At 39.5% G+C, this 56,890-nt stretch overlaps 2 protein-coding genes across 2 annotated transcripts; both read left to right on the forward strand.

Annotated features, from left to right (window-relative positions):
* The first annotated feature begins 20,314 nt into the window (after positions 1 to 20,314).
* Positions 20,315 to 46,271, forward strand: LOC121373076 (zinc finger protein 729-like). Its single transcript, XM_041499521.1, has 3 exons — positions 20,315 to 20,369; positions 25,018 to 26,857; positions 44,323 to 46,271. The coding sequence occupies exons 2-3, from the start codon at positions 25,496 to 25,498 to the stop codon at positions 46,174 to 46,176; spliced, it is 3,216 nt and encodes a 1,071-aa protein (XP_041355455.1). The 5' UTR covers positions 20,315 to 20,369; positions 25,018 to 25,495; the 3' UTR covers positions 46,177 to 46,271.
* A 783-nt stretch (positions 46,272 to 47,054) lies between these two features.
* On the forward strand, positions 47,055 to 47,417 carry LOC121373077 (circumsporozoite protein-like). Its single transcript, XM_041499522.1, has one exon. The coding sequence runs from the start codon at positions 47,055 to 47,057 to the stop codon at positions 47,415 to 47,417; it is 363 nt and encodes a 120-aa protein (XP_041355456.1).
* Positions 47,418 to 56,890: the final 9,473 nt, after the last annotated feature.

A 56,890-nucleotide genomic window follows, 5' to 3' on the forward strand; every position in this document is an offset into this window, starting at 1 on the left:
AATGGTAAACAGGTTATGGACATTCACATCCTTATTTGCATTGACACCGGTGATAATGTTGCGAAGAGACACTTCATCAGAGAAAGGTGAAAAGGTCTCGAGTTTATCTGCAATTTTCTCCAGGTCTTCACGATCTCTTCTCGTCCTTGACGTTCTTGCCTCCTTGTGTTGTTCACTGGTGACAAAGCTCTGGCGAGTGAAACCCTGCATTGCATCACTGTAGGAAGAGGACACTGGCACAGACAGAGTCCACAAGGCCCTCTGATGTTCGGACATTCCATTTCCTCTGGTGAGTCCTCCTGCAGTTTTTAGGGAGCGCATCAGAGCTTGCTCGATGACTAGGTCGCAACCCAGGCCTGCCCAGTACTGATCAGTACGCCTTACAACATGCAAGCCATTCATAAATCTATGGAACACTGATGGCATATCATCTTCCAGAGTGGTCATTGACTGGAGGTAAAGGTAGGCGGACTTCACATAGTTCCCATGCCCAGCAGCTGCAAAAATGGGCAAACATTCGGCTACAGCATGAAGGTGCATCAGCCAGGATCCTGTACGATCAGCCTCGATAAGCTCCCTTGCAATTCCTACCATCTGTTGGTAATTCAGCCATAGTTTACTGGTGCGAGAGTGAGCGGATAATCCATTTCTTTTGGTGGACAAGAGGTGGACAATTTCACTAAGGCAGGTAGAAGTGATGACCGAATTCAAGTCACTGTCCCCTGTCAGTGTCTGAGCATACAACTGCTCAAGTTCTTGCAACAGGTCTGCAAAACCGGGATGGTCGCAAAGTACTTTGTCTGCAACTTGCTGTGTAAGACACTGATCAAGGAGGAGATGGCCACGAACTGCACGCTGAACTGCCTTTCCAGTCATGATGTGTTGCACAGCATTGTCACCGTAAATTGTTCCCAAGATCTCTTTGATTCCACTCCCATCCAACAACGTTCCTATGGCACCCATAAGATTCATCAATGTGTGGAAGCTGCCGAGCATCAGGACAACATCTCGAACCGGGCTGTCTTCAGGCACCTCGTGTTTGATTTCTGACGCTTTCCAGTAGAGTGGCTGATCGAATGTAACAACTGCAGCGGATCGGTGTTTATCAGCAAGGTTGCACAGATACTCGAGAGTGGAGAAGATGCATGACTTGTCTCCGGAATACATGTCAATGATGGGCAGGAAGATTACCGAAGACGACCCCGGATGATCACAGTCTTTATGTAGCATGTGCATCATTCCATTCTAGCTCGGTGCAGGCTGTCTGAAGCGTAAAGACATCTCCCACAATACATCAACCCGATGGTCAATGGCGTCGAGAAATGGCAAGGGCTTGAATTTTATGTTTCGGCGAGTGTGTTTTGCGAAACGGTATTCCATTATATCAACTCTGCTTTGTTCAACTATCTCCAAGTCCGCAGTCTTCCGTCTGAGAACAGTGCGACTGACCTTCCTTCCTGGAGTCACAGTAGCTACCATCCCCATGCCGTGGAAAGTCCCCTTCCCATCTAACGTGATGATATTATGATCGACGTTGTCCGCAGCGAACAGCAGTGCCGTATCCAGTCTGTCTATGGTACCACCGAGTACATCCTGGCCAACAGAAGCGGCAGCGTTTTCCTCGAATCGCTGAACTTCCGAATATGATGAACAATATCCCATGGCTGAGAGACTGTCTACAAAAAATCGAGACCTGAAATGATGATGGAGCTGGACTGCTAACCCAAGCTGCAATGGAGCTACTACAGCCCTGGGACGTACAGCCTGAACAACTGATTGTCCAATGCTTGCGACCTTCCTGTGAATGTCCTTTCCAACGAAGAGGTTTTCAAGCAAGCAACGCAAACTCAGGGGGAGATAATCTAAGGCAGACTGACATTCAAGTGAAGAAGTCTTCGGATATTCATCGGTTGAAGATGGGATCTTAGACTTGATATCGCTCTTGATGAGTTTGGCCGCAGTCTCTATGATGGCTCTCTTCTGGGCTTCTTCATCCTTTTCCTGAATACTGAAATAGTCCCTCAGGATTATTCTTGTCTTTTCACGGAACGTTACAATGTTAGGCAACCCTTCACACTCTGCTATGAATAGCGAATCGCCATACTTCTCCTCCAGCTTATACCTCAGCCATTTATTACTATAGGTAGCACTGTCTCCTTCTACAAGATACTCCGTCATTTTCTTTGCAAGATCTGTGACAGTCAGTTGCTCTTCATCGTTGTCCTCGAGAAAGGCACACATTCTCAAGAACGCTTGCTCTTGGTCCATGTTCATCGGCCTCCCTACCTTCCGCGGTTTCTTTGTAGTAGATCCACCACCATGACGCATAGGAATTCCGTAATTTGTCCGAAAGTTAATGTCACATGAACGATGATACAGACAGTCTGCAGCATGTAAGTCCTTCCCAAAGTACGCGATTCTCCCTTGAATGGTGATTGCCCAGTCATCATTACGCTGTTTGCAATGTGACAAGATGGACCTTACAAATCCTTTCCGTTTTAACAAAGCTATAGTCATCGAAATCAGCACTAGACCTTGTCTTCACCACTTCATGTCCACAGAAGAAACACTGCGTCGTGCTATCATAGGATCCAGTAGACACCCCGTGTACCTCTCTTGGCAGGTGAACGATGAACGGAAGTAGCTTTCTTATGCAAGTCTATTTGTTTCTTGTTTATGTAGTTCATACGACATCTCTTGTGCACCACCGCTCCAGCAGCTACCACAGTGCTAACGCCCCTCTCAATACTGGCTTTATTGATCCCTTCAGCTCCTTTCGCACCAATCATCACTCTTTCTCCGTCATCTTCTACTTCATGGCTGCATAAGGGGCAAGTTTCTTGACTTTCCATCATTCTCAGCTCTGTAAAAAAAGAAAAATCAATCGTTAGAACCGACAAAAACATTAGTGCAATCAATTTATTACAGTCATGAATGAAATCATACAAAGAAAACTATGCAGTGTTGCCAGACACTGAAAGGCGAGTCGCCTTTAACATTTTATAGCTTTGGCGGCCATATTCTTTGACGTCACATTTGGACCCTTTGTGGTAACCCTATTTTGGTAAACTTTTAGTATGTTTTTCCCTACATGTAATACTACCAAAAAAAACAATAAAACGCTTTCTTGGAATTTGTTCAGGGTAAAGGTTTTTTTTTCGTATTTTGACTGGACTAGAACCTTTTTGTGATTGAACAAATTTTATCCTTCTAAGACCAGCCATGACTAAAAAATTGAATGACTGTTTTTGGTAGCTACATGCAGTTAATATATAAGAACTTTTATGTTATCTCTGTGCTTAGCTATGGTTTAAATGTATGGTCTATGAAATACAAGACATTGGTCGTCAGAGACATAATACTCATTGATATACAAACAATGTCTATCTGAAGTGAAATGAATTGTATACGGATGTTGCTAAACTCTAAAAACACGGACATCATAAAACACAGTATCTTTACATTTGTTAATTCTGTTTAGCAGATTACAATTAACTTCTCCTAGTTGCCTGTGTGGAATTGGTAGATATAACAATTTTTTTAAATAGGTACTGTCATAACTGTGCGGTAATCATTGATATAAAAACAAAACATTGTCAATCTGAAGTGAAATGAATTGAATGGAGATATTGCAGTGGAAAATCCACCAAGCACTGTATCTTTACATTTATTAATTGCATTTACCAGATTACAATTAAGCTCTCGCTGTTGTTTGCATGAAATCAGCTCATTAATTAAGACTGCTGTTGCACTGCAGCATAGCTTGCTGAGCAGATTGGAGCAATACCATTAACGCAGTCAGGGGTGTACAGGATACATTACATAACCCAATAAAGAGTTTTGTCTATCAAATGGCATGTCTGCCTTATGGGACGTCTGTCTTATGAGAGTGAACCGAGATAACACGTACATAATTGTGATACCTGGTTGACTGTGTTCATTAGTGACAGTGTGATCACCAACAGATGGTGGTATTGGAGGAGTCTGTATCCTCATTGAGATAACACGTACATAATTGTGATACCTGGTTGACTGTGTTCATTAGTGACAGTGTGACCACCAACAGATGGTGGTATTAGAGGAGTCTGTGTCCTTATTGAGATAACACGTACATAATTGTAATACCTGGTTGACTGTGTGACCACCAACAGATGGTGGTATTGGACAAGTCTGTATTCTCCTGGGTGTCGATATTCCAGTCTCTTGGCCATGGTGTACCTCCTTCGTGTGATACACACATTGTGTGTTCTAAATACAAAATTGGTAATAAATATACTCCCATCATTAATACATATAGGCTGCATGATATGTACTATACTATACATAAGTATTGGATGGTGACATAGTGATAATTATTTTCTCAGTTTCTTAGCGCACTAAAAGATTTTGTATGTTTGTGTGTGCACATGCATTTGTGTGTGTATGTAGAGGCACTGATTTTCCGTGATCGCGGAATTCGTGGACGGAATCGCGAAAATACCTATCTGAAACGGAATTCCCGATTTTTTTCCAAAACATTATTTAACTTTAAATAGCGCATTTGATTAATTAAAATTTATTTTTAGAACTAGAAACTATGGACACCGACATCTGCCTGTGCTACGCTACGACACTAGTACCTTTGTATGTTATGCCAAATGTTTAATGTAGAGTATCTAGACGTTGTACCAGTCGTGTTTTCTTCGCTTATTCCCGGCGATTTAACGGGGAAAACCGAACATTGTGAGCTAAAATTGTCCGATATTTATTCAAGTGAAATATATATTATGTTATGTTTGCTTATTAATTTTTAACATTTGCGGTAGTGCCATATTTCCGATCTCACATAGAAATGCAGTATTGCATATTGTATGCCAGACTTCGTTCAAAATAAATTATACAAGGGAAGTGGTTTATAGTGTGATCGTTTGTAATTATTTCCCTGATCATATCGTAAAGAAAACCGAAAATGTCTGAAGTCTGTGTCATGGTGTATTCGTGTTTAAATTTAAACCAAAAATAAATATAAACTACTGACATGTTTTGCCTCATTGCATATTTATATACCAGCAATTAATTGCGGTGTGTGTGTGTGTGTGTGTGTGTGTGTGTGTGTGTGAAGCAAAAACAGAATTTGTTTAATATTGAAACGGAAAAAAACGGAATTTGTAACATGAAACGGAAAAGGGAAAAATCTGAAACGGAAAATCAGTGCCTCTATGTATGCAAAATAAATGAGAAACATATGGTACGATGCATCTTAAAAATGGGAAACTGTTTTTCAAGTTGTGTTCACTAGTATAATAATAACAATACAATAAGAGAAATAGATTTAAATGCCATTTAATAAACTTGTTTTATTAATTTTCATAATTAATATAAGAGCTCATTCTGAACAATGTGCATTGAAATGAAAGACCTATACTTAACAAACCTTTTGTAATTTTAGGAATTCCATATTTTCATCCACCCCAAGAATGCTGTTTCTCTTTTCACTGATAGCATTATTAAAAGACTTCATAAGCTAGTTGTGTACCACGACTGGTATATAAAAGGCCGTGGCATGTGCTATCCTGTCTTATTCATATTCATATTACTCGTTCATATTCTAGATAAATGAAGCATATTTTATATACTGGCGACTTGAGAGATCACAATAACTCATTTGAGAGATTCAGCAAACATTCCCAACACAATCTCCAACGTCAGCTCCGTCATCCTTCTCAGTTGTGATGTCAGCCCGTCTAAAATTTGCAACAGACTGAGTCTCCTCTGACTGCAAACCGTTCACCTCAACATCATCCTACTCGGTTGTGATGTCAGTGCATCTACATTCCACATCAGACTGAGTCTCTGCTGTTTCTGAACCGTTCAACCCCCCCCCCCAAGTCACCTTTCTCAGTTGTGATGTCAGTCGGTTTAAACACCACATCAGACTGAGTCTCTGCTGTCTTGCTACTGATGGGAAAATGTAGCAGGTTTCCTTTCTAAGACTATTTGTCAAATTTACCATGTTTGACATCCAATAGCTGATGATTAAAAAATCAATATGCTCTAGTGGTGTTGTTAAACAAACTTTAGCTTGTATCTTCTACTACTTCTAGGCATTTACGTTCACATGTAGCATGGCTGCCACTCAACAAATCTTTGTATTTATCCAAGTTACTTGAATCAATACGGATTTCTTCACCCAAAATGACACGTTTGCCGCCTAACATTTGCCATGGAAAGTTGTCACGAGATATTTTTCCTGCGAATTCGCACTGCTCAAAACACGACGTGGTCATCGTCGTCTTCCCAGAATCTGACTGACCTTGAAAGTACATTCCGACTTTCTTCATACCTCTGCCTTTTAACATTGCTACCACGAGGCTGTACAGGAACTTGGGTGGATTGTTTTGCTTCTCGCACCAACTGTTCAACACGCAAAGACTGTGGTTTGGTGTCATATATTTTTCCGCATTCTCTGGCATCAGTTGCAGTAGTTCGTAAGCAGTTTTCTTCTCTTGAGTTGACAGGTATTTCTGGCGTGCTGATGCAAACAGTTTTTCTGCACTATGATTCTCCTCTGCGGTGCATAATGCTTGGAATATCGGTGTTCCTGCATCTTCGTCGGCGGACGAACTCCTAATGCATGTAAGGGTTGCGAATCTTCGCCCATTTCAAGACACGCCAAGAGGCTAAGTCCCTCCCAAAGTGTTTGCAGTCTGTTTCTACGACTATGTGCAAGTGTGATCCGTATGTAGGTAGAGTATTCAGTTCGCATACTTCGTTGTCGTGGTAGACAACAAGCACTTTGTTCTTGTCGTCCTTCAGTAGAGCTTTCACCTCCATAAGGGCCTTTGTTTGGTTTTGTGGCATTTCCCGTTGGAGGTCTATAGGTGTGCTCCAGTGATTGACACATGCTTTCATTAAGTCTTGTGTCATTGCGTAAGTCATCAGGTAATTTTTGGTCGGATGTCGTTTTTCTCGATTGTTCGAGTCGAGAACAGTTGCTCTTGGTACCAGGTAATTCGGATGGACTAGGTCTTCTTTTGGATAACCAATAACCATCGTCTGATAATTCAGTTTCCGTGTCGTCTAATCTAGCTGACATTGCATGTTTTTCAATGTTGCTGGTATATTCAAAAATACGTCTGCTCTCTTCTAACGCTGAAGCGTCAGTGATAATTTCCGCGCGATGGGCGTAACTAAATTCTATAGCCGTCCCGTGCTTTTCTATAAATATTCCCGCTCTGTGATAAGCACGGGAATCTGTCAGCGGTATACAATATTTCTAGGTTAATGTATTTACAGTCATGGTTTTTTTTTCCCCTCTTTTTACAAAGTTAGGCCACTTGTTTTACCATATTTTCCGGCATATAAGCCGCTACTTTTTTACTGTGAATTGCAAGGTGCGGTTTATAAAACGGTGCAGTTTATTTATGAATTTTACGGTAACTGCCGTGCGTATAAACAGCACTTTCTTTTGTTCATTCTCATAATAATAATATAGCATACCAAATGACTGGGACTTAAGTATTACGATGGAATGGCTCTTTATTAATAGTCTAGTCAGGCTAGAAACAATACAACACGTGTGTATTGTTATACTTATGGTGTCAAAAATAGACTCGATCGCGAAGTTTCTTAGTTTGTTTTCTGTAACATTTATTGTAGTAGTGCATCAGATGTGTGTGTCTGGTGTTTTAAAATGAAGTCACTCGCCTCATAGTAATGTTGTTATAGTTTGTAGCAAACACACCCAACTTACATATTCAGTACTCCAGATAAAAAGCCAGTACTGGCAGCCTAAACAATGTCACGTGACACAATTACAATGTCATGGCCATTTACGGCCAATTGCAAAAGCCGGACCTTAACAATGACATCAAAACAGTATCTTGATATCTTTAATGCCTCTGTTACCTGTTTGTAATGTTTTTAATTAATATATCAGAATTTATGTCCAGTACGAAGCTTGTGAATTAAAATCACATAATCAGATGTTTGTATTACATGTCGACATTCCCAATCTAATTAGCCCGCTAATTTATACAGAGCATAACTTTTTGTATTTCATTATATTACATGTAATTATATATATATTATAAATATACAATTCTGGGCAAATATTATTTTAAAAAGGCCATCGTTTAAAAGTTATAAAACAATGTTGAAACTGTAAACGATCGACAGGATCGTGCTTAGCTTCGGTTCAGTGCCAATGGTCTATATATCCAGCTTGACCCGACCTCGTTTGAATATGTAATTTTTGCACACAGCATGCGAATTAGGTTACAGTACAAGTAATTTTTGCTTCTGAACGTTTTGGGGTTCATGCTTTGTAATCATACAGGAACAAATAAAATCTTATCAAGTATTTTTTTTTCTTTGCAACTAATGCAAGATTACGAACAATGCATTACCAAGTTCTTGTTAATATTTTCATAAAAATAGCGGGCTGTGTCAACAGTGTGTTTTGTTTACGAAACTTACGATTAGGTGAAATGAAACTGAAAGCCACGTACACAATCGACAATTATTTATTGTTTAAATTTAAGGGAGAATGGATCTCTTTATTATTATTAAATACAAACAATAAATAACTGTAATTAAGTTTATGGCTTTATTTCAACCGCGGTTTATTTAAAGGTGCGGTTTGTGTACAGACGAAGGTCGGAACTTTGTCTAAAAACAAGGGGTGCGGTTTATACACCAGTGCGTATAATAGGCCGGAAAATATGGTAGTTTCGGTTTTTATACTCTCCATTGCTGTGATTGTTTTGTTTTCTGATTGGCAGCTATGCGGTCACCAACTCGAAACTGTCTCAAGTCCATCATCGTTCGACATCGTTGTTTTCGGTGCTTGTTACTGTTCATAATAGGATTATACACTAAATTTTGAACTCTTGTCGCCATCTGAGTATCTTTTTCTCCATCTTTCTTTCGCAGGTCGGTATTGTTGATATTCCATCCTTTCGCAGGTCGGTATTGTTGATATTCCATCCTTTCGCAGGTCGGTATTGTTGATATTCCATCCTTTCGCAGGTCGGTATTGTTGATATTCCATCCTTTCGCAGGTCGGTATTGTTGATATTCCATCCTTTTGTTCCAGTGTTTCCTTCAGCTGTGTATCCTCTTGGATATTCACTGGGTATTCCGCCCAATCCGATGCTGAGGTAGGGTGAACACGGTGTTGTTCGCATGAAGAATTTCACTCTACTAAAGTATATAATCTCCAAGTTTGCAAAATAGTTGAATAGTATGTGATTACCATTTTGTGGATCATTGTCCGGTTTTAATCCAATCATGAAGATAGGTGGGTTTTTTAATGTCTCGTTAACTCTATTTTTTCCTGCAACATCCGTCGTAGCATATGTGCATACGACATAATGGTTACTGTTTAGTTAAAATTTAGGAATTTTATCAATAATCTGCTTCACTGCTTGTTTTCCTGTATGTTTAGCAAATTGTTCGCCGACACTGGATTTTGATTCACCACGAATTGCGTCTTCGATTTGATTTTCAACTAAGTAACTTGTTCCTGCAGCTCCTGCTTTAATTGCCGCACTACTAATTGTTTGAGCTGCTTCTAAAGCAACAGCGTTTCCTTCTCCAAATAAACTGATTGCTGTTGTGTCTATTGCGTATGTTTCTGCTAAAGCTAATGCTGCTTCTTCTGTTGCTGCTGTTGCTGCTGCTTCGACTCCTAAGCCGATTAATTCCACAAGACCTCCGATCAACAAGCTAACCATACTTCTAAATGAAAAATAACACGTGCACTTCTAGTTTTATATTCCATTTTCCCGCCTTTATTTTCATTGGTTGTTATTTTTAAACTAGACTCTGCCATTGGACGAGTCTGTATTCTCCTGGGTGTCGATATTCCAGTCTCCTTTACCAAATGTTTGACATCAAATAGCCGATGATTAAAAAATCAATGTCCTCTAGTGGTGTTGTTAAACAAACAAACTTTATCTTGTATCTTCTACTAGTTCTAGGCAGATTTTAGCAAACCGATGTGACATTAATGTCTCCATCAATGTCTGGAGGAAGAAGTTTGTTTTGTTTAACAACACCACTAAGCACATTGATTTATTAATCATCGGCTGTTGGATGTCAATGGCTGGAGGAGTGCATCCTCATTGAGATAACACGTACATAATTGTGATACATGGTTGACTGTTCATTGGTGACAGTGTGATCACCAACAGATGATGGTATTGGAGGAGTCTGTATCCTCATTGAGATATCACGTACATAAAAGTGATACCTGGTTGACTGTGTTATCACCCACAGCTCCTTACACTGTGGTTTTACATCAATATATATAAATAATATTTTCATATACTTACCATTTGTGACACCCAATAGCCGATGTGTATTTTTGTGCTGGGGTGTCGTTAAACATTCATTCATTCATTCATTCATTAGTGACAGTGTCTTCACCAGCAGATGATGGTATTGGAGGGAGTCTGTATCTTCATTGAGATAACACATACATAATTGTGATACATGGTTGACTGTGTTAATTAGTGACAGTGTCTTCACCAACAGATGGTGGTATTGGAGGGAGTCTGTATCCTCATTGAGATAACACGTACATAATTGTGATACATGGTTGACTGTGTTCATTGGTGACAGTGTGATCACCAACAGATGGTGGTATTGGAGGAGTCTGTATCCTCATTGAGATGACACGTACATAATTGTGATACATGGTGTGTTCAGAAGATGTCCATCTCAGCATGGTGTCCACTGTGAAGTGTGTTCAGAGTACTTCCATCTCAGCATGGTGTCCACTGAAGTGTGTTCAGAAGACGTCCATCTCAGCATGGTGTCCACTGTGAAGTGTGTGTTCAGAGTACCGTATATCTTCGCCTGTAAGTCGATCTCGGCTATAAGTCGAGTCCCTAATTTCAAGCCCTGAAAACGTATTTTTTTATTGACCCGTTTATAAGTCGACCCATGAAAAACTACTTATAAATATTGAAATATTTCTTATTTTCAGCACATGAGAACAATAATATTTGAACAAAAGAAAATTATTTTACAAACTTCGGTTTTCACGTTTTGTACATCGCAATATGATCAGACTATTCCAATCAAACTATCATTATTACATAGCATCAAAACGAAATATTCCCTTAGTAGAAAGTGAAAGCTGTTTGACTGTTACTGTATAGTACTGTACAGATGGTTTTGTGCACAGACAACAACTTTATTTATAAACACTGACAACAGATCACTACGATAAAACTGAAAGTATCACGTTTTGCCGCCATATTAATACATGTAAGGAGGATAACTCTGGAAAGTACACTGGTTTTTGTACCAAATGATGTGTGTCCCTATTGCTCTAGATAAGTGAACTGCAGAGATCAGTCTATTTTAAGGGAAAGCTTAGTAATATTCATGAAGTTAATCACCGCCAAAACATTGTTTGAACAACCATTAATGCCAGTGACCAGATTTCAAAATAAACTCAGGCAACAGGTAGTTGGTATTGTTTACATTTTCACTATTAGTTATGACTGTTAATTTAACTAAGTGGACTGTTGTCTTGGCATGTGAGTGAGATCGTACGCCTTTTCGCATAACCAAAACCGTTCTAATGCCAAACAAAATAGGTTATAAAAAATAAATGTGTCAAATTAACATATTTGAGTATAAATACATGGCATACTTCAACAATAAAACTTGTAAAATAATCCCCAAAACAGTAATATTTTTTGGTGAACTTTTTTTACCCTCTTATAAGTCGACCCCCCAAGTTATAAGATAATTTTTGGGTGAAAAAAATTCGACTTATAGGCGAAGATATACGGTACTTCCATCTCAGCATGGTGTCCACTGTGAAGTGTGTGTTCAGAGTACTTCCATCTCAGTATGGTGTCCACTGTGAAGTTTGTGTTCAGAAGATGTCCATCTCAGCACTGAAGTGTGTGTTCAGAATCATGAGTTAAATGGCACAGTTTTACTCATTCACATTCTAGATGAATGAATAATGTTTTTTATACAGTGCCAACGTGTGAGAGAACATATGTTGATTCATTTAAGAAATTCTACAAGCATTTCCAACTTGATACCACATAGTTTTACTCATTTATATTCTGTAGATAAATGAAGCATATTGTATATACTGGTAACTTGAGAGAACACGTTGTCTCACTTGAGAGATACTGCAAACATTCCCAACACAGTCTCCCACCTGAACTCTGTCACCCTACTCAATTGTGGTGTCAGTCCGTCCGTCTAAAACTCGCAACAGACTGAGTCTCCTCTGACTGCAAACCATTCACCTCCACATCACCCTACTCAGTTGTGATGTCAGACATCTACACTCCACACCAGACTGAGTCTCTGCTGTCTCTGAAATGTTCACAGCCCCAACGTCACCTCCAAAATTCTCTCCTTCCTCGTTCCAGTGTACCACGACTGGTATATCAAAGGCTGTGGTATGTGCTGTCTCATCTGGGATGGTGCATGTAAAAGATCCCTTGCTACTAATGGGAAAATGTAGCGGGTTTCCTTTCTAAGACTATTTGTCAAATTTACCAAATGTTTGACATCCAATAACCGATGATTAAAAAATCAATGTGCTCTAGTGGTGTCGTTAAACAAACAAACTTTACGTTGCATCTTCTACTAGTTCTAGGCAGATTTCAGTAAACCGATGTGACATCAATGTCTCCATCAGTGGCTGGAGGAGTCTGTATCGAATTGAGAAAACACGTACATAATTGACGTTCCTGGTTGGCTGTGTTCATTAAAGCTCTGTCACACTAGAGCTGCGTCCTCATGGAGATCGTGCAGCGTTCACGAAAAATGCAGTATGCCAAGGTGCGCGCAGTAGGGTCTCCTAGAGCGCAGAAGCATCTCCATTGGACATTGTGGGATCTCCTAGGTCTCCATGCAATGGCGCACACTTTGTGCATACACAAAGTACACGCCGTGGCTCGACCTTGTGACATGTTCACAGTAGGAACACTGCAGGATCGCTGTAGCAGCTGATACCTATCACTAGAAGTACACAGTTTCTTTGCTGGTGGTGAACAGAAAACCAGCAGGTTAGTACATACCCACTTTCGGATTGACGTGATGTGATGTTTTTCTAAAAAGATCATCTTGGCTAGTGTCTTCCCCCAAGTTGCAAAATCTTCACCCTCCAAAAGAGTTCCCTGATTGTATGGCCTATTGTCACCAAATTGAACAACAATTTGCCGTTTACGTTTAAGAATGTCCAAGTTTTGACCAACGACTGCTCTGGATCCAAGCTTTCCTTTGTAATATGTTTCGTTCGAAGACTTAAATAGGGTACTGGCTCCATCACTAGATGTGGATATCCACTAATTCCATGTCATCTTGTTGCCAAAATTCCGGATGGATGGGATCATACTCCTCAATTGATATTGCCAGGATATCTCTCTCGGGTGTTATCCTATCTGACCCGGCACAAATCGAAATTGAATCCTCTTCCATAACATATGTGGTTCTTCATCGCGTTTCATTTGCTGCCAACCTCCAATCCATTCCTCCTCACTCTTGATTTGGTTTCCTTGCCTGGCTGCCCACATCAACACTGCAGCCCTTGTTTTTCTAGAGAGTTCACTCGACCAGGAAGGTGCTGTAACTACTTTTCTATAAACTTCGTGGTTAAGTGCCAACCATGATGCATTTCCCTCTGATAGGCATCCTGAGCCCAGTATCTCAACATCGTGCTGATGGTGTTTTTCGCAGAGTGTTTTCCAGTCCATGACTCTGACAAATATATTGATATTTGAACAGAAGATGCACACGACTCGGAGTCTTTGGTGTGGTGCTGCCGAGAGGTGGTTCTTGAGTTCTTTCTTCTTGCTGAAGATCTTGCTGCAACCATCTAACATGCAAGTATACTGTGACATGTTTGTCATTCTGTAATGATATGAGACAGGACATTGCATTAGACCTACAACCTTTACTGTCTGAATGCTGCAAATAAGTCATGAATTAATTATGTTTGGTTAATTATTAAGATCTACATTTCTCTGCTGTGACCCATAAATGATGTAGACGGATTGTTTTATGAACTACATCTAATATTGATGGACTTAACCATCCATCATGCCACCATTTAATCTATCATCTTAAAATCTTTCAGGATGTACAACGCAAATGAACAAAAGAAAAGAAAGAAAACCCTTCAGTTCAGCAGACTCTAGGGTGATCAGTCCCAGCTCGGCTCAAAACTACACCAGGAACGCTCCATGTCTCTCACAGTAGTTACTACTCATCATTTCAGACTCTTTCCATCCTCCATTCAGGAGTTCAAAGAACTGTCTGCAGACATCATGTGTACTATCATGATCTTCAAAGATTTTCTTCGTCTCATTAGTCATATGATGGACTAAAATAGTTGTGTTGCTTCTATTTAATTTGTAGGTACATCAGTGGTTTTCTTCATTTCATTCCCCATATCACAATGGACTATAGTAGTAAAAATTCTTCTGTTTCATTTGAATCACCTTTGATAAGCTTTCTATTAGTAATTTGAAGGATCAAACCAGTGTAGACTTCATATAGCGTTGTTGGTGGGATTTTTTCAACATAAAGAAGTACATAACAACAAATATTAAAATGATTTTGGAATCTATTGACTATTTCTCTTCACCAACAGCTGCTTTTTGATCCTCTGTAGGGCAGTAGACGGTCAATATGGAAAGCTTTGGCAGGTTGTCGTGGCGATCTCTTAACAAGGTATATCAGGTCATCTATCTTCCTAATTACAAGGTAAAGACACACCCCAGGTTTCCTTAATGGGTTATGTAGCCAAACAGCTTGTCCTTCCTCTAAGGATCGAATTTTGGCTTTGACATCATACCTTTTCTTTTGGTATGAAGCATTCTTCTTAAGGCAAATCCTACCATGAGCTAACTTCAGGCTTTCTTCTAGATTTCAAAGATAAGTATTGACATCAGCCCCATTTTCCAGATCATTGGGTCATCTGATCATAGCATGCATAGGAAGCAGAACCTCTCTACCAAAAACCATTTTGTTTGGACTTCCGCCTGTGGTAGAGTGTGGTGATGCCCTGTATGCTATCATGACTTGTGATAAGTAGTCTTCCCAGGACTGCTGGTCTTTCTCACAATACATTGTGAGCATAACACCGAATGTCTTGTTGAAACGTTCTACACAGCCATTAGACTGTGGTCTCATCCCTGAAGTGTGCGGCTTGTGAATACACAAGAGGTCACACACATCCTGAAAGAGTTGAGATTAGAAGTTGGTGCTTTGATCTGAGTGTAATTGCAAAGGAGAACCAAACCTGCAAATAAAATTATCCACAAAAGCTTTTGCAACAGTCTTGGCTTCTTGGTCAGCCATGGCAATTGCCTCTGCCCACTTGGTGAAGCATTCAACCATTACAAGTATGTATCATTTGCCTCTTCTCGTTTTGGGTAATGACCCCAGAATATCTACCGCTACCCGCTCCATTGGTTCACCAACATTGTACTGTCCTAAAGGTGCTTTTAGAGATTTGTTGGATTGTTTCCGTGATGTACAGTGGTCACAACATTGGCACTGAGTTTCAACATCTTGCTTCATTCTTGGCCAGGGGCGGGACGTAGCTCAGTGGTACAACACTCGCTCGATGCGCAGTCGGTCTGGGATCGGTGGGCCTATTGGGCTATTTCTCGTCACAGCCCGTGCACCATGACTGGTATATCAAAGGTCGTGGTATGTGCTATCCTGTCTGGGATGGTGCATATAAAAGATCCCTTGCAGCTAATCAGAAAGAGTAGCCCATGAAGTGGCGACAGCGGGTTTCCTCTCTCAATATCTATGTGGTCCTTAACCATATGTCTGATGCCATATAACCGTAATTAAAATGTGTTGAGTGCGTCGTTAAATAAAACATTTCTTTCTTTCTTTCTTTCTTTCATTCTAGGCCAGTAAAATTTCATTTGGATCTTCTGCAAGGCTTTTTCACGACCCAGATGTCCCTCTGATGGTATATCATGATGATATATCAAGACATCTGCTTTCAACTGATCTGGTATGATCATCTGAAGTATGCTAGTAACACACCTGAGTGGATTTCAAGCCGATCCCATTGTCTACAAAGAGTCTTCACGTCTGCTGAGCATTGTGAGATTTTCTCCCACTCAGGATGCTTTCCTTCTTCTACTGCAACTAATACTGGTCCTACAGATTCATCTTCTAATTGTTTCCGTCTTATATGTTGCAGGTCCCAGCCTTCTAAAATGATCTGAGGTGCTATATGAGAAGACGCCTCAGAGGTTTGGTTCTTGGTGAGCACTCTAACAGAACCTGTTGTAGGCCGAGTACATTTTGATGACTTTAAAATTGATGTCTTCCTCTTCACTATCAGAATTGTTGTTCTGATTGACCTCCTGTCGCTTACATGCCTTGCAAGGATTTCTAGACATAGCATCAGCATTTGAATGTTTTCTACCAGCACGATGAATGATCTTGAGATTGTAGGTGCCCAATTCTTGCAACCAACAAGCAACTTGTCCTGTGGGTTGTTTCAGGTTTTTCATCCAGCTAACAGCTGCATTATCAGTACGTAGCAGAACTTCTTGCCCATACAAATAGCTGTGAAAGTGTTTCAAAGCTGTAGCAACCGCTAGTAGCTCTTTTCGTGTGATGCAGTAGTTTCGTTCTGGATGACTTGGTGCCTTACTCATATAGGCAATAACATGCTCAGCATCTCCATCCTTCTGCGAAAGGACTTCACCAACTGCTTGGTCACTGGCATCGGTGTCTAGGATGAATTGGTGATTCGGCAAAGGATAGGAAAGAACAGGTGCAGTTGACAGAGCTTCTTTTAGTTTCTCAAAGGCTTGGTTGCTTTCATTTGTCCAGATAAACTTTGTTCCCTTATTAGTTTGTGTAGAGGTCATGCAATAATAGCGAAGTGATAGATAGCTTGATCATGTAGTGTAACAAATCAAGTTTGACTTTCCATACTTCACATTTATCGTTCTTGATCTTGTGAGATATGAACATTTGTTTTTCAGACTGTTTTTGTAATGCCTAAAGATATTGAGGTGAACTTGTGTATATGGCTTTATCATGTACCTGTTACAGATCAAATTTAACTGTTTTGCTGATTTACCCGGGTTTTTTTTACAGAGTTATTGTCCTTGAACGTAGGAGATATGGAGAACAAATCCTGATTTGATTTGTTTTTTTCTCTTTTAGTCAAAGCCTCAAGCTGATATATTATGTATAGCTTTATGATGTTCTCTTACAGATCATGTTTGACTTATATGGCGATTTACCCATTCGTCACAGAGTAACTTAGATACATACAGTTGGGTTTCGTTTGTTTCATCATATACTATTACAGATCAAGTTTTTGACAGAGATATGGCCTTTGAACTTAGGAGATACGAAAATGTGTTTTTCAGACTTTTTTTTCTTCGAATGTCTAAGATATTGAGTTGATATTTTGTATGGCTTTACAATGTACTATTACAGATAAAGTACGACTATTATAGGAGATAACGAAAATTAGTTTTCCGAACTTTTTTTCTTTTTTTTGTTCAGGACTATGCGTCAAGATATTGAACTGAAATTATGTGTATAGGTTTATAAAATTTTGTTAAAAATTAAGTTTGACTTTCATATTTTACCCATTTCGTACAAAGTTATGGCCCTTGTACTTAGGATATACGAAAATTTGTTTTGAACCTTTTTTTTTTTTTCCTTTTTTTTGCAATGCCTCAAGACATTAAGCTAAAATTGTGTGTATACATGTAACTTTATCATGTTCTGTTACGAATTAAGTTTGACCTTTATGGTACTTAACACATTTTTTACAGTTATGGATGGCCCTTGAACTTGTCAGATATGAAAATTTGTTCTCGAGACGTTTTTCAATGCCTGAACATAAGATGAATTTTTGTATACTACTTTACCATGTACTGTTACAAACCAAATCTTAACTTTCGAGGCGATTTTTTTTTTTTTTTTTTTTTTACAAAGTTATGGTCCTTGAACTTAGGAGATATGAAAATGTGTTGGGCCCGGTAGGGACATGTATTGCTTTAGCAGTACTCTCAGAATGCTTGTTATTTTTGTGATATGTTTTATTATTATTATTATTATTATTACTACTACTATTATACATGTATTGTTATTATTATTATTATTATTATTATTATAACTATTAATAATAATAATATAAATTATTACCTGTTATTTATGTTGCGTTATATGTGATTTTTACATGCGTGGCATCCTGTCACTGCACCATATTGGTGTTGTCAATACTAGTTAAAACTGTTGCTCGGATGAAGAAGAATGTGATTCAATGCTTTCTGTTTGATGCGAAAGTTGATTTTCTATTTAAAAATGAGTTAGGCAAGAATTATATTTCCATAACTGTACTTCAATGAAATTTGCCATGATTTGTCTGAATGAATAAATATTGACATGAAACCTCTCTGCCTTTATCCGTGTTGTTTGTACTTTATTATTCTCGTGCCAGCCAGTGCACCACGACTGGTATATCAAAGGCAGTGATATGTGCTGTTCTGTTTGTGGGATGGTTCTTATAAAAGATCCCCAGCTGCTAGTGGAAAAATGTAACGGGTCTCCTCTAAGACTCGGTATTACCAAATGTTTTACATCCAACAGACGTTGTTCTAGGCTTGGTACCCTTCACTGGCGTAGGCAGGATTTTATATTGGGATGTGGGGGGGGGGACAACCCACACTATGTATATACATGATTTTATAAAATTGAATAGTTTTTTTTTTTTAAAGTTTGATGGGGGTGGGGGTGGTGGCGTGGGCCCCCTCCCTATGCCACTGCAGGGACGGAGCATGGCCGTAACACTTTTTAAAGAGGCACTTTTGTGGGTTATATTTGTTGTATCTGTGAAAATGTCCTCAACTGAATTCGAAAGAAGAGTCTGGCAACCTCGAGCCATACCACTATATTTTACACTGCCTCCCCTGCTCCTTCTCCCCCCCCCCCCCCCCCCCCTCACCCTTTTGGGCTCTAGTTTAGCTCGTGTTCGTCGTGGTTTCTTGTTTGCTGTATCATGCGCAATCGTAGAACGTGCTGGTGAGGATACAGGCTTGGAACAGATATGTTTAAAAAAAAAAAAAATAGGTGTCATGTTTATCGACCACCTTAAATAATTGTCGTAATCCTCGGGGATGAAGTGGTCACTGCAGATCCTATCTCATCGTGATGGTCCTTTCCATTACGCACGGGTTCTGTTTAAGAACCACTTCCATGCAAACCTTGTGATTGTCTGAAAGGCTGCGAATTACGCTGTCATGTTATGTCGGTTAGCGCGTCACGGGTTCACGTAACTTAGCTCTTGGATTCGACAGGCGTTTTGGCAAGCGATGGGGAAAACGCGACTTTTATTGCGAATATATTAAAAACGGGTAAAAAAATAAATATATATATTTTATTGATACTTCATATACATGGATATTGTAAAAGGTATACGTAGATACCAAACAATAGTGAATTTCATTTTTGATAAACGTGGACCTTTAATCAATCAATGTGTTCTGCTGGTGCTGTCACCAGGGCCGTAGCTAGGATTTTTTGTTGGGGGGGGGGGGGGGGGCAACTGAGTAGTTAATAGTCTAAAACTCCTTTTCTTTAAGTTTCTATAATGCTTTCCGAATTTCTTCGGGGGGGGGGGGAGAGGCGTGTTCCCGTGGGCCCCCTCCCAACGCCACTGCCCCCATGCTAGCTACGGCCCTGGTAACTTTATCAAAGGGGAGTGCCCCCAAAAATCCAATCCAGTGCATTCCAGATTAATACAATGTATTTATAATTTATGCGTGTGCATTCCAAATGGATATACCGGCCTCGGTGGCGTCATGGTTAGGCCATCGGTCTACAGGCTGGTAGGTACTGGGTTCGGATCCCAGTCGAGGCATGGGATTTTTAATCCAGATACCGACTCCAAACCCTGAGTGAGTGCTCCGCAAGGCTCAATGGGTAGGTGTAAACCACTTGCACCGACCAGTGATCCATAACTGGTTCAACAAAGGCCATGGTTTGTGCTATCCTGCCCGTGGGAAGCGCAAATAAAAGATCCCTTGCTGCTAATCGGAAAGAGTAGCCCATGAAGTGGCGACAGCGGGTTCCCTCTCAAAATATGTGTTGGGCTTTAAACATGTCTGACGCCATATAACCGTAAATAAAATGTGTTGAGTGCGTCGTTAAATAAAACATTCCTTTCTTTCGTTTCGTTTTCTCTGCCTTGTCCTTTTTTTCAAAGCGAGGTCTATAGATTATTAATGGAAGTCCGCATATTAAGAGCATATCAAGTCCGAACAAGAGATCGTTATAGTCTTTTGGCTATTTGGCTATTTGGCTATCCACTTCCTTTGTTGTAACCTGACATTTCTGTGTGTTTTTCTGTAAGTTTATTTACTTGTTACTTAGTTTTAAGTGTTGTTGGGTTGTATTTGAGTATTCGTGATCCTGCTTCTGTACATTGGTGGTTTTCAAGTAAATGACCACATGAATCATACATGTTATAATTTCTTATACCTCACCACGTACATTTTTATATTTTTTATTGACCAGTCTTAATTTTAGTCGGTGTTACGTTATAAAGGTTGCTAGTCACTTCGTACCATAGTCATTTCGTACCTAATTTGGTCGTTTCGTACCCTGGTCATTTCGTACCATTGCAAAAAGTCATTTCGTACCCTAGTCATTTCGTACCTTAGTTATTTCGTACCATAATTGAAAGTCATATCGTACCATGGTATAACAATCACCCCGGTAATGTCTTTTACAAAACAATATTAAATTACAAATTTGTGGTTAATTTAAGGGATATTTTATCAGCAAAAAACTAAAAATTATTGCCACTTTGTATAAACATTAGCAATTGGCTAATTTGGCAATCAGTAAGGTAGTTAATGTTTTAATGGTTGTTATTGTCTATTTCTTAAACAAATAAGATGCAAATAAGCAAGTTTGAAAAGAAGGCCTAATAAATGAATTATATTTTGTTGGTCCATTATATTGTTTTGTTGTTTTTGACTAATTATCTGGGACTGACCTCGGTGGCGTCATGGTTAGCCATCGGTCTACAGGCTGGTAGGTACTGGGTTCGGATCCCAGTCGAGGCATGGTGTTTTTAATCCAGGTACCGACTCCAAACCCTGAGTGAGTGCTCCGCAAGGCTCATTGGGTAGGTGTAAACCACTTGCACCGACCAGTGATCCATAACTGGTTCAACAAAGGCCATGGTTTGTGCTGTCCTGCCTGTGGGAAGCACAAATAAAAGATCCCTTGCTGCCTGTCATAAAAAGAGTAGCCTATGTGGCGACAGCGGGTTTCCTCTCAAAATCTGTGTGGTCCTTAACCATATGTCTGACACCATATAACCGTAAATAAAATGTGTTGAGTGTGTCGTTAAATAAAACATTTCTTTCTTTCTTTCTAATTATCTGGAGCCATTTCACACAAAATCGAAGTTGGCAGTTAGTAGTAAATACCATATACGGCTCTTGTCAGGTAAAATGGAAATAACAGTTGACAGGTATTATGGGTATCAATAACGATATGCTGCACAATAACGTGTTCTGATTTTCAAACTGTCAAAATAAAGTTTTAAAACAAAACCCACTGCTTTTATGCTATAGTCGATTCGTTTTCTGTATACTGGAATGAAATGACTAGGGTACGAAATGACTGGGGTACAAAATGACTGGGGTACGAAATGACTTTTCACAATGGTACGAAATGATTTGGGTACGAAGTGACTTTTTGCAATGGTACGAAATGACCAAGGTACAAAATGACTAGGGTACGAAATGACCAGGCAGCATTGTACGAAATGGATGGTACGATATGACTTGGGTACGAAGTGACTATGATTCGTTATAAACGATGCGGAGCACGGATTCGGACTGCATGTGAATTACAAATGCCTTATTTAGACCAGCAGAACTAATTTTAATCAGATTGCTAACAACACTGCGTAGTCTCCAATGTCCAAGTAACATTTCGTCTGTAAATAATAATTTAAATATTATAACGTTATTTGGGAGCATACAAATTCTAAAAATATCGGGCGAGTCTATTTTAGTGGCCACAGTACAGCGAACTATACCAATACGTATGGGATGGGTTATCAGTCTTCAATTTTACATTACAAATTATTTATTTATTAAAAAAACTCAAAACTAAATCAGTCTTCAGTTTTACGTTACAAATTATTTATTTTATAAAATAAAACATGTTTTAAGGCATTCGTAATTCACACGAAATATGTTGTATACCCTCAGGGTAATTCAGAATGTTTTAAAATTATTTTTAAATCACTGGCATGATTCTGCAAGTAAGGTTTTGATTGGTGGACATGAGCTCCAACTGGCTGCTGTTAGATCCACATGTAATAGTGGAGCTAATTTTAATTAGATTGAATTTTCAATCAACAGCAAGTGGTCTTTAATATGCACATTGGCACAGACAAGACAGCACATACCATAGCCTTTGATATATATATATATATATATATATATATATATATATATATATATTTTTATTTTTTAGCATGTCCCATAATGGACTATATACCATAACTACCAATAAGCTTAAGAATGTAATGCATATTACTATTAATTACCCATGGACATTGACCTATGCAAAAACAACATACATATTTTTTTGCTTATATGATATCCAATTAAGATTCAAGTACTCTGTCCTGGGCACACACGTCGGCTATCTGTACTACTATATGCAGAGCTCTCAAGTTGAAACTTTCGCAAAGAGTGACATTTTGTCCGACATTGTGAATCCGAATAAACCGGCGCGGGAAATAATTGGTTACGGTTCGAGATTCTGACCAATAAACAACGTGGACACCTATTATATGATTTCAATTCCGTACACTGCTTAACTGGGCCGTCCGGCAGTCGCAGGCTAGTTTGTCAGTCGTCGAGATCGAATGAACAACAAAAAATATATATGTATATATATTTGTTTGCTATAATGTTTAAAATGTGTGATAAAATCATGTACCGGCGTGAGAGCATGACACGATGTTCAGATGCATGAGTCTCACACCGAATGTGTGAGACTTGACAGCACTGTATCTGTCCAGGACTTTGGGTTAGTGAGAGAGAAGTCGGTGTAGTGGCTTTACACCTACCCATTGAGTCATTAAACTCGCTGTGGTTTGGAAACGCAACCCAGTACCTACCAGACTTATTTCATTTGGCTTAAGCACTAGACCACTATTACAGGAGACCCAGAGAACATGTTGTCTAGTATCTTGTGTTGGGAATCGGTTGAAATTCCATCATCTATCATCTCAAGGGGCGAGACGTAGCCCAGTGGTACAGCGCTCGTTCGATGCACAGTCGGTGTGGCATCGATCCCCGTCAGTGGGCCCATTGGGCTATTTCTCGTTCCAGCCAGTGCACCACGACCGGTATATCAAAGGCCGTGGTATGTACTACCCTGTCTGTGGGATGGTGCATATAAAAGATCCCTTGCTGCTAATTTAAAAGTGGTGACAGCGGGTTTCCTCTCTCAATCTGTGTGTCCGTAACCATAATTATGTCTGACGCTATATAACCGTAAATACAATGTGTTGAGTGCGTCGTTAAATAAAACATTTCTTTCTTTCTTTCATCTATCATCCGATCAACTTTCAAGTGCACAATCGGTTATAATAATTGTCCTCTCTGTATGATGAGTTAACCTTCTCTGTTACCACCATTGTCAAAGTGTCGAAATAACTGTCTTAGTTTTGTCCCTAAATTAATCCACGTACTGAAATACTAATCGAGTGGGGTTTTTTTTATAGTTAATTGGTCTTTTCTTTCCGTGGCCTGTAATTGTGGTTTTTGATTGGCAAGTGTATATTTAGATGGCCCCAGTCAATGTGTCTAGACACACACAAAATATTTAGCTCTTTTATTAAGATCACAGGGTATTGTGTGATAACCGCAAGGACACCACTAAAATCGTAATGAACATTATCAGCCGTCCTGCTTTGTTACTGTAAATGATTCTGTAAAACCTTGATTAAGTAGACTCCCATCTAAAATCACAAAACTGACCAATTTTACATAGTCTTACAGAAAAGAAAATTATCACTTGGGTATCATGAGTGGTCGTTTTCGCTCCAATGTACCCTACCAATGGCTTAATAATAAGCATTTTTTCTTTAGACCGGCCTCAGTGGCGTCGTGGTTAGGCCATCGGCCTACAGGCTGGTAGGTACTGGGTTCGGATCCCAGTTGAGGCATGGGATTTTTAATCCAGATACCAACTCCAAACCATGAGTGAGTGATCCGCAAGGCTCAATGGGTAGGTAGGTGTAAACCACTTGCACCGACCAGTGATCCATAACTGATTCAACAAAGGCCATGGTTTGTGCTATCCTGCTTGTGGGAAGCGCAAATAAAAGATCTCTTGCTGCCTGTCATAAAAGAGTAGCCTATGTGGCGACAGCGGGTTTCCTCTAAAAAACAGTGTCAGAATGACCATATGTTTGACGTCCAATAGCCGATGATAAGATAAAAAATCAATGTGCTCTAGTGGCGTCATTAAATAAAACAAACTTTACTTTTTTAAAGATTTTTTAAGAGATAAAAATACTATGACAGCATTTTGTTCTATTGATGCAAACTGAAATATATTTAGTTAAATAGTTTATTATACTATCAAGTCATTTATGTTCTATTGATGTAACCTGGAATATATTTAGTTAAATAGTTTATTATACTGTCAAGTCATTTATGTTGTTTTACAAGTCAGGTTGATGAAAGCGAAGCGCCGTGTAAATGGGAGCATTTATTAATTCAAAAATTACGTGTTTTTCATTTGTTAAAGTGTCAGTATGACATACAGACATATTGGTGGTCCGGGTATGCATCTTTCCAACACATAAGGCTCTTGTTTGAGTTGACTGTCCCTTTAAATCAAAACTAGCACAGGACAGGGGTAATTGAAATAAATACAGCTGTGATAACATGCACTCGTGGATCACTATAAAATCATTGATGATGTCACTACATGTATTTATTTCTGTTTCAGTACTTGCTGTGTTCATGTTACAACTTTAGAGAGCTCGTCACTAGTCTGAAGCATACTGGTCGCTATACAACACACCCTGAAGCATACTGGTCACTAGATGACCCATTATAAAGCATACTGGTCGCTAGATGACATATTCTGAAGCATTCGCTAGACAACTCATTCTGAAGAATAGTGGTCGCTAGACAACACATCCGGAAGCATACTGGTCGCTAGATGACACATTATAAAGCTTACTGGTCGCTAGATGACACATTATAAAGCATACTGGTCGCTAGATGACTTATTATAAAGCATACTGGTCGCTAGATGACACATAAAGCATTCGTTAGACAACTCATTCTGAAGTATACCAGTCACTAGACAATAACTTCTGAAGTATACTGATCGCTAGAGAACACATTCTAAAGCATACTGGTTCCAATACTGTTCCACCTGTTCGAACCGTCCTCTGAAAACCTCTTGTGTAGAAATCAGCATGTCATCCAGTAACCAAGCAGGCATCAGGTGTGAACTCTGTTCGGTGAGTATTGGTGGGAAGTCTCAATTAGAAACGCACATGCGCATGCACACCGAGGACAGACCTTACACGTGCGGGGTGTGCCTCAAGGCCTTCAAAATCATAGGCAACATTAAACAGCACATGTGGATGCACACTGGAGAAAAACCATTTCAGTGTAACGTGTGCACGAAACGTTTTGCCAGCAGAAAGGCTGTGAAAGAACATGCTATGGTCCATGCCGAAGTAAGACCGTACACGTGTGAAATGTGCACAAAACATTTCACGTGTAATTCCCGCTTGAACCAACATATAAAGGCGAGCCATCCTGGCTGTTTTTCGTTCCAGTGTGAACTGTGCACAAAATGTTATACAAATCGAGTCCGGTTGCAAAATCATATCCTGGCGGATCACTCATTCCAGTCGTTTGCATGTGATGTGTGCACAAAAAGTTTCAAAAAACGCGACATACTTGCACAGCATATGTTGCTTCATTCTAGTGAAAAGAGATATATGTGCCAGATTTGCACAAAACGCTTCAGACAGCGTGTCGGTTTGACACTACATATGCGGTGTCACTCTGATGAGAAGCGTTTCAAATGTGAAACTTGCACAAAACATTTTACATGGATTGGCAACTTGAGACGCCACCAGGTGATTCATACTGGTGAAAAACCTTTCAAGTGTGAAATGTGCACAAAATGTTACTCTCAGAGTTCCAGTTTGAAACAACACATGTTGATTCATATGGGCGTGAAACGTTTCAAATGTGAAATTTGCTCAAAATGTTTTACACAGAATGGAGACTTGAGATGTCACATCCTGACACACACCGGCGAGAAACCATTCATGTGTGAGATCTGTGCGAACTGTTTCACTCAAAAATCGAGCCTTAGACTGCATATGATGATTCACAATAGCGAAAAAACATTCAAATGTGAAGTGTGCACAAAATATTTTAGGTTGCGTTCTACGTTGAGAAAGCATATGGTGATTCACAATGGTAAAAAATCATTCAAATGTGAGATGTGCACAAAATGTTTCGCTTATTCTACGAGCCTGAAATACCATATGATGGTTCACAGTGGTGAAAAACCATTCAAATGCGACATCTGTACAAAATGTTTCACTTATGCATCGAGCCTAAAACTCCATATGAGGGTTCACAGTGGTGAAAAACCATTCAAATGTGAAACATGCACAAAATGCTTTACTCTTCAATCCATCCTGAAAAGACATACGAGGGTTCACAATGGTGAAAAAACATTCAAATGTGAGATGTGCACAAAATGTTTTAGGCTGGGTTCTACGTTGAGAAAGCATATGGTGATCCATGATCGTTAATAATATTTTACACAATTAGATGTGTACACAGTGGCGATGGCTTGGGGGGCGGGAGAGGGGAGCTTCGAACGATCACCCACCCAAGCCTACCTCCGCTAAGGCTGAAACATTTTTAATATTGCCAACTTAACCTATTTATAGAGAGCCCAGGCAAAATGAAGTCCGCTATGGTCATATTCGAAACTCCGAGTTCCAGAGCATGCAATGCTCTTGGTATAGAAATGTTTTACGCAATGCACCTGGTACAGAAATGTTTTAAGCAATGCTCCTGATACAGAATTGTTTTAAGCAATGCTCCTGGTACAGAATTGTTTTACATAACGCTCCTGGTACAGAAATGTTTTACACATAATTGGTCCTTTACAAACTCGCTAAAATTAGAGTTCTGTACAAACTGTTTAAAATAACTGTACAAACTGTTTAAAATAACTTCTTTACAAACTTTAAAATAACTGTACAAACCGTTTAAAATAACTTCTGTACAAACTGTTTAAAACAACTGTACAAACCGTTTAAAATAACTTCTGTACAAACTGTTTAAAATAACTACAAACTGTTTCAAATAAGTTCTGTACATTCTGTTTAAAATACTTTCTGTAAAAATAAGTTCTGTAAAATTAAATAAAATGTCAGTGGATGTACTCAACTTGATAGAATTAAAATAAAAAGAATCGTCTTTGTGCCGTTGTGTTTTATTATTAGTTAAAATGGTGTTCCAGTTGGCAAGGGATCAACGTCATGTCCAAATTGTGAGAAAACATTTTCGAGGAGACGGACATACCAGACATCTCCAATCCTCAACATCACCTCCACCATTTTCAATTGTAAACAGAATAACACACTCCATTCTCATAGAAAGACGGGCCTACTCCTATTAGAAAACCGGCCACTACACCACCTCCACTATCATCTTGAATTGTAACAGACACTGCACTCTCTCCCAGAAAGACGGGCCTACTCCTATTAGAAAACCGGCCACTACACCACCTCCACTATCATCTTGAATTGTAACAGACACTGCACTCTCTCCCAGAAAGACGGGCCTACTCCTATTGGAAACCTGGCCTCTACACCACCACCATCTTGAATTGTAACAGAATAACAGACACTGCACTCTCTCCCAGAAAGACGGGCCTACTCCTGTTGAAAATCTGGCCTCTACACCACCATCATCTTGAATTGTAACAGAATAACACACTCCACTCTCTCCCAGAAAGACGGGCCTACTCCTATTAGAAACCTGGCCTCTACACCACCTCCACTATCATCTTGAATTGTAACAGACACTGCACTCTCTCCCAGAAAGACGGGCCTACTCCTATTAGAAACACGGCCTCTACACCACCACCATCTTGAATTGTAACAGAATAACAGACACTCCACTCTCTCCCAGAAAGACGGGCCTACTATTAGAAACCCGGCCTTTACACCACCTCCACTATCTTGAATTGTAACAGAGTAACAGACACTCCACTCTCTCCCAGAAAGACGGGCCTACTCCTATTAGAAACCCGGCCTTTACACCACCTCCACTATCATCTTGAATTGTAACAGAATAACAGACACTCCACTCTATCTCAGAAAGACGGGCCTACTTCTATTAGAAACCCGGCCTTTACACCACCTCCACTATCATCTTGAATTGTAACAGACACTCCACTCTCTCCCAGAAATACAGACATACAGACAAAGACAGATATACAGAAAGACTAAGAGTATCAAAGAGACCAGATACGAGAAAGCAAATGTATGCACGGGGACAGCTGTGTAGAGGTCCGGTTTCAAATAGTAGGCCCGTCTTTCTGGGAGAGAGCGGAGTGTCTGTTATTCTGTTGACAATTCAAGATGATGGTGAAGGTGGGGTAGAGGCTGGGTTTCTAATAGGAGCACTATTAGAAACCCAGCCCCAACCGCAAACAAAAAATCCTAGCTATGGCTCTGAGATACGATACTATACTCATAAATTTACACACTGACTTCTTAAAAATGCTTCATCCTTAAGGATAATTACATGTAGTCGGGTTCAGATATATTGTTCCACTTGTCCGAAATGATTTTACCACCCCCTAATTTCGTAACTGTTGGCAGCGGGGGTTGGGGGATGTGGGTGATTGGAAGGAAATGTTTCTTTTGTTTAACGTCGCCACTAGAACACACTGATTTTTTTAATCATTGGCTATTGGATGTCAAACATTTGGTAACTCTGACATCCGCTACAGTTTTCCATTAGTAGCAAGGGATCTGTTATATGTACGTTCCCATAGACAGGAAAGCACATACCACGACCTTTGACCAGTTGTGGTGCTCTGGTGGAGTTCTGTCTATTGACGTGGTAATGAAAACAGGGTTGATTTCGGGGGTGGGGGGTGGGGTAGGAGGAGGACATGGCCACTGGCGTCTACGATTTTATATGGGGTGGGGGCGACCACATTGTCTTGAGTCATGTTATTAGGGACCGCGCTATTGATGGAAAAATGTAGCGGGTTTCTGGGGGGGGGGGGGGCATTTATTAAATAAGAGTTCATATTGTGCCCCCCCCCCCCCCCCCCCCCCCCAAGTTCAGAGTTGGGTGGCAGTGGCCTCCTGCCCCTTCCGTTTCCGACGACTGTGTCACAATTACCAAATGTTTGACATCCAGTTAATAGCCGATGATTGATACACCAATGCGCTCTAGTGGTGTCGTTAAACAAACAAACTTTCAATAGCCGATGATTAATTAATCAATGTGCTCTAGTGGTGTCGTTAAACAAACAAACTTTCAATAGCTGATGATTGATACACCAATGCGCTCTGGTGGTGTCGTTAAACAAACTTTCAATAGCCGATGATTAATTAATCAATGTGCTCTAGTGGTGTCTTTAAACAAACAAACTTTCAATAGCCGATGATTAATTAATCAATGTGCTCTAGTGGTTTTGTCGTTTAAACAAACAAACTTTCAATAGCCGATGATTAATTAATCAATGTGCTCTCGTGGTGTCATTAAACAAACAAACAAAAAACCAAAAAAACCTTTGCCATGATGACAACACCAAAATGAAATATAAATTAGCAATTAAAATGAGTTCTATATTTCGTATAAAGTTATTTCAGTTACAACTACTGATGTTCTTGTAGTACAGATAAATGTTGTAGGCACTGGTGGCAGTGTGTGACACTACCAGTCTTCTTAAAGTTAGTTTTGTTTAAAGGGACATTCCTGTTTGCTGCATTGTAAGATGTTTCCGACTAATAAAATATTTCTACGATTAAACTTACATATTAAATATATTTTCTTGTTTAGAATACCAGTGTCTGCATCTTCAATGTGTTTCTGGTAGTTTTAATATTTGTAAGAAGCCCAAACTGGATTTTGTCTTCAAATAATTTCGTACGTACGAAAAAAAGACGTTTAATATACAGCCACTAATATTTTATGTAGAAATATATATTTGATATGTAGGCCTAATTACAATCGTTAAAACGTCTCTGTTAGTCGATCACATCTTAAAAATTGCAGCAAACTCAAGAATATCCCTTTAACGTCACCACTAGAGCATATTGATTTTATTAATCATCAGCTATTGGATGCCAAACATTTGGTAATTTTTACATATAGTCTTGGAGAGGAAATCCGCTACATTTTTCCATTAGTATAGCAAGGGGATTTTTATATGCACCATCCCACAAACAGGAAAGTACATACCACGGCCTTTGATATAACAGTCATGATGCACTAGAACGAACAATAGGCCAATGATCACACCGATGGGGATCGATCCTGGACCGACCGCGCATCAAGCGAACGCTTTTACCACTGGATTACGTCCATCTTCCTCCCTTCCCCCACCCACAACACAACACACCAGTGTTCGGTCTCTAACGTTATGGGGGCTACAGGAAAATATATAACATGGTGGGTATTAAAGGACGTCCTTGACGATTTGGCTTCTTTCTCATGTTTTTTAAATTATTCTTCTTGTTTGTTTTTTTAAAGCTGTTGAAATATGCGAACATTAAAACTGCTGAACTGGTAAAATATTGTTAAATTCTTAAATAAAGTATCACCTCGGTAATAAAGCACACACTAAATACAATAAAAAGTGAAAATTATCGCAAATCGTGACAAGATAACGGGAGTTATCTAACTTGGGCAATTTGTTAATCATAATCCGCATATTAATTAACCACAACAGAATAGTCCGAACATTAGGTCAGAATCGTTTCTTGATATCCACTTTCTTTGTTGATAACCTAATTTTTTCAAGTGGAGCACGAAATCGGACTGTTATGCACATCTGTGTGCGGATATTTAAAGCGCAGATATGTCTAATCCATACTCGGGGGGGGGGGGGGGGGGGGGGGCGGGGATAGCCCGAGTACTCTGTAAGAGAGCTAGACGGACATTTAGACCGTTATGACGCTCTCATTAGCTGTACAGTCCCATACCAAGCAATGTACGACCAAATGCCCGGCTAACTACTGTACAGTCGGGGTACTCTGGCTATACGGGGTGGGGTGGAGAGTGGCGGGTTGACACAAACCAGATTTTTATCTTTATATACCACTGGTGTAGGAACGTGATATGGGACTGGGGTGGGAGAGTACATGGGGCATGTTCCCCTCCCCACTTTTCTTGATCCAGTAGCAGCAGTGATGGTTTATATATACATACATACATACATGCACACATACATACACACACACACACTGACACACATACATAGATACATACATACATACATGCATGTATACATACATACATACATACATACATACATACATACATACATACATACATATATATACATACATACATACATATATACATACATACATACATACATGTGTGTGTATGTGTGTGTGTGTGTCCCCCCAAACACACACACTTTTGGCACCTTCCTACCCCACTGTGTGGGGCCATTCAAATATTACGTGCAGGGCCGTAGCTAGCATGAGGGCAAGGGGGGCAGTCCCCCCCCCCCCCGAAAAAAATTCGGGAAGCATTATAGAAACTTAAAGAAAGGAGTTTTAGACTATTAACTACTCAGTCCCCCCCCCCCCCCCCCGACAAAATATCCTAGCTACGGCTCTGACGTGCAGCTCGGAGTAGGTAGGTGTCGGTACAAACGTTACATGTATGGTTATTGGGGGGGGGGTGTACCGAACTACGTTACGTACCCCCCCCCACCCCCGATCCGCGTGTGCAAACGTTACATATAGGGTTACTGGGGGTGGGTGTACTGGACTGCATTATGTGCCCCCCCCCAATCCGCCTCTGCAAACGTTACATGTAGGGTTACTGGGGATGGGTGAACTGAACAGCGTTACGTAACGCACTTGTGTTTTATTTATTAATTACTAAAATCTTTTGTTGAGTTTTTGTTTTGGGAAGGGTTCTTGTTTGTTTGTTTTGGGGGTTGTCACGGCGACAATGTTTAACGTAGCCTAGCTCGAATACTCTCGACTGTAACTGAGCCAGACAGACCGAGTAGGCCCCCTACTCTGGCTAAACTTAGCCTAGGTAAGTTATACCGTATATAGCTACACGCATACACACAATAATTATTATAAGGAAGGTAGGAAGGAAACGACGCACTCAACACATGTTATTTATTTTATATGGTGTCGGACATATGGTAAAGGACCACACAGATATTGAGAGAGGAAACCCGCTGTCGCCACTTCATGGGCTACTCTTTTTCGATTAGCAGCAAGGGATCTTTTATATGCACCATCGCACAGACAGGATAGTACATACCACGGCTTTTGTTACACCAGTTGTGGAGCACTGACCGGAACGAGAAATAACCCAATGGGCCCACCGACGGGAATCGATCCTAGACCGACCGCGCATCAGGCGAGCGCTGTACCACTGAGCTGCGCCCCACCCCACATAATATAACGATTATAAATCAAGATAAAATGGATTCCCAAATCACAAAACAGAACGTTAAAATTATATTACACCCAACTCGTTTGTAAATGGGGTGGTGTGGGGGTCTCCAAGCGATACTTAATATTTTGGAGACGTAAGGGCCTATTGTCAGGCGTTACGGAGCGTTACCGGGGGAGAGAGTGTGTCTAATTTTTATGAAAATGGCGTTGTGTAATATTTGATCGACCCCTATAATCCTCTTTGTGGGATGGTGCATATAAAAAATCCCTTGCTACTAAATGTAGCGGGTTTCCTCTCTAAGACTTAAAGCAATCGGCAACAGATCGTTGCATAATTGTTGAACGATATGCTAAAATAAAGAGCCTGTGCGCCAAACAAATTAGTCGAGAAGAATGGGGGGGGGGGGCGGCCCCAAATTTTGCGATAGTTGTAATTTTATTATATATTAAATTTCTTCTTCTTTTTTTTTACGACCCCCCTCTGACAAACCTCCCCCAAAGTTCCCTTAGCATTCCACCTCATGTCACTGCCCCCACCCCCAAATGGATTTTTTGATCCGCCACTGATGGCCGACATACACGTGTGGCTTGTGGGAGCGGGACGTAGCCCATTGGTATAGCGCTTGCTTGATGCGCGGTAGGATCTAGGATCGATACGGTCCATGGGCGTACGACCCGGACAAAACAGTGGGAAAAATTCGAGTAGTTTTTATCTGGGTAAAATTTCGGGCAAATCAACCCCTCCAGCCCCCTTAAATCAAAGAGTCCCCATACGCCCATGTCGATACCCGTCAGTGGGCCCATTGGGCTATTTCTCGCTCTAGCTAGTGCACCCCGACTGGTTAGCTCGAGTACTCTCACTGTAAGAGGTTGGACTATGCCAATTAATATCCCATAGGCGACCATGTTAACGTTTGTGTTTAAAAACAATATATGCAATATATCAACCAAACCATGGGCGTACGACCCGGGGGGCAGGGGGGGGGGCAATTGCCCCCCCCCCAAATTCGGGCAAAACAGTGGGAAAACAGTGGGGAAAATTCGGGCAGTTTTTATCTGGGTAAGATTTCGGGCAAATCAACCCCTCCAGCCCCCCTAAATCAAAGAGTCCCCATACGCCCATGAACCAAACTATGACCCATAAATATTAGTACTACAACCCCTACCTCAAAGTATTAACTGCAGAAAATGGTACCTTTCATAGCTCATTTTCGGTATAACCAGATGTTTTTACAACACCCCTAGTTTCGCACAAAATTTGAGGGGTTTTTTTTTACAGGTACCCCATACATGTTCCAAGCACAAGGCTACTTGACACGGTGGTACTACATCAAATAAAATTGCATACATTTTTAGCCCAGATGAAACTAATTTTTTTTTTTACAACCAACACACTCACATTTATAACAAATCACACAGGACTTGTGGTGTTAACGTCTCTATCAAAACTTCGGTGCACCTCGAACTTCGACACAGCCAGAAATTAATTGGTTTAGTGCTACCAAGAGTTAGACTGATATTTGGACGTACGGTTATGACGCTGTAATAAGAGCGTCATAACCGTCAAAATATCCGTCTAGCTCCCTTACAGTCAGAGTACATCAGCTACACGACTGGTATATCAAAGGCTATGGTATGTTCTATCCTGTCTGTGAGATGGTGCATATAAAGATCCCTTGTTACTAATGGAAAAATGTAGCGGATTCCTCTCTAAGGCTATGTATCAAAATTACCAAATGATTAATAATTAAAAAATATATATAACACAAAATAAATAATAATAAAAAATAATAATAAAATAAAGCAGTGTGATCTAGTGGTGTCGTTAAACAAAAGAAAACAAACTTTGTGTCCTTTGTAGACACCATGCATAATTGTGCAAAACTTCAATTTTTTTTATGAATAACCAATTAATAATAATAGGGAGGGGGTCGAATCATGTTCCTCAGGAAAATCTATTTTTAAAGAAGAAAATTTGCTTGAGCAGAGAGGGGTTTTGACTCCCCAAACCCTCCCCTTGTACACGCACCGCTGCATGCGTACATGCACAGCTCGATTTGGCTACATCCCCGCCCACCCCTACCCCCGTGCTTATATTAGGAAAATAACAGTAAAAGTAAATTGTAAGTATGAAAATCGAATCCCTCCAATTGGATGTATCAGGGATTAAAGCAAGACAAGGGGAGTGCATATAAACAGGGCAGATTTATAATCAAATTCCGCATACCATCCAACCAGACTAGTCCGAATAAGAGGTCACAATCGTTTTCTCTAGTCCACTTTCTTTGTTGATAACCTGATTTTTCAAGCAGGTTTGTTGAACGTCGTTTTGTAATTCACGCCTTTGTTTGACTGTAATTTTACATTTTTTGAACCTGTACATGGTTAATTTCATGTAAATTAACACATGAATTGTACACGTTTGGTACTTTTTCACCACATAGGTACATTTTTTAATTATAGTTTTTTCATAATGGGCAAGGTTAGTTACGTATCGCATAAACGAAGTGGAACACTAAATCGGACCGTTCGTTTAGAAGTTGTTTAATTGTAGTTACCTAAAGATAAGTGTGAGGTCGGTCTCTCTCTCTCTCTCTCTCTCTCTCTCTCTCTCTCTCTCTCTGTCTCACTGTATAACTATAGATGTATCTCTTCCCCCTCTCTCTCTCTCTCTCTCTCTCTCTCTCTCTCTCTCTCTCTCTCTCTCTCTCTCTCTCTCTCTCTCTCTCGCTCTCTCTCTCTCTGAGTCTCACTGTATATCTCTATAGATGTATCTCTTCCCCCCCCCCCCCCCCCCCCGCTCGCTCTCTCTCTCTCTCTCTCTCTCTTTCTTTCTGGAGGTAAGACACTAACTTGTAAGGGGAGGCAGGACGTTCAATAGAGTTTGTTTTGGACATCAGTATAATTATATATATATATATATATATAAATGTGTGTATATATATATATGTGTGTGTGCGTGTGTGTGTGTGTGTATTCTTACCAGACCTGAGTGAATGTTTTTAAGAAACCATTGGTTTCAATTGCTGTATCCTAACCATACATGTACAGTGCTACAGTTACTAGTCATTTCGTACCAAAGTCATTTCGTACCATAGTTTATGGTCATTTCGTACCATAGTCGTTACGTACACTAGTGTTTTGGTCATTTCGTACCATAGTTGTTTCGTACCATAATGCTTTGGTCATTTCATACCACAGTCATTTGGTACCATCGCCATTTTTTACCATCTCGCACCATAATGTTTGGTCGTTTCATACTCGGTATGTTATTTTTGTCATGGTATGCCACTTTTATTTAATTTTTATTGTTGACGAATAAACATACCTTGTAATACACGGTCTTCGTGGGTAATTACGTTTTTTCTGAGATCGGCTTGTCTTAGAAGATCTTGATATGTTATTCTAACACAAGGTGCTCGTTGGTAATTAATATAATGATGAACGGAAACGTGAGGAGATGAAAGTAATATATCATCTTTTTCTTGTTATTTCTTTCTTTATTAAGGGGTGGGCCTTCAATATAGTTGCATTAGCCTAATGTTTGTTTTTTAAACCAGTAATTCGACATTTTACTATCTATCATTCAACTAAGCTGCACAATAAATGATTGAGGTACAAAATGACCTAACAGACATGGTACAAAATAACCATGGTCCGAAATGACTTGGGTAAGAAATGACAAAATAACTATGGTACGAAAAGACCAGGGTACGAAATGGTAAAATTGGGTACGAAATGACTATGGTACGAATTGACTGGTTACCACCACTACAGATTGATTTAGCCGAGTGCGTGACACAATACCGATAGGAATTGTTTTTACTTTTCTCGTGCGACACAAGAAGGGCCATTCCATGGTAATGATTTAAGCCAGGACGTGACATTCTGACTCTTACGATCTCCTTCATTAAAAATCCTTTTTATTTGGAAATGCCGTTTTATCATTTATACTATTATAGACTTAATAAAAATATATTAACCAGTCAGACAAGTTTTACTTGGTGGCTTCATCGGTCGATAAACATTTAAACAAATAGAGACTGACGCTATGGTCACGTTTAGTTAGGATATACAGAGAATAACTAGTTAATTATGTCGGACATCTGCTTTATCCTGCGACGGTAAGAATGGGAAATTCCTCGAGGCTCTGCCAAGTGGAATTTCTCATTCAGCCTGAACAGGATAAAGCAGATATCCGACGTCAGTAACTAGTTATTCTCTGTATATCCTAACCAAACGTGACCATAGCGTCGGTCTCTTTTTATCTTGCAGACCATAAAAATTAATGGGGTAAAGCTATTATTTCTGTTATTTATGCCACATTGTACGATGACATAGAGGTCAAATGAATGATTTTGTAATGTAGCTATGCTTGTGACGTCAAAAGTTATAATCTGCTAGTACACGTTTATGACTTTGCTTTAATCGACAGTGGGTTTCCTCTCTCAATATCTATGTGGTCTTTAACCATATGTTCAACGTCATATTACATATTTATATAACCGTAAATGAAATGTGTTGAGTGCGTCATTAAATAAAAACATTTCCTTCTTGCTTTTATCGGTGGATCATAATCTGTCAATAAAAACAGTGGTCGCAGGATAAATGTAAATATTATGTTGCTTGAGTAGGATGAAACACGCAGCAAGGGATCTTTTATATAGACTATCCAGGCTAACTCTAGGTGAGCAAAATAATTCACCAAATTGTCTATTAAACTTCAAAAATTGCAGAAATGTCAGTTATTTTAGTAAAAAAAATTTAATTATTATATGAAATTATTTTGCCAAACTAAAATAAAATTTGCCAACTGCTTTCAAAATTTGCAATTGGCGAGTGCCAGAGCTAAGTCTGACTATCCCATAGACAGGATAGCACATACCACGACCTTTGATATACCAGTCGTGGTGCATGCACTGGCTGGAACAATCAAGAAATATCCCAAGTTGCCAGTGGGTCCACCGACGGGGATCGATCCTAGGTGAGTGCTTTACCACTGGCCTACATCCTGCCTCTTTAATAAATACATTTTAATTTAAACTGGAATTCCTTTAAAGAAAGAAAGAAATGTTTTATTTAACAACACACTCAACACATTTTATTTACGGTTATATGGCATCAAACATATGGTTACGGACAACCCAGATTTTGAGAGGAAACCCGCTGTCGCCACTACATGGGCTACTCTTTCCGATTAGCAGCAAGATATCTTTTATTTGGGCTTCCCACAGGCAGGATAGCACAAACCATGGCCTTTGTTGAACCAGTTATGGATTACTGGTCAGTGCAAGTGGTTTACACCTACCCACTGAGCCTTGTGGAGCACTCACTCGGGGTTTGGAGTCTGTATCTGGATTAAAAATCCCATGCCTCGACTGGGATCCGAACCCGGTACCTACCAGCCTGTAGACCGATGGCCTACCACGACGCCACCGAGGCCGGTTGGAATTCCTTTATATTTACTAGATTATGTTCAGCTAAATGTGGTGAGAAAATTCCTTGACCTATGGAAGAATAAAATTGGGAATTGGGTCCCCCCCAATAGAGCTTTAGGGGTTGCACCCAAAAAGGGGATAAAATGTGACTATTTTCTCTTCTTCCATCAATGTTAAGTCTTGACACATGGAAAAATAAATTTATAAATTTGGGCTTTAGAAAAAAAATACATGTGTATATATATTATCTTCTTCCAGAAATGCTATAATCGAATAGTTATCATATACAGAAAATTTCGTCATAAGTGGTTTTTAATATGGAAAATATCAACTGAGTCTGTCGAGGCTCGATCTGCTAAGTCAAATGCTAATTAACTAGACAAGTAGCGAATTATATTTATTGTGTATCATTTGTAAAATAACATTTTAATTAGATTTTTAGTAAATCACAGTACTAAAGTCGCCTCCATCAGTAATATTACGTCATCACAATTAGCACAAATTTATTTGACATCACGCCTTTTAACTAAATCTTATGAAAAACTTACGCTCAGCTATACAGGTCTTGTTGGCTTGTACGTGAACAAATGATTCATTCACAGCAACACATTATTACCTAGAGACCTTGCAAATTTGCATATATACCTTTAAATTTGCATCTATTATTAACTGGGTTAATACACAACATTCTCTCATCCTCAGGTATATGGGACAGAGCTATCCCATGAAAGAAAGCTATGTAAGAAATTTCTACATGTGTATCTTACATGGGATATCGCGCACTTGCATTCAACATGACATCTTTGGTAATATATGACATCATATTAATTTGAGATGGTGATGTGAGGTCATTAAACACAATTTTAAATTAATATCTTATTATTAAAACCTTCATTAAATTTTATTTAACACATGAAACAAAAATGGCAAATATGATAGTGTAATTTATTTATGACAAAATAGTCAAATAAAAAAGTTACTCGTTCAGCCATCATTGTCTATTCGTGTAAAATAATATGGTTTATTTACCGAATGAATGAGAGAAAAAGACTCCATCATATGCAGTATTAATGTGGGATAGACAAGGCACACCCTCAGTGGTGGAAATATCAACAATGGAACTCTGCAAGCCTTGTCCCAGGTCAAAATTTCCACCACCTCTGGTGTACTGATATCATGTGTAAGTTATAGGATAAATACATGTGTGGTGTGGTGTCTGCGCGTGCGTACATATTATGCATAGATGAGAATCCTCCGGAATTCCGGATTTTTTCGCTGCCCATTTTGTTCCAGGTTTTGTCGAAATATGCTACGTTTCACCACACCATTCTGGCCATATTTGGGCAAAATATGCTAACATGAGACCTTTTTACCATGTATTTCCATCATTCTACCTTCAAAATTAGTTGTAATCCATGTAAAAATGTGCAGTGATTTGATTGCAGCCCTACATACATGTAGCTGTTTTGTAGTATATTAATATGAATAAGCCTTTATAACTTTCAGGATTTCTGGGGATGGGGCATTCTCATCTATGGTTATGGTTTGTGCCTTTTTAAGGGGTGAATTTTATTAAAATTGTAGTCCTTCACAACTTCATGTCACGGTATGGAATTTAACGACGGAACTGACGACAGTTGCCCTCGTTGAGATTAAAAGAATCCTTCATATGTGTCCATGTGGGACAGGGCTATTCCACCCGAGGGTACATAATTTGTTGTCAGGGATGAGGCTTGCCAAGTTCCTGACATCATATGTACCCGAGGGTGGAATAGCCTTGTCCCACATGGATACATAATGGAGAATTATTTTTCTCCCATCCAGTAGATGAAAAACAAGCATTTTGGGAAAACATGAAAAACCTACATATTTTATTTTTTATCTTACAATAAAATAATCATAACCATTGAAAAGATCGTACCCAAAAATGGTTTATACTCAAAAGTATAAACCAAAAATGATAGTACAATTTCATTATGACAGCAGGTTTCCTTGTTTTTCTGAAATGTAAAAAGTATTTCTTGTGTTATTTTGCAGTTTACTTGACGTCACCCAATGTTAATATCAGCTCAAACAGTAGAAGTCACATGGTCATGCAAGACCGATTTATTCCGCATGGGCTAACGTCATGGAATACGCCTGTCTTGCATGGCTAGAGATGGGAGAAATAAATTATCATAGATAGGGAGCATCACCTAGAGGTCTAATTAGCGAGCTACTCTCGATTCACTAATGTCAAAACCTATATTAGCTCTGCCATTTTCCTTTTGACTGACCATTCAAGATTGCGCCAAACGCCTCAATCAAAATTGCACACCTTTTTCTCTTTGGCATATTAACTGCTCCATTCAAAATTCCATAGCACCACCACCACCACCCTCTCCCGTCTGCTACCGACTTTGGTCGGGCTGCTGGTACTCCCTTGCACCTGCCAGTGCAGGTGGGCCCTCCTCCTCCTCCTCCCCCCCCCCCCCCCCCACCTTTCCTGTCATGGACGGAGGAGCCAGCCAAGGCCGGCTCTTGTGCCCAAGACAGGCATGCGCTACAACAGCTTGTTCTGAATGTGCACGTAAAACCCTATGACCTGACCTGACCTGACCTGACCTGACCTGAGCATCACCGATGGCACTCTTGTACCTAGTGCACATTATTTGCCGGTGTTTAACATTTGCACCTCTAATATATATGTCTCCATACAGCAAACCGACCTCGGTGGCGTCGTGGTTAGGCCATCGGTCTACAGGCTGTTAGGTACTGGGTTCGAATCCCAGTCGAGGCATGGAATTTTTAATCCAGATACCGACTCCAAACCCTGAGTGAGTGCTCAATGGGTAGGTGTAACCACTTGCACCGACCAGTGATCCATAACTGGTTCAACAAAGGCCATGGTTTGTGCTATCCTGCCTGTGGGAAGCGCAAATAAAAGATCCCTTGCTGCTAATCGAAAAGAGTAGCCCATGTAGTGGCGACAGCGGGTTTCCTCTCAAAATCTGTGTGGTCCGTAACCATATGTCTGACACCATATAACCGTAAATAAAATGTGTTGAGTGCGTCGTTAAATAAAACATTTCTTTCTTTCTTTCAGCAAGGGACGGTAGAGTGCTCGCTTGATGCGCGGTCGGTTTGAGATCGATCCCTGTCAGTGGTCCCATTAGGCTATTTGTCGCTCTAGCCAGTGCATCATAACTGGTACATCAAAGGCCGTGGTATATGCACCATCCCACAGACATGATGACACATACCACGGCCTTTGATATACCAGTCGTGGTGCACTGGCTGGAGCGAGAAATAGCCCAACATGCCCACCGACGGAGATATATCCCATACTGACCACGCTTCAAGCGAGTGCTTTACCACTGGGCTACATCCTGTCCTCAGTATAGCTGATTAATAAAAGACTACTTACGCACATTGATTTATGAATCGTCGGCTATTGGATGTCAGACGTTTGCTATTTAAAACTGTTATAGATATGAATCATCGGCTATTGGATGTCAAACGTTTGCTATTTAAAACTGTTCTAGATATGAATCATCGGCTATTGGATGTCAAACGTTTGCTATTTAAAACTGTTATAGATATGAATCATCGGCTATTGGATGTCAAACGTTTGCTATTTAAAACTGTTCTAGATATGAATCATCGGCTATTGGATGTCAAACGTTTGCTATTTAAAACTGTTCTAGATATGAATCATCGGCTATTGGATGTCAAACGTTTGCTATTTAAAACTGTTCTAGATATGAATCATCGGCTATTGGATGTCAAACGTTTGCTATTTAAAACTGTTCTAGATATGAATCATCGGCTATTGGATGTCAAACGTTTGCTATTTAAAACTGTTCTAGATATGAATCATCGGCTATTGGATGTCAAACGTTTGCTATTTAAAACTGTTATAGATATGTGTACATCTTGTTCCTTTCAGAGGCGGGATGTAGCCCAATGGTAGAGTGCTCGCTTGATGTGTGGTCAGTCTGGGATCGATCCTTGTCGGTGGACCCATTGGGCTATTTCTCGTTTTAGACAGTGCACCACGACTGGTATATCAAAGCAGGGCTTCTAGATTATGGTAGCCCCACTCCCATGGCTAGTGATATTCAGTGTTGGGCTAGTCAATAACTACTATTACCATGCCCGACGGCTAGCAGAGCTTCTAGATTATGATAGCCCCACTCCCATGGCTAGTGATATTCAATGTTGGGCTAGTAAATAACTACTATTGCCATGCCCGACGGCTAGCAGAGCTTCTAGATTATGATAGCTCCACTCCCATGGCTAGTGATATTCAATGTTGGGCTAGTCAATAACTACTATTACCATGCCCTACGGCTAGCAGAGCTTCTAGATTATGGTAGCCCCACTCCCATGGCTAGTGATATTCAGTGTTGAGCTAGTAAATAACTACTATATCTAGCCCGACGGCTAGTGGGGAAAAACCCTTGTCAAATGCTGCATTTACATGTGTTGTAAATTTTATATAAATTTTTTGCCCCCTTTTTCCACCCCCAATCTAAGGATTTTACAGCTCTATCTCCCTCTTTAGGTGACATATCTCATTACTATCAATTAAATTGTATTTATTTAAAGTAGGGCTAGTGGATTTTAAAGCTCTATCTCCCTCTCGTTATTACTATCAATTAAATTGTATTTATTTAAAGTAGGGCTAGTGGATTTTTAATCATGGCTAGTACATTTTTTAAATCACTGATCCCATGGCTAGTGGATTTTTATAACATTCTAGCAGCCCTGATCAAAGGCTGTGGTACATGTATGTGCTAGTCTGTCTGTGCTAGTCTGTCTGTGCCAGTCTGTATGTGCTAGTCTGTATGTGCCAGTCTGTATGTGCTAGTCTGTCTGTGCCAGTCTGTATGTGCTAGTCTGTCTGTGGGATGATGCCTAGATAAAATGTCCCTTGCTACTGAATGGAAATGTGTAGCAGGTTTAAGAATACGTGTATATGTTAACACTAGTAAATGTTTGACATCCAATAGCCGATGATTAATATATCCAGGCATGGGCGTATGGGGACTCTTTGATTTAGGGGGGCTGGGGGGGTTGATTTGCCCGAAATTTAAACCCAGATATAAACTGCCCGAATTGTCCCCACTGTTTTGCAGCGCCCTCCCACCCACCCCCCTCCCCCCCCCACCCCCCACCCCCCGGGTCGTACGCCCATGTATCCAGGTCTAGCTCTGGGTCAGTAGATAATTCCACCAAATTATCTACTGGTACTAAACTTAAAAAATTGCACAAAACCAGTTATTTTCTAACAAAATATCAATTATTTAATGAAATTATTTCGCCAATAGAAAATAAAATTCGCCATTTGTTTTTGAAATTCGCAATTGGCGAATTTGGCGAGTGCCAGAGTTAGTCCTGAAATCAATGTGCTCTAGTGGTGTCGTTAAACAAAACAAACTTTAACTTTCACTGTTTCTCTTTCAGTTCTGGTTGCTTTCCTTCTACGGCTTCGGTGATATCTTGGAGGTTTAAGCCATCCTACGGTGAAAGAAGATCGTCACTAGCCTATACAGAGATAGCTCGCTAGACTTAATTGGTAGAGTCTGGTGTATCCTGGTTACAAATTGTTTATTTATTTGTTTTGAGAAATTTGACAGAAATAGATCACTAAACAAGACATTCTGATTGGTATATATATATATTGGTCACATATTGTGTATTTTTTGCTGGCTTCAGAGAAATTGATCACTAAATACAGTAAATTCTGATACACGAAGGACTACAGACTGTACACAAATTGTTTATTTCTTGGAAATTTGAAAGAAATTCATCACTAGAGACATTTTGTTATATATTGAAAATGAATTGTTTATTTCTTGGATATTTGACAGGAATTCATTACTAAACTCATTTTGATGTATACTTGTCACAAATTGTTTATTTCTTAGAGATTTGAAAGAAATTCATCACTTAGAGACATTTTGATGTATACTGGTCAATTTTTTTTTTTTCTTAGAGATTTGAAAGGAATTCATCGCTAACCACATTTCGATATATACTGGTGAAAAATTATTTATTTATTACATGTTTGAGAGAAATTCATAACTGAAAAAGACATTCTGACAATTACACTGGTCACAAATTGTTCATTCCCACATTGTTTAAAACAACCTCATCACCAAGTACAATCTCGTGTACTATACTTACCAAGTGGACGCAGTCATGTTCAAAATGTCAGCTGATGACCTCCACCAGGAGAGCAGTGATTCGTTCACGGATGGTTCCATCATGAAATGTGAACTCTGCTCTAAGTGTTTCAAGAGCAAGTATTTTCTGGAGATACACATGCGTGTGCACACTACCGAGCGGCCGTTCAAGTGTGGAATGTGCAACAAGGATTTCACAACCATAGGCAACATCAAACAGCACATGTGGGTCCACACTGCCAAAAAACTCTTTCCGTGTGATATGTGCACAAAACTCTTCAGACAGCGAGAAGCTTTGCAGCAACACATCCTGTCGAGTCATTCAGTTCAGGAATCATATAGATGTGATGTGTGCAACAAAAGCTTTACACAACGTGACACTTTACAGCAACACATTCTGTCGAGTCATTCAGCTCAGGAATCTTATGTATGTGATGTATGCACAAAAAGCTTTACGCAACGTCAAACTTTGCAGCAACACATTCTGTCAAGTCATTCAGTTCAGGAATCTTATAGATGTCATGTGTGCACAAAAAGCTTTAGACACCGAGACACTTTGCAGCAACATATTCTGTTGAGTCATTCAGTTCAGGAATCATATGTATGTGATGTGTGCACCAAAAGCTTTAGACACCGAGACACTTTGCAGCAACATATTCTGTCGAGTCATTCAATTCAGGAATCTTATAGATGTGATGTGTGCACCAAAAGCTTTACACAACGTGAAACTTTGCAGCAACACATTCTGTCAAGTCATTCAATTCAGGAATCCTATAGATGTGATGTGTGCAACAAAAGCTTTACACAACGTGAAACTTTGCAGCAACACATTCTGTCGAATCATTCTGTTCAGGAATCCTATAGATGTGATGTGTGCAACAAAAGCTTTACACAACGTGAAACTTTGCAGCAACACATTCTGTCGAGTCATTCAGTTCAGGAATCCTATAGATGTGATGTGTGCACAAAAAGATTTAGACACCGAGACATTTTGCAGCAACACATTCTGTCGAGTCATTCAGTTCAGGAATCATATGTATGTGATGTGTGCAACAAAAGCTTTACCCAGCGAGACACTTTGCAGCAACACATTCTGTCGAGTCATTCAGTCCAGGAATCCTATGTATGTGATGTGTGCACACTAAGTTTTCCACAGCGACTCGAATTAAAACAGCATTTGTGGACTCATTCTGGCGAGAAACCGTTCAAATGTAAAATGTGTGAAAAGACCTTTTCACGCATTTCTAACCTGAGACGGCACGCCATGACACACACCGGTGAACGGCCGTTCAAGTGTGAAATGTGCACACAGTGCTTCACGCAGAGTTCCAGTCTGAAGCAGCACATATTGATTCACGCCGGCGTGAAACCATTCAAGTGTGAAATGTGCTCCAAATGCTTCACGCAGAGCTCCAGTCTGCGACAGCACGTGCTGATTCACACGGGAGTGAAACCGTTCAAGTGCGAAATGTGCTCCAAATGTTTCACGCAGAGTTCCAGTCTCAGACAGCACATGTTGATTCACACGGGAGTGAAACGTTTCAAGTGTGAAATGTGCTCCAAATGCTTCACAAAGAACGCAGACCTGCAGTGCCATGTGCTGATACACACCGGCGAAAAGCCGTTTATCTGCGAGGTGTGTGCGCGCCGCTTCACTCAGAAATCCAGCCTCAAACAGCACATGATGATCCACAATGGGGATAAACCGTTCAAATGTGAAATGTGCCCAAAATGTTTTACTCAAATTTCCCAGCTACGGAGACATATATTGATTCATCAGGGCTCGAACTTAACGATGGCATCGACAGCCGTTGCCGCCGTTGAGATATAAATTGCTGTAGATCAGGAGCATCATGGACGGCACTTTTGTGCCTTCAGTGTAAAGCTCCTCAACAATGGAAAAATCAGGAGCAACATGGATGGCACTTTTGTGCCTTCGGTGTAAAGCTCCACAACAATGGAAAAATGTATACTTTACATGTTAATTGTACATGTATATTTTCTGCCAGAGGGTAAAATGGGTATGGCGCCATACCCAAACATTTTAGCAGATTTATTTTTTCATTACTGTATGATTTTCTTAACCCTAACCATAAACCTAAACCTAACCCATTTTCTTTCTGGGGGAGGCTCCCCATACTGCGTTTGCATTCAGGACACACATTGTGATTATTCAATTTTATAGCGCCATACCCAAAAATTTATTTCTGGCAGAAACCGTGGCCAGTATATACCATTTGTACATTTGAAATATGTCTACATACTGCAAAATAACCTTTTAGTTATAAAGTCGCTTTATAAAACAAATTGCTATGAGCAGGGTGAAAATTGCAGTAGGTGGACCGTTCCACCCATGGCAATTGTTCTTTTAATTGCCGTGGGAGATACAACTGGTATATTGAAGGTGTGGTATGTACTAATGCTATAGGCAGTAAGTACAGCTATAGGCAGCAGGTACGGCTATAGAAAGTAACTATGGCTATAGGCAGCAGGTACGGCTATAGGCAGTAACTATGGCTATAGGCAGCAGGTACGGCTATAGGCAGTAACTATGGCTATAGGCAGCAGGTACGGCTATAGGCAGCAGGTGCGGCTATGGGCAACAGGTACGGCTATGGGCAGCAGGTGTGGCTATGGGCAGTAGGTGCGGCTATCGGCAGCAGGTGTGGCTATGGGCAGTAGGTGTGGCTATGGGCAGGAGGTACGGCTATGAGCAGCAGGTGCGGCTATGGGCAGCAGGTGTGGCTATGGGCAGCAGGTGCGGCTATGGGCAGTAGGGCAGCAGGTGCGGCTATGGGCAGTAGGGCAGCAGGTGCGGCTATGGGCAGTAGGGCAGCAGGTGCGGCTATGGGCAGTAGGGCAGTAGGTGTGGCTATGGGCAGGAGGTGCGGCTATGGGCAGCAGGTGCGGCTATGGGCAGTAGGGCAGCAGGTGCGGCTATCGGCAGCAGGTGCGGCTATCGGCAGCAGGTGCGGCTATCGGCAGCAGGTGCGGCTATGGGCAGTAGGGCAGCAGGTGCGGCTATCGGCAGCAGGTGTGGCTATGGGCAGCAGGTGCGGCTATGGGCAGTAGGGCAGCAGGTGCGGCTATGGGCAGTAGGGCAGTAGGTGTGGCTATGGGCAGGAGGTGCGGCTATGGGCAGCAGGTGCGGCTATCGGCAGCAGGTGCGGCTATCGGCAGGAGGTGCGGCTATGGGCAGTAGGTGCAGCTATGGGCAGCAGGTGCGGCTATAGGCAGTAGGTATGGTTATAGGCAGTAGGTATGGACATGAATACAAATTAGTAAAACATCGTAAGTTTATGTACCAGTTACACACTGTTGAACATTTACATAGGCCTATATGGTTGTCATCCATTTTACACAGCAAATTACCTCATGGCAGAAGATGGCAGGTGTGTGTTCAGGGTTGAGGATTGTTGAAACTCCTCCCAATATTCCTTTTTTCCAGTGTATTTTCCAGTGGAGCATGATTTGACCCCTTCCCCTGTAAATTTCGCTAGTCACAGTCTAAACCCCTCTGTGCTAAAACTGCATGGACAGCTGTACAGACGTTAAGAAAATGAAATATTTATGTATGTGTTTCAACTTTATTAGTTAAGACTAATAGTGTTTTCCTTAGAAATTTGGCAAGGCATGGTAGAAACAACACTTTGGGGGCATTTTCACCATTTTCAGGGCACTTTTTTTTGCATTAAAAAATGTTTTTTGAAATAAACATAAATATAATTAATGTTCTTGGCTTTAATAAATGAATGGCAAATATATATAACAGAGATATTTTTATTAATTAATAATACAGTTTTTTAGTGTTTTATCAAGGCAATTGTAGAATTAATTGGGGAAAAAGGCTTGTTTAATCTCATGGCAGCATGATGCTGATTAAGGCAAGATGGTGCTAGACTATTGAGGCATGGTGCTGCACCATGCTAAAATAAGCTAGGGAAAACACTAATAAATGTAATTAATGTTCTTGCTTTAATAGATGAATGGCAAAATATATAACAGAGATATTTTTATTAATTAATAAAATACAGTTTTTTAGTGTTTTATCAAGGCAATTGTAGAATTAATTATTGAAAAAGGCTTTTTCAATCTCACTGCAGCATGGCACAGATTAAGGCAAGATGGGGCCAGACTAGTGAGGCATGGTGCTGCACCATGCTAAAACAAGCTAAGGAAAACACTAGACTGTTTATAGGACTGTAGATAAATTGTGGTTTAGTCGTAGATTTACGTTTACATGCAAAACTAGGCTTTTACGATGCTTTGTGAAACTGGTCGCTGATTTGTGTATGTTGACATATTTATATTGATGTTCTGATTCATCTATATATTGTTTTGTCATAAGTGTACGAGGCTGGAGGGGGGGGGGGGGAGGCGACTCCCCCTAGTGCTGGAACAAAACCTAAAATTTTGGCAAAAAGGACACAGATTTTTGTGCAAAATGTGCTAATTTGAGGGGTTTTTTACCATGTATAATTTCCATCATTCTATCCTCAAAATTAGTTGTAATCCATGTAAAAATGTGTAGATTCGACGATCATTCATTTACAACCCTGTATAATTGCTAGGTAGTAATGCTAATATGAATATTAATGTTGTTACCCAGATTCGGGCATTTTTTTTGTTTAATTCGTGCCAAATCCAGCCTGCCTCCCCACCCCCTTACAAAAATGGGAGCCTATGTACCTATGGATGTTGTCATGCTGTCTGTATTTTATAGCAAATTAAGGTGTGATCTTTTTCTTCTTTTCTTTTTTTTCAATAGAAAAAAATGTTTTATTTAATGACGCACTCAACACATTTTATTTACGGTTATATGGCATCGGATATTTCGTTAAGGGCCACACACAGATATTGAAAGAGGTTATATGGCGTCAGACGTATGGTCAAGTTTTTTTCAATAGATAATCGGGCATAAAAAATCAAGTGTGAAGATAGTGTTAAATGTTCAATTACATTTTATTCAAATTGAGTGTAAATATACATATAGTGTTAAAAGTCAAATTACATTTTATTAAAAGATACAATTTTTTTTATATACTATGACACAGGCACGGTGGAAGAAAGTAGACATTTTTTGTTTGGAGGGGGGGGTGGGGGGGGGGGCGGCTGACTGAGGTCAAGGGTGCAAAGTTTTTAGGGTGGGGGGGTCAGGGTATCCCAGTGGTAAAATGTGCGGTCGGTCTGGGATCGATCCCCTTTGGTGGGCCCATTGAGCTCTTTCTCGTTCCAGCCAGTGCACTACGACTGGTTTATCAAAGGCCATGGTATGTACTACCCTGTCTGTGGGATGGTGCATATAAAAGATCCCTTGCTGCTAATCGAAAAGAGTATCCCTTGAAGTGGCGACAGTGGGTTTCCTCTCTCAATATCTGAGTGGTCCTTAACCATAAGTCTGAAGCCATATAACCGTAAATAAAATGTGTTGAGTGCGTCGTTAAATAAAATATTTCTTTCTTTCGTTTGTAATTGGACACCGCGTTTCATGTACTTCGAATGATTTTAAACAGCCATTATCTTACTAGATAACCTTTTTAAAAAAGTATTAAAAAATGTATCTATTAATTTCAAATATTTTATGGTATGTAATTTTACCCTTTGTACCCTTTGCAGAATCCCTGCTGGGTTAATCCAATATGTTTCATTGTTATTTTTTACACAAATACCAAATGAACTAAATATATATGGATAGCTTTGGTTCTTCTAAATCAAGTTCAAAATTATTTTTTAAAGGTTTTTTTATTGATTTGGTCCATGGATTTCAAAATTTGTTACCCACTGGTGTTTAGATTGTTAAACACTGGTTAAGCTAACTAACAGTTAAACGACAAGTCCCTGGTCTTTAGATTGTTAACCACTGGTTAAGCTAACTAACAGTTAAACGACAAGTCCCTGGTCTTTAGATTGTTAACCACTGGTTAAGCTAACTAACAGTTAAACGACAAGTCCCTGGTCTTTAGATTGTTAAACACTGGTTAAGCTAAGTAACGGTTAAATGACAAGTCCCTGGTCTTTAAATTGTTAAACACTGGTTAAGCTAACGGTTAAATGACAAGTCCTTGGTCTTTAGATTGTTAAACACTGGTTAAGCTAACGGTTAAACGAAAGGTCCCTGGTCTTTAAATTGTTAAACACTGGTTAAGCTAACGAACGGTTAAATGACAAGTCCCTGGTCTTTAGATTGTTAAACACTGGTTAAGTTAACTAACAGTTAAACGACAAGTCCCTGGTCTTGAGATTGTTAACCACTGGTTAAGCTAACAGTTAAACGACAAGTCCCTGATCTTTAGATTGTTAACCACTGGTTAAGCTAACAGTTAAACGACAAGTCCCTGGTCTTGAGATTGTTAACCACTGGTTAAGCTAACAGTTAAACCACAAGTTCCTGGTCTTTAGATTGTTAAACTCTGGTTAAGCTAACTAACAGTTAAACGACAAGTCCCTGGTCTTTAGATTGTTAACCACTGGTTAAGCTAACAAACGGTTGAAGGACAAGTTCCTGGTCTTTAGATTGTTAAACACTGGTTAAGCTAACTAACGGTTAAACAACAAGTCCCTGGTCTTTAGATTGTTAAACACTGGTTAAGCTAACTAACGGTTAAAAGACAAGTTCCTGGTCTTTAGATTGTTAAACACTGGTTAAGCTAACTAACGGTTAAAAGACAAGTTCCTGGTCTTTAGATTGTTAAACACTGGTTAAGCTAACTAACGGTTAAACAACAAGTCCCTGGTCTTTAGATTGTTAACCACTGGTTAAGCTAACTAACGGTTAAAAGACAAGTTCCTGGTCTTTAGATTGTTAAACACTGGTTAAGCTAACTAACGGTTGAACAACAAGTCCCTGGTCTTTAGATTGTTAACCACTGGTTAAGCTGACAGTTAAATAACAAGTCCCTGATCTTTAGAAAATCAGTGGGTTTTTTTATTATATCGGCGGGAAATAGGTCATATCAACATTGATTATTGACAAAACCTGTGTATTCTTCCACATCCCTTTGAGAGAGACCACTCGTAGATCATGTTCGTGACAACATACAATAAAGATCATCACATAGTATGTGCTATCCTGTTTGTGGGATGATGCATATAAAAGATACCTTGCTATTAATGAAAAAATGTAGCGGGTTTTGTCTCTAAGACTGTCAGAATTACCAAATATATGACATCCAATAGCTGATGAATCAGTGTGTTCTAGTGGTGTTGTTATACAACACACACTTTTAAAGATCATCATAATTGGTTGGTCCATGGGGATGACCCAGTCGTCACGGCCATACCATTATTTCGAATAAGCTTGACCGAAATTGATAGCTCTGATGTATGTTAATCTGAAATTGACAGCTCTGATGTATAAGTTAATCTGAAATTGATAGCTCTGTGACATGTAAGTTAAACCAAAATTGATAGCTCTGTAATGTAGAAGTTAAACCGAAATTGATAGCTCAATGATGTATAAGTTAGTTTGAAATTGATAGCTCTGTGACATAAGTTAATCTTGCTGTATATTGTTTGGTGTCCTTTTCTCGTTTTTTTTTTTTTTCTTTTCTTTCTTTCTTTTCTTTTCTTCTTTTTTTTTGGGGGGGTGGGGGTTAGGGGTGGGGTGGTGGTGGTGGTTGAGGACATGTATTAAGCAAAATACATGTTTTATATTATTTGTTTTGCAACTCTTTGTTTAAAATCGTTTCACGCTCGCTTTCGCTCGTCAGATATGACCTGTATTGTAGAGTACGGTATGACTAGTTTCCACTGTATCCCATAATTGTACTGTATACGAGGTTTACCACCCTTTTTTCTTCTTTCTTACTTTCTTTTTATTAATATCTTGTTACTGCAAGTGGCAGAGGATTTTTCACAGTCATTTTCTATCTGTAACCTTTCAAATAGATTGGTTTATATCTCTGTAGTTTGCAAATGAAATCAGGTTTGTTTCTACTTTTGTAATACTAAGTGTGTGTGTGTGCGTGCGTGCGTGTCTGTGCTCGCGCGCCGTGTGTGTGTGTGTGTTTAATTATTTTACATGTATTATTGTATAACTGTCAAACCAAAATAAATATTGAATAATAATTTCACTTTTGTCTTTTATTTAAGATTAGAAAGTTTCCACTGGGAATTCGAATTTTATGGGAATCGACGGGAACTTTGGGAAGTTTGGAATATAGAACATTAATGGGGAAGTAAACTGAAACATGTGCTTTATGTGTTGGAAAGATGCATACTCGGACCCCTGCCATGGACAGAACTCTGGCGAAGTTCGAGGTTGTGCCCACGACAGCCGTGCTTTAACAGTTATCTGATGGAAGCATGCCAAAAATTACCCACACCCACATACCTGGACCCCCAACATATGCTGATGCTTTAAGAAATTAAAAACGCGTAATTTTAGAGTTAATAAAAAAAACTGGTGATTATTCCTGCTAACTGGGGGCAGCCATTTTCTTTCGTTTTCGTCACGACCGGTAATCTAGCTTGGGACGAAGTGACGTCAGCTCCTACCAACTCCTGTATGCACAATGTAACCAAACGCAGTCATTTATGACAAGGCACTTCGCTTTCATCAACCTGACTTGTAAAATGATACAAATGACTTGATAATATAATAAACTATTGAACTAAATATATTTTAATTTGTATTAACATAACGAAATGGGGTTAATATAGTATTTTTCTCTCTTGAAAAATCCAAATCAAAAATGCATACTAGTAGGCTACGTTGGAGCAAAAGAAAAATGACCACTTATGACACCCAAATGATAATATATTTTTTTCTTTGGGACTACGTAATTTGTCAGTTCTTTGATTTTAGATGGGGTAAGTATACTTAATCAAGAGTTTTACAGAATTATTTACAGTAATAAAGCATGACGGCTTATAAGGTCCATTACCATTTTAGGGGTAGCAGGTTATTTCACCATACCCTGTGATGTTCATAATATCGGTACGTATTTTTGTGTCTAGACTGGTAATTAATTATCTCGTCTGGTTTTCTGCCAAATAGGAAATAACAGGTGGATTTCATTTCAACTTATTTTCGTACTTATATCCAATTAAGATTCAAGCACGCTGTTCTGGGCACACATCTCATATATCTGGGCTGTTTGTCCAGGTCAGTGGGTTAGTTGTTAGTTGGTTAGTGAGAGAGAAGAGGGTGTAGTGGCCTTGCACCTACCCACTGAACCCTTAAGAACTCGCTCTGGGTTGGAGCCGGAGCCAGTACCGGGCTGAGAACCCTGTACCTACCAGCCTGTAGTCCGATGGCTTAACCACTGCGCCACCAAGGCCAATACTCACAGGTAGAGGCAACTACATGATGGATCAATTAACGAAGAAAACATTACGATTATCATTTCAGGATGTAAGATGCTGCAGGGACAAAACATGAAAAATGTCGACCACTTTGACAATGGTGGTTTATTGTGTATTGAAAACTAATATGCACTTATTGCTGGCTTACTGGGTTGGATATTATTAACACCATATATGTTGATTCATAATGGTGAAACCGACTTAAACAAAAATATATGGCGATTCATAATAGTGAAACTGACTTGAAACACCATATATGTTGATTCATAATAGTGAAACCGACTTAAAACACCATATATGTTGATTCATAATAGTGAAACCGACTTAAAGGGACATTCCTGAGTTTGCTGCATTGTAAGATGTTTCCGGCTAATAAAATATTTCTATGATTAAACTTACATATTAAATACATTTTCTTGTTTAGAATATCGTGTCTGTATATTCAATGTGTTTTTGGTCGTCTTAATATTTGTAAGAAGCCCAAACTGGATTCTGTCTTGAAATAATTTCATACGTACGAAAAAAATAATATTTTAGGAAATAAAATGAAATTTAACCTAGAAAAAATATTAGAACGATCAAAAACATGTTTAATATACAGCTACTAATATTTTATGCAGAAAAATATATTTGATATGTAATTACAATCGTTAAAAAGGCTCTGTTAGTCGATAACATATTAAAAATTGCAGCAAACTCAGGAATGTCCCTTTAAACACCATATATGGCGATTCATAATGGTGAAACCAACTTAAACACCATATATGGCGATTCATAATAGTGAAACCGACTTAAAACACCATATATGTTTATTCATAATAGTGAAACCGACTTAAACACCATTATGGCGATTTCATAATGGTGAAACCGACTTAAAACACCATATATGTTGATTCATAATAGTGAAACCGACTTAAACAACACCTTATATGGCGATTCATAATAGTGAAACCGACTTAAAACACCATATATGTTAATTGATTCATAATAGTGAAATCGACTTAAACACCATATATGGCGATTCATATTAGTGAAACCGAATTAAAACACCATATATGTTGATTCATAATAGTGAAACCAACTTAAACACCATATATGGCGATTCATATTAGTGAAACCGACTTAAAAGAACATATATGTTGATTCATAATAGTGAAACCGACTTAAACACCATATATGGCGATTCATATTAGTGAAACCGACTTAAAAGAACATATATGTTGATTCATAATAGTGAAACCGACTTAAACACCATATATGGCGATTCATATTAGTGAAACCGACTTAAAACACCATATATGTTGATTCATAATAGTGAAACCGACTTAAACACCATATATGGCGATTCATAATGGTGAAAAACCTTTAAAATGACACAGGTGTAGCCTACGCAATAATTATTTTCTACAAAAAGCTTTACCATGGTTCTAATCTAGCATAATGTGTCGAATCATATTGTCGATGTGTGTATTTTCTTTCATAAGTAGTTAGTATTTGTAAAATTAAGGATGACTATTAAGGCAGGAAATGTTTTATTTAACAACACACTGAACACATTTTATTTATGGTTATATGGCGATGGACATATTATGGTTAAGGACCACACAGATATTGAGAGAAGAAACCTGCTGTCGTCACTTCATGTACTACTTTTTCGATTAGCAGCAAGGGATCGTTTATATGCATCATCGCACAGACAGGGTAGTACATACCACAGCCTTTGAAATGCCAGTCATGGTGCACTGGCTGGAATGAGAAATAGCTCAATGGGCACACCGACTGGGATCAATCCCAGAACGAACGCTTTACCATTTGGCTACGTCTCACCCCTGGGGATAACTATTAAAGTGACTCGCTTAATACAAATAATATGGTTTAGTTTTGATGTCTAATGAAAGTTACTTTACTGTCGATGGAAATAATGACATTTTAGACTGTAAAGAAAATAAAACAGCCACGGACAGCTTTATTCCCTACATCTTGTGACACTACGAAACCTATTCATAATTACTGATACCACCCCCCACACACACACACGTACACACCACCACCACCACCACCCAATCTTGTTCGTCCCAGTCAATTCGCCCCTTAAAACTATGACAATTCGCCCCCAGCACATTACCAGTTCGCCCCATAAAAACTAAATCCTGTTTGCCCCTGGGGTTTTACATTAGCCTACTTTGAAGAACATTCAAATTCACGTAGAAACAAATTCAAAGTGTATTTTGATCCTTACTTTAAATAAAATTTAAAAATAAATCCATACATATCAGGGTTTTATCACCTATGTTTCTAGACTGATAATGAGCATCATTCCCCACCATTCTACAGAGGCTATGTCATTTATTATTACCAATATTGGAGTAAAAAATTCCAAATCTGAATGTAAATCTCATTCACTTGGTAAAACTTTCCTTCCCAATAACATTTTGTAATGCACAATAGATATATTTATTTGAATAAACAAGTGCATGTATGTATATATATATATATATGTATGTATGTATGTATGTATGTATGTATGTATGTAAGTATATATATATATATATATATATATATATATATATATATATATATATATATATATATGTATATATACATATATATATATATATGTATATATACATATATATATATATGTATATATACATATATATATATATATACATATATATATACATATATATATGTACGTATATGTATGTATGTATGCGTGCATGTATGTATGTATGTATGTGTATTCCCTTTTTAATTCTAACTTGGCAATTTTTGGTAAAACGACGCTAAAAGTCCCAATTTCAAAGCCATGAGTATCGTCAAGGCAAATTTTAAAAATAAAACCCATGCCCATATAATATTCATATACATTACAGTATTAGTAATACTACATATTATAATATACTGTATATGAATTTCGTTTTTTAATGAGTTGAAACGAGAGCGTGTCGACTACGGCTGTAACACGGCATTTGCTACGTAAGTTCAAGGCTGACCATTTTTACTTATTTGTGTGCTTATATCCAATTACGGTTCAAGCACGCTGTCCTGGGCACACACCTCAGCTATCTGGGCTGTCTGTCCAGGACAGTGGGTTTGTTGTTAGTTGGTTAGTGAGAGAAAAGAGGGTGCAGTGGCCTTACACCTACACATTGAGACCTTAAGAACTCGCTCTGGGTTGGAGTCGGTACCGGGCTGCGAACCCTCTACCTACCAGCCGGTAGTCCGATAGCTTCTTT

This window comes from Gigantopelta aegis, chromosome 5 (genome assembly GCF_016097555.1).
Source record: "Gigantopelta aegis isolate Gae_Host chromosome 5, Gae_host_genome, whole genome shotgun sequence".
NCBI lineage: Eukaryota > Metazoa > Mollusca > Gastropoda > Neomphalida > Peltospiridae > Gigantopelta > Gigantopelta aegis.

Bases quoted from the DNA above. Each gene is read 5' to 3' on its own strand.
- LOC121373076 (XM_041499521.1), top strand. From the start codon at position 25,496: ATGTCATCCAGTAACCAAGCAGGCATCAGGTGTGAACTCTGTTCGGTG. The intron at 26,858-44,322 runs TAATAATATTTT...CTCATCACCAAG, and splicing joins ATATGGTGATCCATGATCGT to TACAATCTCGTGTACTATAC.
- LOC121373077 (XM_041499522.1), top strand. From the start codon at position 47,055: ATGAGCAGCAGGTGCGGCTATGGGCAGCAGGTGTGGCTATGGGCAGCA.